This window comes from Delphinapterus leucas, chromosome 10, assembly GCF_059928025.1.
Source record: "Delphinapterus leucas isolate spDelLeu-1000000601 "Yukka" chromosome 10, BTC_Dleu_Yukka2, whole genome shotgun sequence".
NCBI classification, from domain to species: Eukaryota; Metazoa; Chordata; class Mammalia; order Artiodactyla; family Monodontidae; genus Delphinapterus; species Delphinapterus leucas.
Window position 1 is genome coordinate 58430423 of NC_143138.1, and position 68124 is coordinate 58498546.

Sequence of the window (68124 nt, forward strand, 5' to 3'; positions counted from 1 at the left end):
TTTCGTATGAAGCGTAAATTTATTTCCCTGCTGATGGAAAATGAGTGATGTCACCGTAACTTATTAAATAAAACATCATGGTCTCATTCCACCTAAACACCACCTGTTCTGTACATTAAAATACAATATATACTAGGATATATTTTTAGCTTCCTTATTCTGTTTCACCTATTCCCTTGTTATTACTATACTGTTTGGACGACAAGAGTCTTGTAATATATTTTACCATCAAGGGAGGCAAGTACACCGTTACTCTCTTTCATTTTCAGATGATTCCCGGTTATCCTTGGATATATATCCTTCTTTATGCACTTTATAAGGCCATTGTGTTATGAAGGTTAACTTCAGCAAGCTGGAAATGGCCTGAGCTGTTTTACTGAAATAAGAGTTGAGTCTTCATGGCATTGACCCCTGGTAAAGGCATGAGATGTCCTGATTAATAATGTTGTACTGTAACCATGGTTCACAGATGCCCTTTCTGCTTCTGTTTCATAGACTAAACCTATGGTCATGCCTAAGTTCAGAAGGGCAAAGGGATATTGATGACTATTAATACACCTGTTGTACTAGTCTACTTGGGCTGCCACAACAAAATGCCATAGACTGGGTGGCTTAAACAACAGACATTTTTTTTTTTCTCATACTTCTAGAGGCTAGATGTCCAAGACTGAGATGCCAGGCTTGGTTTCTGGTGAGACCTCTCTTCCTAGCTTGTAGACAGCCACTTTTTCTCTGGGGCCTCACATGGCCTTTCCTCTGGGCTCTTGTGGAGGGAGAGAGGTGTCTGGTGTCTCTGCCTCTTCTTATAAGGACACCCATTCTAATGGAGTAGGGTTCTATCTCCAAAAACATCACACTGGGGACTGGGGCTTCAACTTACGAATTTGCTGTCGGGGCAAGGGGGACACAACTCAGTCCATAACACCTATAAATGGATACTGTGGTGATTGCCCAGATCCTCCTTCTGGACTGGGTACCCTTTCCCACAGTTTCTAATGACTCATAGCTGAGTCCCTCTCCAGGAATTTCCCAAGGCCAAAGGGAACCGCCTTATCCAATGTCATACCCCACTCTGGGGTCATCTTGCCTCCAACTGGGACAACTCCGGGGCTTCAGTGTAGGACTGGCTGAGGTCACAGCCCATCTCCTCCCTCTGCCCACTGTTGCTTCCTCTCTCTCCACCCCACAGGGTTTGGTCCCAATAAATTCCCAATAAACTTCCTATGTGTTCATCTCCATCTCAGAGTCTGGCTCCTGAGAACCTGACCTAGGACAAGCCAAGTCCACTTGACTTGAAAGCACAAGCTCTTAATCACTAGTCAATTCCACTCTCTGGGCACTTTTTTCCCACCCAGGCTGCCTCTCACCTTTCTGGGACCAGACCTGCTCAGTCTGGGTGGGATTATGATAAACCCTTACCTTTCTGTCCTGAAAGATGTATACTTGTCTTTGAGTGACATTTTATAATTAATAATCTATTGAGACTATGGGATTGCAAGTCCACTGTGGCATCTTTGTAGGGAACAATTTGAGCAAATAGGGGCCCGACTTCCTTCCCCCTCTTTCCAGGTGCAAGCCTGGGGGAAACTGACACCTAATTATAGGTCTCTGTGCTCTACCCTTCAGAACAAGCAGGTGGCTTTGTCACTGGGATGACCTGGAAACTCTGGGGCAGCCCATTCTCACACTTGGGGCTGGTTAATCATTGCACAGAAAGGACCACGCTGCAACTTAAGATCATTAACTTCTGGTAAGTACCTAATGGTTAAGTACAAAGCAGAAATCTTAAAATCTCAAGGTAACTATCTGAGACTTTCTGTCTGAGCAGGAGCCTGAGTTCTTCCTCCAGCCCCCTCAAAAAGAAAACTGTACATTACATTGTAATTCACCTTCAAAATACTTGGAAACTTCAAGTATAATGGCTAAGTCATGAGCCGGACTGTGCAATTCAGTGCCAGGTCACCTCCACCTCGGCCCTTCTTCGGGGTCTCTGCAGACAATGACTCCGGGGCTGATGAGGGCAGGGAGGAGAATGTGGAGGAGGAAAGCAAGGAACAAGCTTATTTTAAAGAGACTATTATCCATCATCATATACAGAGAGAGAGAGATTTACATGTGCACACTGACAAAGTAAAAAATTAGGCCTCCCACCATACCTGAGTCCCTCTGGCCAGATTTATTTAGCAATTTCTCACTGAATCTCAAATCTGGGCACTGGATGGACTTTGAGAACATCACCTGAGAGCTAAGGTGGACTGATGGACCCCTGAGTCCCTCTTCAGGTGCCCAGGTCACGGGGAAACAGAAAGAAGCTGGTTCCCTCTCTACCATGTCTGTGAGGGTGGTGTCTCCAAGGCCTGGCTACTACAGGAACTCAGAGACACAGTGAAATGAGGGACCCGGGACCGCTTCTCAGGTTTAAGTCGTCCTAACCTCCCAGAGTTCCTTGGGGCTGGAACAAATCTCTCCTGAAATGCTTCCTGTTGGATTGTACATCACTGACACTTGTTCTGATCCAGCCCAAAGTCAGAGAAAAGATTCACTCCTGAGAATCTCCGAAGACCCAAGAGTAGCAATGGCTGACACGTATTGAGCTTTTACCGACTCCCAGACACAGTTCTAAGCCCTTTGGCTGTATTAACTCATTTAATCCTCCCCACGACCCTATGGGGTAAGTTTGTATGTCATCCTCTAGATGAGAAAACCGAGGCATAGAGAAATTAAGTAACTTGCTCAAGTTCGCATCAATGTTGTGTGTTGTGTGCGGGAAGGTGTGTGCCTAAGTTTTTTGTTTTATTTTGTTTTGTTTTTTTTTTTGCGGTACGCGGGCCTCTCACTGTTGCGCCCTCTCCCGTTGTGGAGCACAGGCTCCGGACGCGCAGGCTCAGCGGCCATGGCTCACAGGCCCAGCCGCTCCGCGGCATGTGGGATCTTCCCGGACCGGGGCACGAACCCATGTCCCCTGCATCGGCAGGCGGACCCTCAACCACTGCGCCACCAGGGAAGCCCCCTGTGCCTAAGTTTTGAACCCAAGGATCCTTGCTTCAGAGCTCATAGTCTTCCCCACTGTGTCACCTGCCTTACTCTAGAAAAGCTTTACAAGGCTTTGTGTGGTTTTTATTTGTTTGTGTTTATGTGTTTTACTGTACCACTTGTTTGCAAAGCGATCCTCTCTCCTTTGGGTGCCTAAGCTCCCCCTTTCGATTCAAGTACCAAGAGAGCTTTGAAGGTGCCAGCCCTTCACAACTCAGTATGAATTAATGCAGCCAATGGCCTTTGGGGAAGGGGAGTGAATTTTAAAGGCTGGGCCTGTCTCTTTGGAGAAAGAGGTTAACTGCGGATCAGGAGTGTCAGGGCAGCCAGAGGCCATGCAGAGGGCACTGGGAGGCTGGGGAGGAGCGGCTGTCACAGCTAAAGAGGCATCCGAAGAAAGGGGGGAGGGCCCAGAGAAAGCCCGCCTGCTTTATAAATGAGCAGGGAAGCTCAGACCACTGAAAGCCATCTCGTGTTCTGCCTGGGCATCCTGCCCTGAGTGCCGCTGGCTGTGCTCTGCTTCGGTCTCACCATGTCTTAGAGATTTCTGCTTAAATTAGAGCTAGTGATCAAGGTTCCAGCTAGACCACACCTGTCCCTGCAGGGATACAGCCCTACCAGTTCCTCACGCACAGACCGGCCACAGCCCACTTCTGTCCTGCTTCCCGCTCCCCACCCGGCCACCTCTTTGGCCACTTTGATTGGACCAGGGGAGGGCACCCCTAGCGAAGTTGTCAACGCCCTGCTCCCACACTTGGCCACCTGAATTCTCAGCTGCCGCAGGCAGTTCCCAGCAGCTGACACCTTCCCACCTCTGGAATTGTCTTTCTTCTTTGCCTGGGGGCTCTCTCTGGCATAGGGAGCTTGGTCAGAGCAATGGGGGTGCAAGTGGAGTGAGGCTTAATGCCCCAGGGTCAACCCTCAACCAGCCGGGCTGGGAGCTAGGAGACAAACGCTCCAGACGCCCCCCTCCTCCGCCACTCCAGCATGGCGGAGGGTCCCCCGAGGTGGGGCCCTTGGTGCTCCTGGTGGGCACCTTCTGCTTAGCATACTTTTGTTAGATTTCCGCCTTTCCCTGTCTCACTCTCCTGTTTCCCAGAAAGACCTGAGATTACGACTTGGGTGCAGGTGGTGGATCTTGGGGCTGATTCCAGGAAACACAGCGAGGATGTAGGGAAGCAAGAAAGGGAACAGAGGAAAACCCAGAAAGGATGACACGTTACAAATGAACATGTTGCTTCCAGGGAGGTTTTTGAGACTGTATATGGAACATACCTCTACACCACCCCAGAGAGAGCCAGGGAGCCTGGGGGATTAGTCCCCCCAATCCCTCGCCTTGTTGGTAAGAGTTGCCACTGGGAGGGAGCATTAAATTCCTGGCACTTCTGTGCCATCTCTGGCGAAAGCTTCAGGCCTTCAGGCAGGACAACCCAGAAAGCCATCAGTGGGCACAGGAAGGTCTGCAGTGATCTCCAGGTGGGCCAGAGGGGTGTGGGTATGGCCCTGGGGTCTGCGGCATCCGTGAACTAATGAGGCCTTGAAGCTAAAGCAAAGCAGAGGTCTGGGGAGCAGAGACTTACGTTATATCCCTAACATAGAGCCCGTGCCCTATTTTTGCCTCTGATAATTCCACTTGATTTCTAAAGGCGGGCACCCAGAATTTGTCCTGTGTTTCTGACTCTACAGGCAGAATCGTGCCTGCTCAGCTGATAATTATGCCCTCTTAGACCTGCCTTTCTTTCAGTTTACAGAGGATTTGGGCCTCTCTTATGCTGAAGGGAGGAAAAAACAAAAACAACAAAGAAACGGAATACTTATTCCGGCATTAGAGGTAACTGTTGCGAGATATTACACCATATTTTTTTTTCTGGTGAATTATTAATAAAGCCTGTTTTTGTTTAATGCCTGCTAATAATTTCTAAAAACAGATCTACAACTTCAGCTGTAAATGCAGTTCCATGAATCACTCTGCAGAAAACGCAGTTGTATGGTTAGCAAAAACCTCTGACAAAACAACTTCATCTTTTCAACCTTCCTCTCTGGGATCTCTGCAGAATGGAAGACAAACCAAAGCAAGACCCAGGAAGACAAGAGGGGGAAGTTGAAAGAAAGCTTCCCGGGTGAGTCTTCAACAACCTTGTTCAAGGAATAATGAAGAGGATGAAAATCTGGGGAAAGGGCGTTGAGACAAGCGACTTTCTGACTGTGAGTCAGGAAGGGAAGGGCAGTCAGTCCCACATGGCTTCTGTCCAGCACCGTCAGATGCCCAGCATTTCCCCAGGTCAACCCTAAGGAATAGGTGATCTGATCCCTAATTAACAAAGTAGAAAACTGAGATTCAAAGAGGCCTGTCCAATGGCAAAGCTAGGGTTCAGACCCAGGACGGTATGATGCCAGAGCCTTGGTCTTGCAAGGACTCTCTACTGCCAATCAAATGGCCTTAAAATTCATACAGTTCATCTTTCTGTGAGAGAAAGGAATAAAATATTCACACAATGCCCTTTTCCCCCCAAGAAGGAATCTTGAGGTTGGAGGTAAAGCCATTGGCAAGGTTTACTTTGGAAATCCTCTCAAGGAGATTCTGACCTCTGTTCCCATCCTCTCATTAAGAACCTCTGGTTTTAGGCTCAGCGAACTGACCCAACCCCAATGTTATTGGATAAGATTATTCTCAGGTGGAGTCCCTCATTCAGTGGATATTGATTTAGTGCCCACAGTGGCCAAATACTGCACTGGGCAAGGGTAAGGGGATACCCAATGGGGATCCAAAACAGACATGGCCCCTGATCCCAGTCTACATACGGCAGGAGTAGGCATAAATCAGATAGAAAGTCACCTCTGCAGGGCCAGGAGAGCTCACCTCGGGGAATGTGATCCTCAGGAAGTAATGACTGAGTTAGGATCAGAAATGGAAGAACTAACAAGAGAATAGAAGAGCATTCCAGGCAGAGGATCTGACGTGGACAAAAGCCCAGGGGCGGGAAGAAGTATAGCTGAACGCAGGCCAGTGAGGTGAGGAGGGAGCGGCTGTGTGTATGGGGGGTGGTGGGAGACTGGAGGAGGCCAGGCCTGCAAGGTCTGCAACCCACGGTCAGGAGAGCAATGGGGAGACAAGGGTCACAGGCAAAGGTGGGACATAATCAGATTTGCACTGTGGAAAGAGTCCTCTGCAAGGTGAACGCTACAGCAAAGAGGATGGGAAGGGAGCCAGTCCCGGGCTGGGAGCAAGAGTCTAGGGCAGGGCAGTGGCAGCTTGACTCGTGGTGGGGTGATAGAGACAGAGCTGACGTGAGATTTAGCAGATAAAATCATCCAGTCTCAGGGAAGGACTGGGCCATGGGGGAGGGCTTGGGGGAGGGAGGAGCAGGTATCAAGGATGTCTCTGACCTTTGCAACTGGATGAATAAACTGCAACTCACTGAGATTTTGGAAAGGTCCAGGCATGGGTTTTTGTCAGGGCTGGAGGAGTCACGTGTCCAGTACGGACTCTGAAATGCTTTGAGATTTCCAAAAGAAAACGACAAATAGGCAACTGGAAAGATCTATGCTACGGAAAACAATGTGCGTCGTCCCCTTGGTGGTGGAGCTTAAAGCTGTGGACCTGGCAATCACAAATGGATCAACCATGCCTGTGTGATGAAGCCTCCATAAAACCCCAAAAGGACGAGGTTAAGACAGCTTCCAAGTTAGTGAACCATGTATTTCCGTGTGCCGTGCCAGGCCCCAATCTCCACGGGCACAGAAGCTCCTTTGTTTGGGACCTTGCCCTCTGTATCTCTTCAGCTGGCTGCTGATTTGTAGCCTTTAATGTTCTTTGTAATAAACCGATAACCCAGTGAGTCAAAAAAAAAAAAAAATCAGTTGTGGGCCTGGATGGGTCCTGGGAGGGGAAGAGGCTTAGAGGGGCCTTGTCTCATTTTCAGGCCTACGTGCCCACCCAGAAGACCCTCAGTTGGCATAAAGGTAGGAGAGGGCCCAGAAGTTGGCGATGTCCTGGAATCCAGGAGGAAAGAGTGTCTGAAGATGGAGGTGGGCAAAAGTGTTTGATGCTATGGAGGAGACCGGCATGGGGAGAGTTGAGAAATGTCCGTCGGACTGAGTGCCGTGGAGCTGAACTTGAGGGGGCCAGTTTTGTCAGAATGAAGGGCAGAAGTCCGATTGAAATGGGCTGAGGTACCGGTGGGAGTGAGGAACACACACGGTGACCACGGGTTTCACTTCTAATTGGTTTGATACTGAAGGGAGAAGACAGAAGGAAGGGGAGTGTGGAGGGTAAGTGTTCAAGAGAGGGTTTTGTTTAAATGGGAGAACTGGGACAGTGTTTAAAACAAGTGGAAAGGACCCAGGGGCCTGCTTGGTAGAGACGTGGGCACAGGGGGAGCAGCAGAGGTCAGGGGTGCCAGCACCACATCCCTGCAGCCCTCACGAGGCTCCTACAGCTACAGCCAGGGTCTTGCAAACACCCCTCCTGTAAAGGGCCACGTAGTATTTCAGGCTTCGTGGGCCATACGATTGGTATATGAATGGGCAGGGCTGTGTGCCAATAAAACTTTATTTACAAAAACAGTCAGTGGGCCACAGCTTGTGCCACGCCCTGGATTAAGATAAGGAGGAGGGTTTGATCTGGTGGCTTCAGAGGTGGTGCCGTTACAGTGAGGATGAGGTCCAGGCTGCAGCCAAGAGGGGCCTGAGAAGAGTGAAGGAGACAATTGCTGCAGAGGAGGCTGACAGGCTGAGAGGCCTGGGAGTTGGAAGCTGACAAAGGCCAGAGGAAGAGAATAATCCTGGTTGCTCAAGTCTTGGAAGAATGAGGGGAAGGTCTGAAAGTTCAGCAGCTGATGGCGGAGAGACGTGGCCAAGTGCCATGAGTGGGTTACCAGGGAAAGCAGGAATTGTCTGGAAGTTTCCAGAAAGGAAGAAGATAGACATGGTGGAGGAGGTGTTGGCAGCAGGTGAGGTGGCCAACGGACTGGTCCCATGGAACGTCAAAGCTGCGTGTTCTATGGTTTGAGATAAATTTCCCCCTCAGAGACCTGGAGAAGCTGCTAATTATCACAAAAGCACTACCTTCTCTCCCCATTCCCAACCAGATTAGTCTTCGAGAAGCCTATTTCTAACTCTGCCTCTCCCCCTGCCCTAGAGCCATCTATGGCTCATCACTGCCTAGCCAGTAGATCCCAAGCTTCTTAGCAAGACATTGAAACCCACCACTGAGGTCCCTTCTCACTCGGCATGATGCTTCCGCAAACAGGTATTTACTGTTTTCCATGCCTACTCCACAAATTCTCACTTCTTCCCGTGTACCTTTAGCAGAAAGGCCCTTTCTCTGCACCTCCAACTGTCAACTCAACACCTGCCCCAGCTAGAATGGCACGTCCAGGGTGAAACTTTCCCCAGCAACCTCGGCAGAAGGTGACCTTGCCCTCCTTCCTGTGCTGTCAGAATGGGATCAGGGAGAGTTTACAGCCTGCACAGGCTAAGAATGTGGTGTCCCTTGAAACCTGACATTTGCTAACAGTTTGTTCAAGGCAGGGGTGTCACGGAGGGAGCAGAGAAGCAGGACAGCGGAGGGGTTAGCTCAGGCAACTCCACACACCACTTGCAAAACAGACGCCCTTCAGAGATGCTTTCTGTGCCCTGCGCTGCCTTTGGGCATTCTCCAACCCACACAACCGCTTCTCAGAAGCTACCTCCCAACCTTGCAAACCTCTCCTAAAAGACATTCTGGTAAATACCACTTTCTCCTGCCCCAAGCTCCCCAGGCTGGGTCCTGGACAAGGCCGACCGCCACAGGGATGTTCTCAGGAAGCTCCGGAGCTGGCAGCTCCCAGAGCCGGCTGCCGGCCTGCAGCCCCGGCTCCCCCACCCAGAGGCCTCCGCAAAGGTGCTGGGCCTTCCAAAGCACAGGACCAAGGAAGGGGCAGCAGCTCCACTGGAAGACAGCCCCTCCCACCAAACCTCCCTGGGCTCCTGGGGGTGGGTTTTACCCTGGAGACCTGACACTTTGGTGGGTGTGGACGTAGCTGTGGGCAGTGTCCCGCTCCCTGCCCTGGAGCTGGAACCATGGAGGCACCCATAGGGCCCAGCTCCCCTCATCAATTCTGCATCTTCCTGAAAATGTACTTTTAAGCCCCTTAATTGCATTTCAGAGATAACCCTGCAAGCAAAGTGGCAGGAAGAGAAACGGTAGAGAGAGGTTGGTGGTCAGGCTCTTTGTTTTAAATCAATCAAACATCTGTGACTAATGCAGCTTTGGGCTGCTCCTCAGGAAGCATTAGCCCTATTAGTGGGCGCTGGCAGGAACACAAAATAAGATATTTATGGGCTGGGCCTGTGTGCATGACCCCGGGGATTGAGTGGCTAGGGAGGAGGATGGTGCAGGTCAGCATGTCTGCTGCCTCACCTTGCTTCACCTGGGGGGGGTCCAGGGACAGCAAGCTCGGGTCCTCCGCCCCCGCACCACCGAACATTCACACGCAGCGAGGAGGACTCTGCCTTGCAGGCCCTGCCCTGATCATAGCTGGGGCCTCGGCAAGTCACCCCTTCTCCCTGGGCTCTGGGCCTCGGTCATACAATGACAGATCTGGGGAGATGCCCTCCGAAGTCCCCTCTCTGGGCATGCAAATGTGTGCGGTTAGGCGGGGAGAGGGTTTGCCACAGCTGACTTCTAAGCAGGGAATCCTCTGGTTGAACCAAAGACCCCTGGGCTGTCGGGGAGCTGCCTTTGGGAGTCAGGCGTGAAGTGACAGCAAGAGAGAGGACTTCAGTGCTCTCAGGACGAGGAGAAGGAGGATGGGAAGGAGGCAGAGGACAGCAGAAGATGACACATGCTACTACCAAGTGGGACAAAGTACCTGGTGAGCAACTGATGGTTAAGGACAGGACACCTGATATGTGACTTTAGCTTGTGTGAGAGCAGTGTTTGACAAGACTCTTCACAATCCACAAATCGTTAATAAAGATTCTGTTACAAGCGACGGCCTTGTGCTTGCGGTTTCTTAAGGAGTAGAACCAAGAAACAAGTGTGCTCCATAACAGATAAAAATAAAAGTGAAGGTAGTGGAAGAGTCGCAGAGACAGAGCAGAGGAGACGGAGAAGAAGAAATCCCAGGAATCTTGAACCAGGCCTCAGGGGGCGGCCTTGTTGCAGGCACAGCTGGGCGACCTCAGCCGACATCGGGGTTTATCCAAGCACTGGCAGGTAAAAGCAGGCCTGCCTCCCCCTCACGCTCTGAATATCTGTCTAACTCTGTCCCCACCTCCTCGGGGCAGTAGACAGAGCCAGGGTAGAAGCTGTAGGGACAGACCCACTGCCTGCCTCTGTGAGTTATTCCCTCTGAATCAGGCTCCGTCTAAGACGTAGAAAAATGCTTTCTTCCCAGCATTGTCGTGCCCATCAAATGAGATGGTGGATGATTGCTAGTCACTGTATCAGTTAGCTACTGTTGGGTAACAACCCACCCCCAAAACACGGTTGCTTAAACAATCATCTTTTTCTCAGGTTCTGCACTGTGAGTGGGGCTCAGCTGGGCGGTTCACCCGTTGGTCATTCCCACGGTCACTCACGAAGCATTACCCATCTGAGGCTCAGCTGGGCCTGGGGAGTCCACAGTGCCCTCGCTCACGCACCTCGCACCTGTCAAGCTGCCTACTAGGGTGCCAGGCTCTCCTCCCCAGGGTCTCCCCAGCTGTGCAGGCCAGTGTTCTCCAGAGGCTGTGGTTCCCAGAGGGGTGGCCTTCACGCCCAAGTGCTTATCAAGCCTCTGCTTGCACCACGTTTGCTGATGTCCATTAGCCAAAGCAAGTTCCACCGCCAAGCCCACGGTGCGTGTGGGAGGCAATTACACAAGGCGGTGGGCGACAGGAGGTGTGCTTCACTGGGGCCGTGATTGCAGCCATTCACCACCATCGCTTGGCACTGTGCCTGGTTCACAGAAAACGCTCAAGAAATGTTCATGCTACAGTTATTCCTTTTTGCATGCGGCAGCATCCTCACTCCTGCATAGCTTGGAGGAGGAGTCTGGGAGTAGTGGGAGCTATGTCCATGCATGGCCTCACTCAGCACAGCCCAGTCTGGCCCCAAGGACCCAGCCTGGTAGAGAGCCCAATGGTGATTCACGTTTCCAGAAGCATGGAAGGGAGATGCCCGTGATGCCTGTCTGTGGGGCTGCCTTCCCGCTCAGCCTGGGGGGGGTGTGGTGGGCAGGGTGGGCGGGGCTCAATCCACATCAACCAGCCCCCTCTCACCACAACTCCCCTTCCCTGGGGCCTTCCCCAGGTACGTCTGCTGGACTTCATAACTGGGATCGTGACAGTGCATGTACCACAATGGCCCTCAGGGCTATACACTCAGAGTCCCCAGCCCCCAGCTCCCTTAGAGAAGGACAGAGCCCAGGCTTCAGCGCAGAGCCATCTGTCTGCTCCTCTGGAGGGCAGGGGAATTGACACAGGGACTCCTCACTCCCATGTACATGGTGCCACCTTGGGGCCTGGCCTCCATGCCAGGGGAAGGGTCTCTGTTGGCACCGGTGCCATTGTGTTGGGGCTAGCCTGGGTATAGACCAGGCCCATAGGAGTGGGGCTAGGCTGGGACACTGTCACGCCTACCCCTCCCACACCCTCGCACTGCTCCTATCGGTCCCAGCTCCACCCGTACCTGTCTCTGGGGCTTTCTCCCACCTCCCAAGCTTGGGGCTTCACCTTGGGGCTTTCACGCCTAATCCTCCCTCTCCCCCAACAGCCTCTGCCTTCCCTCGGCCAACTTCTCTTCCTCTAGGTCTGAGCACAAATGTCCCATCCTCCGAGAGTTCTTCCCTGTCACCCGTCCCTCCGAGCTGAAACTGACCACCTGGCATCCTCTCGTGAAGCACCCTGGGCTTTTCCTCTGTGGCGGGGATCTCAGCCTGCCATTACGTGTGTATCTGTGTGAGTGTTTGCTAAGCCTGTTTCCACATCTCGCTCCCAATTCCCTCGGGGAGAGTGGGTACTGCCTCTGCCTTGTTCCTTGCTCTACCTGAGCATTTAGAGGGTGCTGGGAATCCAGCTGGTACTTAATAAATGTTTGATGAGTCAATTGATTAACAGATACACACGGAGCTTGATAATGGATCAAACTGCCGTTCATACCCTTGCTGACAGCCTGGGAAGCGGTAAGGAGAGAATGGGATGAGGGTCAGGGTGGCTGGCGGGTAGGGGTGGGGCAGAGACTGAGACTTGCCCAGCACTGGGGTGGGGAGTGAGGGGCGCGGGGGTCCTCAGCTTTCAGTCACCAGCCTCTAGCTGCAGCCCAGCTTCATTTTACCTCGTGTTCTATTCTGGGCGATTGACCAGACACGTGCCCAGGGGCAGAGTGGATCTTATTCTTCAGCAAGACCTGAAATCGACTGTGAAGTCTTACTGGTCTAGAGGATCTGAGTGGCCAAATCACCCCGCAAGCAGTGAGGAAGGGGGGTTACTGCCAGTCTTATCTGCTCAGCCTGTAGGCTGAGGGCTCCTGTGGAGAGTTCATGCATAAAGAAAAGCATCATGTTCCATGGTGGTGCTTTGTGATGCACACGGTGCCCACCTTTCTGGAGGATCTGCCGGGACCCATCTACCCCAGTGATCTGTGGCTCTTGCTGTTCAACATCAGCTCTAATCTGCTGGGCAACATGAGGTGAGTTGCTTGGCCTCTCTGGGCCACAGTTCCTCATTTGAGTAGCAAGAAGAATAAAAGGTTGTTGTAATATGTTGGCTGCATTTGAGCTAAGAGAATATTTCTCTCAGAGGAATTTCTTCCCTTCTGGGAGGAAAAACTCATAAAAGGACCCCCTTGTCTGGACAACTATCCAAGCAAAAGAAAACAACTAGAAGTCCATCTCCAACATGAAATTAATCCTCTAGAGCATGAAATTAATCACCCTTCACCACTGTCATTTTGCTGCTCAGAAAATTTCCGGGACTTCCAAGAGCTGTTGTATTCATCCCAGATTCCCCACCAGGGGTCCCAGTCACATCTGCCACATCCCCTCTCTCCAAACCCTTGGCCCAGGTCTGATTCTCCTGCCAGTGACCAAGCTTGACTTGCACTTCCAAGTATGTGTTCCCGGGCTCCTAAAATCTCACCTCCTGCCCTGTCTCCTCCTCCAGGAAGTCCCCTGGATCATCACCATCACTTCAACCAGACCAGAGGTCTCTTTCCTCTGATGCCTTTGTCTGCACTCCCATACAGCCTAGGAAGGAAGCTACCCCTCTGTGGGGCTCCCTTCCTCAACGCTGCTGCCCCTCCTGCAGAGACCAGCACAGGGCCTCCCCCACCTTCACAGTGTTCCTCACACTTTCTACTAAAATATCTTTAACGGCAGAGGACGATGTTGAAGTCCCCCGAGTCCTCTAGGGAAGCAGCCCCAAGGGGCCTCGACACCCCCTTCTTTGCTTTTAACATTAAAATTCATGAACTTCTGGGCTTCCCTGGTGGCGCAGTGGTTGCGAGTCCGCTTGCCGATGCAGGGGACGCGGGTTCGTGCCCCGGTCCGGGAAGATCCCACATGCCGCGGAGAGGCTGGGCCCGTGAGCCATGGCCGCTGAGTCTGCGCGTCTGGAGCCTGTGCTCCACAACGGGAGAGGCCGCAACAGTGAGAGGCCCGCGTACCGCAAAAATAAAATAAAATAAAATTCATGAACTTCTGCATTCCACACAATCATGTAGAAGTATCTGTTTTAATATAAAAATCACGATTTCCCCCATCCCAATCTTCTAGCCCTCTCGATACTCTGAGAAGGTGTATAACTTCCTGTTACCCCCGCACGAGAAGGCTATGGCTAAGATGCCAGTTGTTGAGGACATGAAAATAGGACTGGACACACAGTGCCCAGAGAAGGCTGCCTCCCTACCCGGACGGCTGAGCTGCGGGTGACTGTGAAGAAGGATGTGGGTTTTAAGCGTGTACTTCATTCTTTGGCAAAGCCCTGGACAGCCTGTAAAACACCTCCACGACGGGAATGCCATCACATTTGAGGTCACAACGAGATGGAAGGGCAGGGAGGGCAGGAGTTCGTAGCCCCATTTGACAGAGAGGCTCTGGGCTACCTGAAGCCCAGCAACCAGAAAAGGGTACAGGCAGAGCTAAAACAAAACAAACCAAACCAAACCCTTTCTTATTCTTCTAGCATATGGAGCTTCCTGTTATCAGGACAGCTGGTTAACCAGCACTACCTGAAGCAAGAATTCTACACTTCACTGAGGACACATGGAGGTCACTTGGAGCCCTACCGAGGGGGGACTTACCCCTCAACCCAAAACACACACACACATACACCCCACCCCTTAGGCTCGCAAACTTATGCTTCAAGATCAAAGTCTTGGGAATTCCCTGGCCCTGCAGTGGTGAGGACTCCGCGTCTTCACTGCCGAGGGTGCGGGTTCAATCCCTTTCCCCACTTGGGGTTATTAAAAACAAAGGATCAAAGTCTTCAGGGGCCCCTCTCCGACACCCTTCCAAAGGTGTCATCCGCGCCAACTCAGAGCCTATACACACACCCGGAGCTGCAGGGCCTGCCTTCAGGCCGTGGGACCCTGAGGACAGCTCTGAATAGGCTGGAAAGGAAGTTAGAGAAAGGAAGAAGCTTTTTCTAAGTCCTTCGCGCTCCTCCATCTATTCTCTCTTTCTGGCTCACTTTCCACTTCCTGTCCTCCAGAGGGAGTGGCTCCTGAATGATGGCCTTGAACTGGAAGTGAGGGTGAGTATAACTGACTCTGTCTCCAGCCGAGTCCCCATCCAGTGCTGACTGCTCTGAACGTGGAAGCCGAGCAGGGCCTGGGCTGACTGGGCCACTGGCCCCCAGGTTGCGGGGCAGCCACGGGTATGTGAACCTTCTGGAAGGGGGCTCTGGGCGCCGGGGTGTGCCTGTGCTATGCAGAGGATCAGTGCCCCAGGGTCCATCCCCCTGCCGCTCCAACACCAGAGTTGCTGTGGTCATCCCCGCAGGGGACAGTGCTCCAGAGGGAGGCTATGCCTGAAGGATCTTCCCATGCTCGTGTGAGCTGTGTCACCCTGGGAGACCGCTCTGAGACCCGGTTTCTTCGTCTTCAAAACGAGAGATATCACTGGATCCACTCAGCCTTCCTTGGGTCACGGACGAGGGGAATCACATCTCAGTATTTGTCTCCAAAGGAAATTAAATCCTCTGAGCCCAGACAAGAGGAAGGACATATAAACGAATGCCCGTAAATGGCTGCAATCTTTGTGGCATAAACAGATCATTTCAATACAGGGTGGGAAGGAGAACGCCAGGCTCACCTCTGCAGATGCAACGTGAGAGCTCACTAAGTCAGTGGACCTGGAGAGCCAGGCATATACATGGGGTTGCAAAAGGGGAGAGGTAGGGACCGTGGCCCCCGGAGATGACACACTCTCTCCATGACCACGCAGGGGCTTAACCCAGTGTCCTCAGAGCTTTCAAGAGAAGCAGGAAGACTGGGCTTATATGTGAAATTTCCAAATTTTTAGAGCTTGGCAACTAGTTCCATTAAAATAGTGAAATTATCTAGCTAGCGCTTCATGGACCCAACCAAATGCATCTTCCCTAAGTGCGTGTGACTGCAGGTAAGTGGACCCTCTGGGTGTGGACAGAATGCCTGTGCATGTGACGGAGAGGGAAAGTCAGCTGGTGGATCAGACTGTGCTGAAACCTTGCAGGGACTTCTAGGTGAAAACAAAACCATGTGAGCTCCCTTCCCCCACCCCCCTGCAGCCCTGCAGCTGCGCAGGATGACTTGCAGGTTTTGCTGGCAAAGCATCCTCCCTCCTGCTTGGGGCAGAGAGCAGCTTCTCCAGCTGCTGCCCACCTTGCCAAGGCTGCCGGACCTAGGGCAGGACTGTGAGGCAGGGGTGGCATCCGCTGCCCCCCTCCCCCGGCCCTCCGCGACCCCGTCTGCAAAGCCCAGTGTGGCCCAGCCAGTCCAGATCTCCCAGTCTTTGGATTCATCTTCCCTCCCCTGCCAGATGGATCTCTTTACAGGCTCTGCTTCCCCAGCCATTCCCAGACAGAGACATGGTCCATCCTAGTCAGTGGATATTGGCTAATTGATTGAGGTTTTGTCGCTTCTGCTCCAAAGGCAGTTGGGAAAGTCCCCAGACATCTCTTTGAAGGGAAAAGATGACTAAGGTGGAATTGTTTCTAATTGTCCTAAATCATGCTCTCGTGGAACCGGAAGGGGCTTTCTAATGCACCCCCCAACCCGTTTTCCCATGAAAACAGAGAAGTGGGAATCCACCCAGGTTCCCCTCGGGAGAAAGGCCCCCCTCTCTGTCCCCCTCCTCTAAGGCGAGGGGCCAGAGCATCCTAAGGGGGTCTCTGCCCTTGCACACAATGAAGACAACTCCCCACTCCCTTCACTTAACTGAACAGAAATGTTTTCCTCTCTCTGAAAAGTGGATTAAAAAAGCTATTTCACAGCTAAAAAAACAGACTTGCAAACAGAGGATCAGTCTGCTCTTAAGAAGGCTTTGTTGATTCTCCAAAATATTCCAAAGTGTTGATGTAAATAACGACTGCTAAATTACATGTTGCAAAAATAAACGATTCAAGTACACGTTCCTTCCTGGAGCCTTTCTGAATTTGCAAACTTTAGACTTCACCGTTAAGTTTACCCTGTAAGTTTTTTAACAAATTCTCCTTAAGATACTTCAACAGAACTCTCATCCCCCAAATAAAGAGTTTTATACCAGAAGAGTGCATGGCTTACAGCACCCAATTTCCTTCTCATATAACTACTTGTTGTAATAAAGTTAATAAGATAAAAGCATTGCTGTTTTCCATTAAGTTGTATTGCTCTCAAAAGAAATCAAAATCAAAACTTTAATTATAAAAATCCATTCCAAAACATGGACGTTAAGAGACCTAGGCTGGAATACTGCTCCCAGGGCTCAATACATGAGGAGACCTAACTTCTCTAAGCTCCGCTCCAGTTTTCTTTAGGCAAAATGTGGTTAAAATAATAGTCCTTATGACGATTCAGAGGGCTGTGCACTTACAAGATGCACAGTTTTCTGTTTGTATGTTATACTTGAAAAAAGCATTTCATATGTATATGTAAACTAGTCCTTGTTCATACCTATCTCCCAGGAATAGTGGGAGAATCAAAGAGGGTGATGTACATGGCAATGACCAGGGACCTCCAGACCACCAAGGAGGACAACCGTTATCACAGAGCAGGTGGCCTTGCACATGGGACCGTGGGCAGAGAGAGACTTGGAGGAAGACAGGTTCCACTCGCACCAGCTGTGCTGCTTCAGCAACTATAGAACTTCTTCATCCCAAGTTTATCTGGCTGTAAAATGGACACAGTGACCCTTGTTTCACAGGATAAATGCCAACAGCGGGTGCTAACTTTGCAAATACCATGGCCCACACTTCTCCTCGCCCCCACCGGCCCCGTTGCCTGTCCACGTAACTGGAGCCCCGCCCCCACCCCGCCCCTTTGCCTGAGCCCCGCCCCCCACCCCAGTGATTTCCTTCCTTGTACTCTCAGGGGCCGCTACAGTCAGTCCAGCCCCCCGACACACCTCCTGCTTGCTTATCCCGCATGGGGGCGCGTTGGGATCCAGATGCCTGAGCAGAATGACACGGACCAGGCACAGCAGAGCCAGCCCTAAGGGGCCACCCTGGTGTCTCGATTCCAGGCCTTCTCAGGCTCCCATCTCCCCTTCTCTGTTCACCAGTCACCCTCTTGCCCTCTTCGTGAAGGGGCTTCACCTCCCCCAAGCCTCAGTATCCTTGTGTGGAAAACACAAATAAAAGAAATAGAAGATTGAAGACAACAGATTCGGATTCAATTAACAGATTCAGGCAGCCAGGCCAGAGGCGAGAACCTTCACTGTTTGGAGGACTTTTTTTTTTTTGCGTACGCGGGCCTCTTACTCTTGTGGCCTCTCTGGTTGCGGAGCACAGGCTCCGGACGCACAGGCTCAGTGGCCATGGCTCACAGGCCCAGCCGCTCCGCGGCATGTGGGATCTTCCCGGACCGGGGCACAAAACGGTGTCCCCCGCATCGGCAGGCGGACTCTCAACCACTGCGCCACCAGGGAAGCCCTGGAGCATTTTTTTCTGGCTCCCAGTGGTGAGGCGATGCATCCAGGGTCACAAAGACAGAAAGTGGCAGCCAGGATTTGAGCAGGATGGGGGCAGCCTGATGCCCAGCTCTTATCCCACTCATGGAGCAGCTGAAGGTGGCCTGTGTTGCAGGGCCTAGACCCCCATCATCCCTATCTTCCCCCAACATCCAATCTAAGGACAAGCAGAGGGCTTGCTATGACCCAGCTGAGGCCACCAAACCTGCTTCCTTCCCGCCGCTTGGACGCGGAGGCAGGAGCTGCCCTGCCAGGGAGGGTGTGGAGGGCGGAGCTGATGCCCGTCTCTCGGGACCTGCCTCCCCAGGTCCCAGTATATGCAGGTCACCCTTCACATCCATGGAGTGATGACTCACCGCTCTCCTCTACCACAGTCCGATAAAGAACTCAAGCCATTAAGAAATGGAACAAAGTACGAAATGGGAGGCACAGGAGAAAGCCGGGATGAAATCAGTTCATTATTCGTAAATCAGAAATGACTCCCCCTCTCACCGGTTCTGGTGTCTGTCTGTCTGTTGGACTTGAAACTGCAAGAGCTTCTGACAGGCAGGAGGGCTGGGGCTCAGGAAACCCCGTTCCTCCTGAGTAGGGACCCCACCCAGGGGAGGCGGCCACCTTCAGGCTGGGGCACCAGAGCTGGGCTGGCCCAGGCCGCTGTTATTGGCTGGCTGTCGGCTGCTGTCTGGGCTGCAATCTCGCAACCGAGGAGCCGGGCTTATAGGGTGGGCACTGTGGGGCCTGCTGTGCCATTGGCATGGTTCTGATGCCGAAGTGTCTGGGTAGGGCTGAGCTCCAATGGGTATGTCACCTCTGTGGGGTGAGAGGTGTGTCACCTCTTCAGAGCGTATTACATCTTCAGGGTGTGTGTCATCCCTGGTCCGTGACACACCTTCTGACGGCCGTCTCATCTCTGATGGGGATGTCTCATGACTGAGAGTCCCTTGATGCCTTCCTGTCCCAGCTGGAGACAGGACCAGCCTGGGTCTCTCCCGGGGACTGTCCTGCTTGGAATGGAGCCAGGAAGGAGAGAGACCAGCCAATCCAGTGCCAAGGATGCCACGGCATCTGTTCCCCAGCCTGGGAGGAGCTCCCCACCCTGCAGTCTACCAACCACAGAAGGAAGCAGCCAGGGCCCTGTCTCAGGAGGGCTGGGAGGCGGGAGGCAGAGACTGGGAGGAGTGTGGAAATGGACACGAGAGAGGTGCCGCCCCCTGCTGGCCACAACTGGGAAAGGCATGGCAATACACAGGGCCAAGGATAGGGTGTCAGGGAGGAGAAACTTGCCAGTGTTTTTTTGGGTTTTTTTTTTTGCGGTATGCAGGCCTCTCACTGTTGTGGCCTCTCCCGTTGCGGAGCACAGGCTCCGGACGCGCAGGCTCAGCGGCCACGGCTCACGGGCCCAGCCGCTCCGCGGCACGTGGGATCTTCCCGGACCGGGGCACGAACCCGTGTCCCCTGCATCGGCAGGCGGACTCTCAGCCACTGCGCCACCAGGGGAGCCCTTGCCAGTGGTCTGTGCAGACATCTGCTTGTTGCTTTCAGTATCACCCCACCTGGAACACTATTTTGATAATGCCTGACTCCTAGGCTATGGGTCAGGGGTTCCCAAATAAACAGCAGTATTCTGGAACTATTCGTGTGAGGGTGTTTTCCCCTCACCAGAGCTTACTGGGATTGTGCAAACGGTTAGAACTACTCCCCACATCATCCTGACATCTTTTCTGCCTCTAAAGGGCCGGCTGTGTTTTAATGGTGAGTGGAGGGGCAGGGAGGTGAAAGGGCGGCGGGGGGATCAAACACTCAGCAGTGCACTGGGTCCCTGCCAACAAGAAGTGAGCACGAGTTCTTACCTAACAGCAGTGAGGGTCATTTGCTACAGGCTGGCGAGGTGCCAGCTGCACCTGTGCTCCCTGGATCCAGCAGTGACCCCGTGCTCATTTCACAGATGGAGATACTGAGGACCAGTTAGTGACTTGTCTAAGCAAGGGGCTGAGCCAGGATTTTAACCCAGGTCTGAAGAGCTTCCAAGCGCCTGCTTTTCTCACGTTACCACGCAACCTCTGAATCTGGGCCCATTAGGGAGACCAACGTGCTCTTATTCTACGGCAGCCAAAGCAGGCACTGGCACAGCCCTGTTGGTCTTGCCACACTGTCCTGGCTGTGCTGACATTCTAATTGGGTGGAAGGTGAGATTTTTCCATTTTCTCAGTATCCCAATTCATCTCGTCCACTGTGATTCTCGGATTTGCTCACTTCCCACCCTGCGTCCCTCTTGCTTAACTGTTCCCGGGGTGAAATTCCTGTCTCATCCAAAAGGGCACTGTTCCTACTGAAGCCAGAAGTCGGGACCTCCTCCCTGCAGCCTCCCTCAGCTCCTCTGCAGCCGACATCTCAGAATCCACCTGCCTCTGACATGCGGAGACAGGGCCCTGGCCTGTCACTGAACCTCACTGGGACCCCGCAAGCCATCTGACTTGACACTGATTTTTTTACAGCTTTGCAAATAGTTGCCTTAGTTCCCTTTCTCTGAATGCATTAGAAAGTTAGAGAAAAAGAAGTCTTTTAAAAATTCCCCAGCTATCTTAATTAACATGCAGAATGCTTTTCTGGCAGTGCACAGGCTGTGTTAAAACGGGAAGCTTCTTCACACAACATATATTTAATCTGTGGCATTCGCGTCCACATGAAATTCAATCAGACATTTTAAGGGAGTTAACGAGGGCTCTCATCGAACTGTGAATAAACGCAGGTGTGATAAGCACACTCCAGTTCCTGGGATGTTTGATCAAGTGATAAAGGTGTGGAGTAGAGTGGGGTTGAAGGACAAACCTTAATTCTAATTCTGTACATTGTCAAAGGGGGTAAGAGAATTTATTGGACAACGCTGGCGCAATCTAATGACCCATTGCCTCTGAAAAATCAATTGCACTTGCTCATTTGTTCTGTTGCTGAGAACTCTAATTCGGGCCTGTTATGTGTCAGGCACGGGGGAGGCAGTGACTGGTGAATGATGTGGTTCCTGTCTCCGCCTGCCTGGAACTCACATTGTAAGAGGGCGAGACAGACAGTAAGTACGTAAGCAAGTGCAAGCAGTAATTTCCAGTTGGGTTAAATAGCAGAGCAGATGAGATGGTATTCAGGTAAGGCATCTGCGAGGCATATTTGAGGTAAGGCCTAAAGCATGAGGAAGGGCCCTTCATGCAAAGAGGGAACAGCTCATGCCAAGAAGGACCAGCATTTGGTTGGAGAGGTAAGCCTTTCAGCTTCTCCTGTCTTCTTTCCAAGTAAAGGTTACATCTGCTACAGATCAGTGGGGAAAGGATGGATGATTTGGTTGCTGGTGTGAGGTCAGTAGCTCACCCACAGGGAGAAAGATAAAGCTGCATCCCACATCACACACAAAAGGAAACACCTGACAGGTCCAAGGCTTCACTCGGTGTGAAAGCTTACAGAAATAAGGAGTTATTAGGAAAGAAAGGAGCAGAATATCTTTGTGTTGTTGGAATGAGGAGGACAGATCTCCTAACATAATTTAAAAAGCACAACCTTCAGATGAAAATTGGATGCATTTGACTACATCAAAAGTAAGGATTTTGTTCAAAAAAAAAAAAGAAACTTTAGACAGAGCTAACAGCTGGGTGAAGACTTGGAGAAGATTTTGCATTGTCTAAAATGAAGGGATTAATCAGGGAAATGCAAATCAGAACCACAATGAGATATTCCCTTACACCTGTTACAATGGATATTCTCAAAAAGACACTAACAAGTGTTGGTGAGGGTGTGGAGAAAACGGGATCCTTGTGCACTGTTGGTAGGAATGTAAGTTGGTGAAGCCAGTGTGGAAAACAGTATGGAGGTTCCTAAAAAAAATTAAAGCAGAACTATCATATGATCCAGCAATTCCACTCTGGGTATTTATCCAAAGAAAATGAAAACGCTAATTCAAAAACATATATGCACCCCTATGCTCATTGCAGTATTATTTGCAATAGCCAAGACGTGGAAGCAACCTAAGTGTCCCTCAATAGATGAATGGATAAAGAAGATGTAGTATATATATACAACGGAATATTACTCGACCATAAAAAAGAATGAAATCTTGCCATTTGCAAAACTCAGATAGACCTAGAAGGTATTATGCTAAGCAAATACGTCAGACAGAAAAAGACAAATACTGCATGTTTTATATGCGGAATCTTGAAAACAAAACAAGTGAACAAACGAAACAAAACAGAAGCGGACTCACAGATACAGAGAACAAACTGCTGGTTGCCAGAGGGGATGGATGTGGGAGTTGGGTGAAACAGGTGAAGGAGATGAAGAAGTACAAACATCCAAAATGGCTTAAAGACTTAAATATAAGACATGACACCATAAAACTCCTAGAAGAGAACAGAGGCGAAACATTCTTGGACATAAATTATACCAGTGTTTTCTTAGGTCAGTCTTCCAAGGCAATAGACATAAAAGCAAAAATAAACAAATGGGACCTAGTCAAACTTATAAGGTTTTGCACAGCAATGGAAACCATAGACAAAATGAAAAGACAACCTATGGACTGGGAGAAAATATTTGCAAATGATGTGACTGTCAAGGGATTAGTCTCCAAAATTTACAAACAGCTCATGTGGCTTAATATCATCAAAGCAAACAACCCAATCAAAAAATGGGCAGAAGACCTAAATAGACATTTCTCCAAAGAAAACACACAGATGGCAAATAGGAACATGAAAAGATGCTCAACACTGCTAATTATTAGAGAAATGCCAATCAAAACTACAATGAGGTACCAATTCACACCAGTCAGAATGGCCATCATCAAAAAGTCTACAAATAACAAATGCTGGAGAGGGTGCAGAGAAAAGGGAGCCCTCCTACGCTGTTAGTGGGAATGTAAATTGGTACAACCATTATAGAGAACAGTATGGAGGCTCCTTAAAAAACTAAAAATAGAGCTACCATATGATCCTGCAATCCCACTGCTGGGCATATACCCTGAGAAAACCATAATTTGAAAAGACACATGCACCCCAATTTTCATTGCAGCACTATTTACAATAGCCAGGACATGGAAGCAACTGAAATGTCCATCAACAGATGAATGGATAAAGAAGATCTGGAACATATACACAATGGAATATCACTCAGCCATAAAAAAGAATGAAATAATGTCATTTGCAGCAACATGGATGGACCTAGAGATTATCATACTGAGTGAAGTAAGTCAGACAGAGAAAGACAAACATCATATGATATCACTCATATGTGGAATCTTTAAAAATGGTACAATTGAACTTATTTACAAACCAGAAATAGAGTCACAGATGTAGAAAACAAACTTATGGTTACCGGGGGGAAAGGGGGGTGAGGGATAAATTGGGAGATTGGGATTGACGTATACATACTACTATATATGAAATAGATAGCAATTAAGGACCTACTGTATAACACAGGGAACTCTTCTCAATACTCTGTAATGACCTATATGGGAAAAGAATCTAAAAAAATAATGGATATATGTATATTTATAACCGATTCACTTTGCTGTACAGCAGAAACTTACACAACATTGTAAATCAACTATATTCCAATAAAAATGTTTTTTAAAGATACATGCACCCCAATGTTCATAGCAGCACTATTTACAATAGCCAAGACATGGAAGCAATCTAAATGTTCATCAACAGATGGATGGATAAAGAAGATATGGTATATATACACTGTGGAATACTATTCAGCCATAAAAAAGAATGAAATAATGCCATTTGCAGCAACATGGATGGACCTAGAGATGATCATACCAAGTGAAGTAAGTCAGAGAAAGACAAACATCATATGATATCACTTATATGTGGAATCTAAAATACGACACAAATGAACTTATTTATGAAACAGAAACAGACTCACAGACAGAAAACAAACTCATGGTTACCAAAGGGGAAAGGGGGTGTGGAAGGGATAAATTAGGAGTTTGCGATTAATGGATACAAACTACTATATATAAAATAGATAAACAACAAGGTCCTGCTGTAGAGCACAGGGAACTATAGTCAATATCCTGTAATAAGCCATAATGGAAAAGAATATGAAAAAGAATATGTATATATGTATAACCGAAATCACTTTGCTGTACACCAGAAACGAACACAAAGTTGTAAAGACCACTACACTTAAATAAAAAATAAAGAGGTACAAACGTCCAGTTATAAAATAAATAAGATATGGGGATGTAACATAGTTACGTGAATATAGTTGATAATATCGTAATAACTTTGTATGGTGACGGATGGTTACTAGACTTATTGTGGCCATCAATTCATAGCGTATATAAATGTCAAACCACTATTCTGTACACGTAAAACTAATAATGTTGTAGGTCAAGTATACTTCAATTTTAAAAAGTAAAATAAAATGAAGGGATTGATATTTATTTAGAATAAGAGTTGGCAAATTACAACCCACAGGGCCAAGTCCAGCAGGTTGCCTGTTTTTGTAAATAAGGTTTTACTGGAACACAGCTATGCCTGTCCATTTATGAACTGTCTGTAGCTGCTCTGTGCTGTATCAGCAGAGTTGAGAAGTTGTGACAGACCGTGCACCCTACAAAGCCTGACATATTTAATATCTAGCCCTTTGCAGAAAAAGTTTGTTGACCCTGATCCAGAATATGGAGGGAATGGGCAAAACATACACCAGGAAAATTTGCAAAGTCTATAAATAGGTAATTCATTGGAGAAGAAATGAACTGGCTGACTATCCATGATAAAATGAGCATTCTGTCTGGAATTCAAAAGAGTGCAGATGAAAGCAATAATGAGATTAGAAAGGGAGGTAATACCAAGTGCTGGTGAAGATGTCAAAAAGTAAGAACCCTTGAGCCATCTGGTTAGAACGTAAAGTCGCGTGACCTTTCACAGAGCATCTGACTGCATTTGGTTGAGCAACATAAAGTTGCTGATACTGAACCTGAGGAGTTCCTAGGAAAGCCTCCAGAGCCCTGTGCCCAGCCCAGCCAACTGGACAACAATATCGTGTGTGAACACTATTGTCTGTCCACCCCACATGAAGCTCCCCCGCGCCCACTTCTAGGAGCACACTGATGTGCTCTTCGTGTATTCTCCCTAGGGAAGCAGACCCCATCCCCAGCTCCAGGGTTGGGCTAGATGGGTTCAGAAATGGGCACGTGGCCAAATTCAGGCCACTGAGATTCAAAGCAAGGTTTGTCAGCAGATTTGGGGGAAGTTTTCCTTACTCTGCTGAAAAGGCTTCCTGAATCAGTTTGGTATTACGCTCTTCCCTCGAACGTGAACTGTAGATGGGCTGCCTGGAGCATTCTGGGCTTTACCTCTTCTTAAACAGAAGATGATGCCAATACCTGGAAGAGGGTGAAGCAAAAAGAACCCCAGGAATCAGAGTTGGGACTCAGACTAAGTTAACCCTAAAGCCCACCCATCCCCTGGGCTTCTAGATGAGTGATCCCGAAATTATTTAAGCTGGTTTGTGTTAGGTTTTCTTACTTGAAGCTCAAGACATCCTAACTAATAGGAATTATTTGGGAGCTGTAGGGATTTGAGAGGCAAGGGAGTGGTTAGAGCTTCTTGGGGATGCTAATGAATAACTGGTGACTAGGGGACCCTAGAGAGCTCCAGGATGGGGGTTGGTGGCCAGAAAGACCAGCTGTGATTAGAGGGCTGGAGCTTTCAGCCCCACCCCCTAACCTCCAGGAAGGAGAAAAGAGCTGGAGATTAAGTTCAATCACCAGGGAAATCCATGCTTTCACTGCGAGGGCCCGGGGTTCGATCCCTGGTTGGAAAACTAAGATCCTGCAAGCTGCACGACGCAGCCAAAAAAAAAAAAAGTTCAATCACCAATGACCAATGATTGAATCACTTGTGCCCATGTAACGAGACTTCCACAAAAACCCCTAAATGATGTGGTGGAGAGCTTCCAGGTGGGCGAACACAGTGAGGTCCTGAGAGGGTGGTGGCCCAGAGAGGGTATGGAGCCCCTGAACCTCCTTCTCCCCCATTCCTTGCCCTGTGCACCTTTTCCATTTGGCTATTCCTGAGTTGTAGCCTTTATAATAAACCAGTAAGAGTAAGTAAAGCACTCTTCTGTGCATCATTCTAGCAAACTGTCAACCTGAGGGGGGTCATGGCATCCTCTACATTTGTAGTAGGCCAGGCAGAAGTGTGAGCGGCCTGGACACCCCATTTGAAGTTGGCGTCTGAAGTAAGGGCAGTCTTGTGGAACTGAACCCTTAAGCCTGGAGTCTGGCTCTGGGGAGTCACTGTCAGAATTGAATGAATTGTTGGACACCCAGCTGGTGTTGGAGAATGGTAGAATCGGTGTTGGAAAAAATACAGTGCATTTGGTTTCAGGAGAAAGGCCATCACACCACCTTCAAGCAAGGGGACGGGTTGGTACAGTCATCAATCAGTCATGGCTGTGGGCTGCCCTGAGGAGGAAGACCTAACTGTCCCCTCCCCAGGTGAGGTGTTTCCCATCAGCCGTGGGCAATTCTGGAGGAGGGCAGCTGTGAATTCTTAGCTTCCAGTGCTCAAGCACCTGGGGGATGAATGCACTGGCCCAGAGAAAGTGTTCTGGATGGGACACTGAAACCAAGCAGGGTACTGTGGGGCTCCTGGGCATGGAAGTCTTTCTGTGTCCCCTGTTTCTTGTTTGTAGGGAACAGACTCCAGCCTCCATGACCTTCCCTGAGTTCCAAAGGACAGATATGAACAGTTGCTAATCAGGGAAGGGCGGGGATGCAGAGACAAAGATGGAGCAGCTAAGAAACAATAGTGCAGGCTTGGGGTAGGGTCTTGGTTCCCCCTCAAGGGATACACATAACAATATCTTTGAGCTCTTTACAGAACTAAAACCCCCAACAAATGGAAGATGTCAGAATTCTTCATTCCAGAGAAGACCACCGGATGCCAGATTAAAGGAACCAGAGAAGCTCATCAAGAGACTACCTGAAGCCAGATTAAAGGAGTGCAGGCCCTGCACACACCCTGATCCTTATCAGCAACCCCACCCTTGAACCATTGTTATAAAACTCTTCACCAAATCCTCCCGGGTTGGGACACACAGTTTTTGAGGCAGAAGCCCTCTGTGGACCCCTTTGCCTGGCAAAGCAACAAAGCTACTCTTTTCTACTTTACCCAAAACTCTGTATTTGAGGTTTGATTTGGCACCAGCGCACAGAGGCCAAGTTTTCAGCATCTGTGCCAACAGCATCCAGTATAGTCAGTAGAGCCAATTATCCCTCTGAGAAGCTACTGAAGGAAGTGACAAGAGGAACCGGTGGCAAAGCCTGTGGCCAAAACAAGGAGAACACAGCAGTAGATCAGGAGACAGGACTGCTGGCCATGGAGGGACAAGGACGCCATGGCAGCTGTCAGTGTGGCAGAATGTCAACGTGCATTGTCACATCTGGAGCTTGTCATCCAGGGATGCCAGAGTGGACACATGACAATCAGAACCAGATGCCACCCTTACCACCATCAAGGCCTGGACCGTCACCCCGGCACTCTCCCTGGGGGCAAGGGGGGAAGAGAAAAAGCCCTGAATTGACTAAAAATGTTTCACCACCTGGATGGGACTCCAGGGTAGAAACCAGAAATAATTAAAGAAAGTTACATTGGTTTGCCCACTGGCTGATCTGCAGTCACCACATGTGCTCCTAGCTAAAACATGAAAGAATGTCATTAACAGGGCAACACTATTAGCTAGTTCATTAATCATGGTCATTTTCACACTTCCATTGTCAACTACAATCCTGGTGGTTTGAACTGAAGCCTCTCTACTTAATTACAGTGTTTATCAATTAGAAGTTCATCCCCTACCCTGGGCCTACCCTGGCTTTCAGTAAAAGATAAAGTGCTTGGATTTCACAACTGTTCTTTGTAGGGGTCCCCCTCCTTTTGGGCAAACAGCCATGTTTAGTGTTACCAGGGCAATCATGTGTTGCTGAGTGAACAGGACCATTTTCAACGATGTTGCTAATGGCTTGGCCTTGTCTATGAACCCAAGGTGATTTCGAGCATCGGGGATTTCCAGGTGCCTCACAGGGCAGCTGGGAGGCCGTTAACCTCAGTTTTCTCATCTGTACAATGGGGATAATAATAGAAAATTCCTCAAAAACTGAAATGACAAAATGCACGTAAAGTGGCTAGGAAAGGGCTTGGCATGTAGCTAACACTCAGTTAATGCTAGGTATTAATATATTGTATGTTAAATATTTTTTCTTTTAGAGGTATAGTTGTACAATATTATATAAGTTACAGGCATACAACATAGTGATGCACAATTTTTAAAGGTTATACTCCATTTATAGTTATTATAAAATATTGGCTATGTTGCCTGTGTTGTACAATATATTCTTGTAGCTTATTTATTTTATACATAATAGTTTGTACCTCTTAATCCCCTACACCCCCCTTCCCTCTCTACTAGTTTGTTCTCTGTATCTGTGAGTTTGTTTCCTTTTTGCTACATTCACTCGTTTGTTGTATCTTTTAGAATCCACATATAATTCGTATCATACAGTATTTGTGAGTCTGTTTCCTTTTTGCTACATTCACTCGTTTGTTGTATCTTTTAGAATCCACATATAATTGGTATCATACAGTATTTCTTTCTCTGTCTGACTTAGTTCACTTAGCATAATGCCCTCCGAAGTCCGTATGTTAAATATTTTAAAAACTTTTATTGATGCGCCCTTACAGAAAAGCACACATATCATAAATGTATGACTTGATGAATTTCCCCAAACAGGACACGCCAGACAACTGAGGAAACATTGCCAGGGCCCCAGAAGCCCCTTCCCGCATCCCTTATGTTAGTACATCACCACGAAGGTAACACTGTCCTGACTTCTCATAACGTAGACTGGGTTTTGCCGGGTTTTGTATTTATATAAATAGACTCACACTGGGTGTGCTTTTTGTGCCTGTCTTCTTTCACTCCACACCACGTGCCATTCATTCACGTTGTGTATAACTGTACTTCGTTCATCTTCATTGTGTTATACTGTGTCACTGTGTCAATATACCACAATCTAGTTACACTTTCTTTGGTTTTATGGGCTTTGAGGTTGAAGGTGACTATGAATAAAGCTGCTATGGATATTCTTGCCAGAGTCTTGTTTTTTTGTTAACTTTTTGAGATCACTGTACATCCACATGCAGTTGTAAGAAATTATACAGAGAGACCTGGTGTGCCTTTTACCCAGGTTCCCTTGGTGAGAACATCTTGCAAAACTACAGTACAATATCATAACCAAGATATTGGCATTGATATAATCCACTGTGGACCTGGTTCAGGCTTCCCCAGTTTTATTTGTACTCATTTGTATGTTGAGTTCTACACACTTTTTGTAATTTTTATTTTATTTTATTTTTATAAATTTATTTATTTATTTTTGGCTGCATTGGGTCTTCGTTGCTGTGCGCAGGCTTTCTCTAGTTGTGGCGAGCAGGGGCTTCTCTTGTTGCAGTGCATGGGCTCTAGGTGCGGGGGCTTCAGTAGTTGTGGCACATAGGCTCAGTCGTTGTGGCTCGCGGGCTCTAGAGCACAGGCTCAGTAGTTGTGGTGCACAGGCTTAGTTGCTCCACGGCATGTGGCATCTTCCCGGACCAGGGCTCGAACCTGTGTCCCCTGCATTGGCACGCGGATTCTTAACCACCATGCCACCAGGGAAGTCCCAACACTTTTTAAATTTTTGTCCACACCATGTGACTTGCAGGATCTTAGTTCCCCAACCAGGGACTGAACCTGGGGCCACGGCAGTGAAAGCACTGAATCCTAACCACTGGACCACCAGGGAATTCTGGTGTCCTACACACTTTTTATCACTCATGTAGGTGTACTTGCCACCAGTCAAGACACTGAACATTTCTGTCACCAACAGCCCATGAGGAACACATGAGCAAACTTGACAGTGAATCACATGTTGACAGCAATTTTTATTTTTATTTATTTATTTATTTATTTTTTGTGTGGTACGTGGGCCTCTCACTGTTGTGGCCTCTCCCGTTGCGGAGCACAGACTCCGGACGCGCATGCTCAGCGGCCATGGCTCACGGGCCCAGCCACTCCGCGGCATGTGGGATCTTCCCCGACCGGGGCACGAACCTGTGTCCCCTGCAGACAGCGATTTTTTGAGAGACCCAGAGCCACCCAGCCAGGCCACCCTGGATTCCTAATTCTCAGAAACTGTGGGAGATAATGTTTTGTGGTTTTAAGCTAAGTATTGAGGTAATAATTTGTTTTACAGAAATAGATAACGAATACAAACACCTACATCAGACCCTCGTTAAAAATGTAGATCTCTGAGCCTCACCTCAGGCGTAGAACCTGCCTTGTATAAACTCCTCCAGGCAATTCAATCACTATTCTGCCACTAACTTCACTCCATTTATTTCACCCTTTGTCCCAGCCTAAAAAGTGGGTACAATCATGCCTACTTATGAGTGTTTTTGTTTTGTTTGATGTTTGGGTTAGGGATGACGTACATACAGCAGGGTAGCAGGCCCCCCTTGGTGCCCCGTCCATATCTCCTCACCAATTCAGGGCACACCTGGCGGGTGGTGGGAGACTGCAAGTCCCTGCACTGCTTTGTGGGAAACCTTCCTCTTGCCTAGAGCTCATTTTGCTGTCTCAGCAGCAAGCTTGAAGTGCTGGGGATTTGACACCCTCCCTGCCCCCCCAGCCAACGACTGACGGCAACTGGTGTATAAACATCCCGGCTCCCTTACCTCTCTGGTAGGATGGCTCTGAGTCCCACAGGTCTCCAGCAGAGTTAAGTCACCCTCACGTAGAGCGGTAACTTGCTGGATAATACACCGTTTATTGGCTGCCTCCCCTTACCCGGATCACACCCTATAAGCATTGTCTTCATGGCCCAAATAAACTACTCCCACCCATGTCTTTGTCTCAGGGTCCGCTCCAGGGAGAGAGAAACTAAGACAAGTACCTCACAGAGTGTCGCCACATAGTATGTGCTCAGTTAATGCTTTTGACTATATTTAAACAACTGCATGTCTGGTTGGTTAAAAGGACATGGGAGAAAATTTCCACACTAATGACAAACTGAGGTATTTGCAGTGTCGAAAATCCAAAGATATCTATCCAGACTCTCAAATATACAGTTGGTTACAAATCAACAACTATAACACCACCACCAATTTTAAGAGGAAACAAAGTGGTAATCAAGCAATACACAGGAGGGGAGACCAAATAGCCAACAAGTATGTGAAGAGTAGTTCCAGGTCAGCAGTGATCAGAGGAATTCAAATTCAAACGAGAGGTCCTCTCACACCCAGCAGAGAGGCTAAGTTAGAAATGTGGGGAGGTGGGAACCCTGCACTGCTGGGAGGGGAAAGCCGCAATCACCTCTCTGGACAGCTTGCAGGCAGCATTTAGCAAAATGCAGAATCCATTGTCTCCAACACCCAGCAATCCCACTCCTGGGCATGTAAGTCCCAGGGAAATTCTCACATAGTACCAGGTGGTTTATCACGGTGTTTGATGTTGGGGATTTGGAGGCAGGCTGGTAAACTGTGACCTGGGGAAATGGATAAGTAACTAGGTCCCCACCCCTAATGGGACACGGACCCCAGAGCTCCCAGGGGAACAGAGCCAACTGGGAGCCTTCCCTCCATGGGATGTTGTTTGATGCCGCACATTGCACCCCTGCCCAGCTCCTTCCCTGCCGGGTCCCACTTCCCTGGCCTCTCCTGGGTTTTCCTGGGAGCATTTCCCAGTGACACACTGCATGCAAAGGCTCTGCTTTTGAAGAACCAGACCTGGGACATCCCTTGGCTGTAAGTGCCAGAGCCTGAGTTCAAATTCAGGTTCAACTATTCACCGTGTAAACTGCCTCAAACAGAGCACCACCCCAGCAGAAACAATGACAACAATATAACAGCAAACCCCCATACAGACGGAAGACCTAAACTAGAACCCCTGCCAATGCCTAGAACTCTCGCCAATGCTGGCTGTGAGAGTCTCCGTCCGCAGGCCACCTGGAGCTTTAACACCGCTCCGGGAGTCCTGCAGACAGACAGATGCTGGTGTGTCCTCCTCTTACAACATGCCTGGCATAATTATGGTAGAGAAAGTTGCTAGAGTTTTGGAAGCTAGGGAGGCTTTCCTTAGCCTAGTGATTATTTTTTTCTTTCAAACCTCTCTTGCGAAGAGGGTAAGTTAATTCATCAGCCTAAAGTTCTGTGCTAGATTCCGTTGCTCCCTCTCCTGCAGCCAAAGGAAAGTGTGCATCGTTTTTAAAAATTAATTATTTATTTTTAACATCTTTATGGGAGTAGAGTGTGCGTCTGTGATGTGTGTGAATTAACATCTTCTACAGTTCCTCCCACTCACCAACAGAAGGAAAACGATACCCACGAGGCACTTGCTGTTCACACCTTCTTGCAGCAAAGCGGTGCTGAAGCAAAGGCCAGAGCAGAGAGAGCTTTTTCCCTGTCTCACCATTTTGGGGAAATTATCCCAGAATAGGGAGCACAAAATAGCACCCTTGTTATTATAACCTTACGTTGAAAAGAAAGGAATGTGTCCGGTGACTGTCACCATGGACCTGAAAATCCACCTACCCAGTCTTCCTTAGAAATGCTGGATCCACGAATTTGAGGAACGGCGCTCACTTAACCCTGCCCCTGCCCTCCAACTCTCCCCCAGCCACACCCATCCCCCACTGCACTCTCCACGCACAGCCAGAGAACTTTCGTGGAAAAGCTTTGAAGGTGGCCCCTGAGTAAGATGATGTAGGGATTATGTGAGGGGAGGGGACCTCAGAGATTGGCTGAAGTAAAGAGAAGAGTTTAGAACATTCTTTATTTTACTTGGGGGGAAATTCTACTGTGCAGAGCTAAAGCCACATTCTAGGTTCCTCTTTCCTCCGGCTGACTCAGAAGCAAGCACCTTTCAGAGGGACAGGGCTTCCTTCAAGAGCAGGTACCATCACAGATTTGCTTCACTGGTGGAGGTTTGCATCAAGAACAACCTTCAACCAGACAGACCCCTGATCTGGCCTTGCTTACACACGTTGAGTACTTCGTTTGCTTCCCAAATACTTCTTGTTCTCATCCCTCCGTGAACATGATGGGACTGCACTCCTGGGCCCCTCTGGTTGTTTGAGGACACGTGAGCAATTCTAGCCAATAAGTTGCAAGGGAAAGTGACATTTAATTGCCAATGCAAGGTCCTCCAGAGCCCTCTTTTCCCCCTGGTGTGATGACTAGCGATGTTCAAGATGGCGGTGCTTCCTTTAGACTTTGATTCCTGAATGACCACTATGAGCAGAGTCTTCCCATATCTGTAATGACCCACAGTGGACATGCGAGTAAGAAATTAATCTTTTTTTTTTAACATCTTTATTGGAGTATAATTGCTTTACAATGGTGTGTTAGTTTCTGCTTTATAACAAAGTGAATCAGTTATACATATATATATGTTCCCATATCTCTTCCCTATTGCGTCTCCCTCCCTCCCACCCTCCCTATCCCACCCCTCTAGGTGGTCACAAAGCACCGAGCTGATCTCCCTGTGCTATGCGGCTGCTTCCCACTAGCTATCTATTTTACATTTGGTAGTGTATATATGCCACTCTCTCACTTGGTCCCAGCTTACCCTTCCCCCTCCCCATGTCCTCAAGCCCATTCTCTACCTCTGCATCTTTATTCCTGTCCTGCCCCTAGGTTCATCAGAACTTTTTTTTTTAGATTCCATATATATGTGTTAGCATATGGTATTTGTTTTTCTGACTTACTTCATTCTGTATGACAGACTCTACGTCCATCCACCTCACTACAAATAACTCAATTTTGTTTCTTTTTATGGCTGAGTAATACTCCATTTTAAGTCACTGGGTTTTTGGGCTTCTTTGTTACTGTGGCTTAACCAAGCCTGTCGTGACTGATACACCCTGTAATCTGTAGTTTAGATAACTAAATTCAATGGCAGTTGATGTTGCATTTCCTAAAGAATGTAGATAAATTATAACTAAATATGTAATAATAGGGAGATATCCTTAGGAAAAATGTCTATCAACAAATGGGAGGGCATTCCCTGGAGATCCAGTGGTTAGGACCCTGTGCCCTCACTGCCAAGGATCCAGGTTCAATCCCTGGTCAGGGAAATAAGATCCCACATGACATATGGCATGGCCAAAAATTTTTTTTTTAATTTTAAGAATGAGAAAAAAAAAGAAGGGCAAAAACTGATGTCAGATTATATTAAAAGATAAAAGCAGGCAAATTGAAGGGACAGAATTTGCCATGTGGATGAATTTTACCAAGGATCTGGCTGGCTCCAGAGGTGTCTCTATTGGGAGGAGGATTTGGGCAATAAAAACACCAACACAGGTTATATTGCCCAAATTTTGGAGACCCAGAGAAGGAAGGAACAGTGTAAAATTGCTACCAACAGAGCTACGGCACCTCCTTTGCTGTTACCAGCAGTAGTCAACCAGTCAACGTCACTCAGAAAATTAGCACAGTGAGAAAGACACGATTATATGATACTCATTTTCCCTTTGTTAGTTATTAATGAAATCCTAGTTTTGTCCTGATGAGCAATGGTTTCTATTTAAAAACACTCCTTTTTCCAGACTCCCTTGCAGCTAGAGATGGTCAGGAGACCAATTCTAGCCAATAGGATGTAAGGTAAAGTGTACCAGGTGGAATTTCCAGGAAAGCTATCATTTCCCTAAGGGTACAGACCCAGGTAGCTCATGCTTTCTCACTTTGCCCTACCTCCTAGCAGAAACAAGAAGTGATGCCCGGAAATGCTGCATCCTGTGAACATAAGGATAAAAGTCACAGATGCAAAAGAGTGGGGCAGAAAGATGAAGCAAGCCTGGGTCTCTGGCAGCAGCACTGTGGAGCTGCCACATCACCCCAGTACTTCCTCCTGAGGAGGAAGGAACAGTGTAGAGAGAAAGCCGATTCCTGCATGCTTATGCTACCCAGGCAGGTATCTGTTACACACAGCTGAACTCACTCCTGACCAGTACGCCTGGGAAACCCCAATTCACAGCTAGGAGCTGACCCACAAATGTGTCTTGTTTGACCAGCACAGTGTTTGAAGTAATGGTATTTAAAAAGTGGAACCTAGGGGCAGGACAGGAATAAAGACGCAGACGTAGAGAATGGACTTGAGGACTCAGGGAGGGGGAAGGGTAAGCTGGGATGAAGTGAGAGAGTGGCATGGACATATATACACTACCAAATGTAAAATAGATAGCTAGTGAGAAGGAGCCGCACAGCACAGGGAGATCAGCTCGGTGCTTTGTGACCACCTAGAGGGGTGGGAAGGAGACACAAGAAGGAGGGGATATGGGGATATATGTATGCATATAGCTGACTCACTTTGTTGTACAGCAGAAATTAACGCAACATTGTAAAGCAATTATACTCCAATAAAGATGTTTTTTAAAAATAAATAAATAAATAATAATAAAAATTAAAAGTGGAGAACTGCATTCAAAATCCAGATTTCTGGGGCTTCCCTGGTGGCGCAGTGGTTGAGAGTCCGCCTGCCGATGCAGGGGACACGGGTTCGTGCCCCGGTCCGGGAAGATCCCACGTGCCGCGGAGCGGCTGGGCCCGTGAGCCATGGTCGCTGATCCTGCGCGTCTGGAGCCTGTGCTCTGCAACGGGAGAGGCCACAACAGTGAGAGGCCCGCGTACCGCGTACTGAAAACCTGAAGAGTATGGAAATTTTGGGCTTATATTCCTCCATGGCTGAGCAGTCCTCATGCCCCTATGACCCCTTCTAATTTAGGGGAGGCACCATATCATCACCCCTGAGCTGATTTTCTCACAAATCCCCCAGACCTGCTTCCTCTACTGTGTTATGTGTGTGCTCCCAGCAGCCACGGGAACTGGTGAGCCTTGGGTAGCAAAGAACCCGGGTTAACGGTCCATCTTGGTTTGGACCCCTGATCTCAGTCAGTTATTCAACATCTGAGCCTCTGTTTCCTAACAGATATAACAATACCTACCAGAAGGGACGGTGTGGGGTTAAAGGAGAAAATGTGAAAGCATTTCGCATGTTATCTGCTATTTTAAGTAAATCACATCACAGCTCCTCAATAAATATGAGTTCCTGTCCCCTCCTCTGTAGGTTTTAGACACCAATCTTCCCACGAGTGAGTAACTCAAGGATGTGACTGCTCAGGGATTAAACACACCAGATGTCCCTTTTGGGGGTGACACCCCTAATTCGGTGACTACATTCAGCCTCAAATGTCTGACTTACAGGAGGGCTCCCTGGCAGAAGCTGCCTCACGAACATCAGAGTTGGAGTCCGAAAACTTCAGTTCAGTGAACATGGGCCGAATGTGACCCAAGGGTCCTCCTTCTGCCCCCCCCTTCCACCCTGGGACATTTGTCTGTGTCCCTTGTCCATCATGGTCTCCTAGGGTTGAATGGTTTTTGCTAATCCAGGGCTGCACCCCTTTCTCTGCCCTTCCTAAGCCAGATGAGGCTGGGGGTTGGAGTTAAGTTGAGGTGGGAGAGAAGGGGAAGAGGAGACGGGGTACAAACCGACAGCGGCTGACTGAGGGGCACAGTCACAGCATCAGGTGGGAGGCTCCGAGGGGCCCTAACTCTCGACCCCACCTCCCCGACTCCCACCGCTGCATCTGTGACACACCGTGTCCTCACAGCCTCCAGTCCGGTCCCCGGTGTAAAGCCACCCCTAACCTCCCCACCTCTCCTGACTCAGAGAACCCCGGTATGGCTCCCGGGCCAGGCGCCTTCAGGAGTTAACCATCCTCCATCCTGACTAGATCCTACTTCTCCCTTGTTGGGTGGGTTACCCTCAAGCTACCAGTGCCCAGGCCCACACGTGTGCCTCCTACATAATATTTTTCTCCACAGAAACCTTCTCCCTACAGCCGCAAAGACATATTTGCACTTGAATAGCACCATGTGGGAAAGCTTTCACACCAGCAGGACCAGAGAGTGACGTTTATGGTTGGACTCAGGAACCACACGACTCCACTGAGGGCCCCCTGACCCCCTAGCGGTGACTGCCCAGAGGGGTCAGGGGGCCTCAGAGGCTGCCTCTGACCCTGGTACCAATGAGACCAAAAAATCAGGATCTCAGGCCTGTCCACCAGTCCCGCTTCTGGAAGTGGAGGGGCAGGTGGCATTGGGAAGTGGGGAGAAACGATTCCCCCCCACACACACATCCAGCTGGCAGAACGGGGGCTCATTCCTCTGAATCCCAGGGTGGAGGCAGTCAGCAGCTGTGATTTCTCACAAGCACCAGAGCTGCAGGCACAGCCTTCCTTACCCAGGCTCCAGCCCTGTGGAGAACTGGGCAATTTGTAGCCCTCACTGAAGGTTTTTGGTAAGAGATTTAGGCCAGTTACTAATTAGCCATAAATCCTAAGAAGTCCCATGATCTGTAATATCGAAGTTTCCTTGGAGACCCTCTGTATTGCCTTTTGCCACAGCCAGGAATGATAAGGTTTCTTTGTGAAACCCCACCTATGTAAGATAGACAGATAAAATTGAAAATAAACATGCTGACCGCCATTTACTGAATTTTTCTGTGTGTGTTAAATATATACATGATTTCCTCATACATAACTTGAAACTTCTTCACACTTCTCGTAACTTCTCCCAACAGGAAGGGCTGGCCACTCCCATCCACACCCCAACGCCAATGCCCAGGGTGACCCCTGCTACCTCTATGTGTGCCAGGCAGCCACGTGCACCCATTCACTCTTTCACTTGTTCACTGCACACTTCTTACTCTGTGCTACTCTCCAGATGTTGGAGGAAAACGCTATGAACAAGACCAACAGAAAAACTAGCCCCAGGGATCTTCTACTCCATGGGTAAAGAGAAAAAATGACGACCTTCAAAGAGTGATGAGGGCTATAAGGGAAACAAGCTGGTGCAGGAGGAATTGTGGGCAGAGCGGGGAGGGAGAGTCTCTCTGACCTTGAAGCGTGTCTCTTCAAGGTGACCTTTCCTTCCTTCACTCCTTGAAGCAAGAAAGATTTACTGAGCATGTACTCTCTGCTGGGCATTTGGCCCTGGGGATACAGGATGAAGAAAAGAGGCCAGAACACCTGCCCTTGTGGTGCTTGCATTCTGGTAGGAGAGACAGAAAAATGAGTAAGATAGAAACTTTGTCCGATCGGATGAGTGTGGTGAAGGACCACAGAGGAAGGAACAGGACGGGATGTGCTGGACATGGCCAGAGAGACTCACCAGGTAGCAGCTGAACAAAATGTCCATCGATGGATGAATGGATAAAGAAAATGCAGTGCATATATACAATGGAATATTCTATTATTCAGTGTTATTAAAAAGAAGGAAATCCTGCCAGTTGCAACAACACGATGCATTTAGCAGATATTATGCTAAGTCAATTAAGCCAGACAGAGAAAGGCAAATACTGCCTGCTACTACTTACATGAGGAATGTAAAAAAAAAGAAAGGCGAACTCATAGAAACCGAGAGTAGAAAGGTGGTTGCCAGTGGCTGGCGGTGGGGGAAATAGGGAGAGGTTGGTGAAAGTAAAAGGGTATAAATTTTCAGCTATGAGATGAATAAGGTCTGAGGATCTGATGTAAAACGTGGTGACTCTAGTTAATAGCACTGTATAGTATAATTGAAATCTGCTAAGAGTAGAGCTTAAATGTTCTCCCACACACAGAAAAGGTAAATATGTGAGGTGATGGATATGGTAATTAACTCACAGGGGGAATCATTCCACAATGTATACGTATATCCAATCAGCATGTATGCTTTAAATATCTTACGATTTTATTTGTCAAGTAGACCTCCGTAAGGCTGAAGTGGAAAAAAAGAACAGACAAACGGGAGGAAGCCACAGGTGAGTGGGGGTGGAGCCTTCCAGGCAGAGTCCAAAGGTGCTCTAGCTAGAGGCCTAGAGGGTTTTGAGATAAGACCTAAGAGATAAGGCGTCAGCCATGCAAAGAGCCAGAGCAGAGAGCCCTGGGCAGAGGGAACAGCATGAGGTGTGTTCAAGGAACAGAGAGGGTCCAACCAGGAAAGCAGAGTTGGCAGCTCTTAGTGGAGATCTTCCTCTGCCCTCTCCCCTTGGGCGGAAAGACTCACTCCCTCTTCAGAGTGTACTCACTGACGAAGCTCCAGCCACATTAAGTAACAGTTAGTCTAGTAAGAAAGACAGTATTTTAATATCCTCAGCAACCGCTCAGTGCCTGGAGCTCTTAGTAGGTGTTTGTAAGATGAATGTTTGTTGACTGACTGACGGACTGACTGGGAGACAACAGGCTACTTCTATCTGACTACAGACAGCCTAAGAGGAATAATTTCTGGTTCTAGCTTTACTCTCTGCTCTTGATATTTTCCCTTGTGAGACCCTATTCCCCTGAGGCAGAAAGCAGCCAAGACACCAGCATATTCGTCCCTTTGAGCGTCCTGCCCGTGGCCGGAGGAAAGGCAGCAGGTGTACGCACTCCTGTGTGTAGTTTCTCTCCTGCCCAAAGCGCCAGTCATGACCCCACCTCAGTCCTGACTTTATTCCAGGGTGTTCTGCCTTTTCTGGTCCTACCATCCCTCAAACCGCCAGCTCCGGGCCCTTCCCTGCCTCCTACTGCCTCTTACTGCACAGAGGAGGCAGAAGCCATTGGAGGGAAGCCCGCAGCCCCTCTCCTGCCCCATCCTCTGCGCTCTGCCTCAGTCCCCTCTCCCTCTGGTACTGGAGAGGGACCTTCGGCCCGAGTCCCCATCTCCTCTCAGTGCTTCACACACCAGTAACTCTCCCCTCTCCACTGCAACCTTCCACCGCCACACAAACATGGTCTTATTTCTTCTCTTTAAAAATCAACGACCCTCTCCTAGCCCCACTTCCCTCCCAGGTGTTACTCCATTTCTCCTCCCCTTCGCAGCCCCGTGCTTGAAAAGCTGCGTGTAATTCTGCGAGGGAACGAAACCGCCAGCCCGCCTGCCTCGGCCCCGCACGAGGATAACCACTTGCCTGAGGTGTCTCACAACGGGAGGTCCCGACAAGGAACACGGCGCTGCCGCGGAAAACTAACCAGCAAGAGTTGGGAGGGGCCAGAAGAGGGCGGAGACGACCAACCTCCCAGAGCCCTTTGCACTGGAACCCATCTTGGCTGAGAGACGCGCGCGCCACCTGGAAGGACCCTGAGTCAGACTACAGGGTCAAGCAAGAGGATGGGCCGGAACTAAGCCGGAAAACTAAGCCCATTACCGTGAAACCCGAGACTGCGAGGCACATGGCAGAGCAGTTCTCCTGCGTTCCCTAACCCTGCTGCTCTCCGCCCAGGCGCTCCTTCCCAATAAAGTCTCTTGCTGTGTCAGCACGTGTGTCTCCTCGGACAGTTCATTTCCGAGCTTTAGATAAGAGCCCACTCTCAGGCCCCGGAAGGGGTCCGCCTTCCTGCAACAATTCCTTTCTCCAGCTCGCCTCCTGCGCATCTGCTGTGAGCTACTGCCAATCAGCCTCTCACTCCACCCATCACAGGTCACCAGAACACCCGCGCCCTTGCTGGTGCCAGGACAACTCTGGGTCGAGCCTGACAGATTTGCCCCTCTTTCTTGCCCGATACACTTTACTTCCAGGATCCCACATTCTCTTGGCTTCCCCTGCCTCCCCAGGTCCCCCTCATCCCTCTAACATCTACACACTGAGGAAGCCCCAGGGCTCAGTCTTTGGACTTCTTTTCTTTTCGATTTATACTCACTCCCTTGGTGACCTCATCTAATCCCAGAGATTTCAGTGCCACCTACATGGAGCCCAGTACTCTTTTTTTTATATTATGCAGCTACCTACCCAGCCTCTTTACTTGGAGGTTTATCAGTCAGGATAAACTAGATTACAATGCAGATGAAACAACTCCAACGTCTCGGCGGCTTAAAACCACAGAGGGTTATTTCTTGCTTGTGCTTCCTGTCCACCACATGTCAGCTGGGACTTCTATTCTTATCCGTCAGGGACCCCGGGGCTGATGGAGGCTCTACTCTCATGAACAGCCATCATAACACAAAGCCTCCGAGCGTGGCCCAGCAGGGAAGACAGCATGAAGAATCGTGCATTTTCTTAGCCCCCAACTTCTGGCATGTCTAGCTAGTGTCCTCTCTGCTGCTGCCTTAAGCAAGGGTTATAGGTACTTACATGCACAAATAAATGTCTGCTTCATAATCTTTATACACAACAATCCACACTCTCCAGCAACAGAGTTAACATTACCACAACCTGCTACACCTAAGAGGGGGTTATAATAAAGTCTTGTAGGCAGTAAAGGATTGTGCCTCCAGCAAGGGATGGCTTTCACCAGTGAGGTGCTACTCATTCAACAACCAGCTCTCCAAGAAACCGAAAAGCCCTGATTTGTACTGTTTGCCAATTACCATAGTGTAAATACCCGCGCCATGGCTGATTTGAGGTCACCAAGATTCTAACAGCCAGCTCACAAATTTACTGAATACTTAATCAGTGGCTCGTGTGAGCTGAAGCAGTGGCTCTTGTGAGCCAGCTCTGTCACACCACTGGTTTTACCCCAAACTGCTTCATCACACCCCTTGACCTACTCTCTCGAAAAAGAATGAGTAGTGGGGGGACACGCATACAGTCACTGGGACGACATTTTGTATGCAATATTTAATTTCAGACTGGTATTAGTTGGTATATTGGTTCTACTTCTTTCACAAAAAGACCTCAAATAACTTGTACACCAATGTTCACAGCAGCATTATTCACTATAGCTAAAAGGTGGAAACATCTAAATGTCTATCAACAGATGAATGGATAAATGCAATATAGTATATATCTACAGTGAAATACTGCTCAGCCTTAAAAAGGAACAAAATTCTGATACATGCTACAACATGGATGGACCTTGAGAACATTATGCTAAGTGAAATAAATCAGACAGAAAAGGCCAGCTGTTGTCTGATTCTACTTATATGAGGCAAGTAGATGAGAGGTTACCTGGGGGTGAAGGGAGAGAGAAATGGGGGGAGTTATTGTTTAAGAGGTCAGAGTTTCTGTTTGGGATGATGAAAAAGTTATGGAAACGACAGTGGGGATGGTTGCACAACACTGTGAATGTCCTTAATGCCATTGAATCATACACTTAAAATGATAAATTTTATGTTATTTATATTTTATGGCAATAAAAAAAGTTTTAAAGAGAACTCAAAATAATAGAGGCTTAAATACCATTCCTGTCACTCGTAAAAGGGTAAACAGGTGGTCCAGGGCTGGTAAGGTGACCCCACAATTGCCAGGTGACCCGAGGCTCCTTCTATCTGAGTACTCTGCCACTCTTGACATGTGGCCTCCCCCGTTATGGTCTGGATGGCTGCTTCTGCCCCCACCATCACATCAGCATTCCAGCCAGCAAGAAGCCAGAACATGGGGAAGGGAGGTATGCTCCTTCCCTTTAGGAGTATGGCCTGGATATTGCACACACCACTTCCACCTTTATCCCATCAATCAGAACGTATTTATCTAGCAGCAATAGAGGCTGGGAAATGTAATCTTTCATCCAGACAGGTATGTGTCTGGCTAAAAATTCTAAATCTATGTTAAACGGGAGAATGGGGTATAGTTAGTAATCCCTGTCAAAAACCATAATAACCCTATGAGGTAGTCACTATTACCCCCATTTTAGAGAAAAAAAGACTGAGGCTCAGAGTGTTAACTACCTCACCCAAAGTCACTCCACAGTGAGTGGCAGAACTGAAAAATCCTGCTGTTTCTGACTCCAAAGCCTGTGCTCTTTCCACTATATTATGCTCTTTCCCTCCAAGAAGTGAAGTTCATCTGATGTTACCTCCCGATACTGCAAAGGAGAGCACAGGCTGAGGGTGGGGGGAAAAGGGGCCACACAGATCACCTGTTATTGTATCTGAACCCACAGACTCAACCCTAGTGGCATTTGGGGTGGTGGCTATGAAGTGACATGGAGTTGCTAAATGGCCATACATGTGGCACCGTGCTGGAGCCGGCTCTTCCCTGCCCCATGAGAACTGCTTATTAAATGTTCAGGAATTTCATGAGCCGGTTGTTAAACACATCCATTATAAAATTAGATTATATACATTTACAATTAAATGATATTAAAAACAAAGGTAATAAATTCATCACTCCCTAATTATTTCACTACGTTTTTCTGTTCTCTGTGCTTTGAGGTTATTTATGTTTATTGTATCGGAGTGGTGGATATACTGTAAAACAGTGAGCTGCTGCCCATCTCTTGTGTTCAGTAATGTCACCTTAGTAGCTTGATATCAGCCATGGGAGGAATGTTTATAACACGGAAATTGGCAAAGGCTACAAATCAGAGCTTTCAACCACTTACTAGCACACCAGTACACGCATGTGCAAAGGTGATACTACTGGGGTAATGGGAAACTGCTTGGATTGCGTTAGAGAAGACACACACTGCTTTCTGTCTCTCCTCTGGTATTCTGACCTCTCGTTAAAAAGACATGCATAAGAAAGTTTCCTGATGGTATTTTTATTATTAACACTTTAAGTTTTAGGTTCACTTGCAGTTCTATTAGTTTTTTTTTTGAATTTAATTTATTTTTTTTATACAGCAGATTCTTATTAGTTATCCATTTTATACATATTAGTGTATATATGTCATTCGCAATCTCCCAATTCATCACACAGTTCTATTAGTTTTTTTTGTGTGTGTGGTACACGGGCCTCTCACTATTGTGGCCTCTCCCGTTGCGGAGCACAGACTCCGGATCCGTGGCATGTGGGATCTTCCCGGACCGGGGCACGAACCCGCGTCCCCTGCATCAGCAGGCGGACTCTCAACCACTGCGCCACCAGGGAAGCCCTCTATTAGTTTTTGATGCTCTGTTATTAGGTACATACACATTAAGGATTGTTACTCTTCCTGGATAATTGACCCCTTTGTCATTATGAAACGCCCTTCTTTATTCCTGATAACTTCCCTTGCTTTGAATTCTGTCTGCTCTGTCTGAAATTAATGCAACTACTCCTGCTCTCTCTTGATTCGTGTTAGCATGGTAAATTTTTCTTCATCCATTTACTCTTAATCTATATGTATCTCTAAAATGGGCTTCTTGGGACTTCACTGGCGGTCCTCTGAGCGACCATTGCAGGGGGCACGGGTTCCATCCCCAGTCAGGGAACTAAGATCCCACATGCTGCGCAGCAGGGCCAACAAAATAATAAAATAAAGTGGGTTTCTTGTAGACAACAATATAGCTGGGTCTTGTTTTTTGATCCATTCTGATATTCTCTGTCTTTTAATCGTTACACTTAGACCATCGATCTTCAAAGTGATTTTTTATCTGGTTGGATTAATATCTGCCATATTCTTTACTGTTTTCTAATTGTCGCCCTTGTTCTTTATTCTTGTCTTCCACTTTTTCTGCCTTTTGCAGTTTTAACTGAGCATTTTACATGATTCCATTTTCTCTCCTTTCTTAGAATACCAGTTATATACTTCCTTTCTTACTTTTAGTTGTTGTCTTAGAGTTTACAATATATGTTTACAGCTAATCCAAGTCCATTTTCAAATATTATTAGTATACCACTTCATGGGAAGTATGAGTACCTTATAAAAACAATCATCCTCTCACCAAAATAGGTATACAAGGAACGTATCTCAACATAATAAAAGCCATTTACAACAAATCCACAGCCAACATAGTACTCAACAGTGAAAAGCTAAAAGCCTTCTCACTAAGTTCAGGAACAAGACAAGGATGCCCACTCTCACCACTTCTATTCAACATAGAATTGGAAGTCCTAACCACAACAATCAGACAAGAAAAAGAAATAAAAGGGATCCAAATTGGAAGGAAAGAGGCAAAACTGTCACTGCTTGCAGATGACATGATACTCTATGACATAGAACTTTATAAAGTCTCCACACCAAAACTATTAGAATAAATGAATTCAGCAAGGTAGCAGGATACACGATTAATATACAAAAATCTGTGGCATTTCTTTACACTAATAAAATCATTCTATTTCCTCCCTCCCATTCCTTGTTTCATTGCTGTCACTCATTGCACTTATATATTGACATAAGCATACATAAGCATATATATGTACATAAGACAATTATACATCAGCAAATACATTTTTGTTATTATTTAAATTTATCTGTTAGATCAATTAAGAATAAGAAAAATAAAAGTTTTTATTTTACCTTTATTCTTTCTTTGATGCTCTTCCTTACTTTAGGTAGATCTGAGTTTCTGACCTATATTATTTTCCTTCTTAGAGAGGAAAAATGTCTTTTAGCATTTTCTTGCAAGGCAGATCTACTGGCAACAAATACCCTCAATTTTTGTCTATCTGAGAAAGTCTTTATTCCTTCATGTTCGAAAAATAACTTCACAACGTACAGAATTCCAGGTTGGTGGTTTCTTTCTCTCAACACTTTAAATATTTCACTTCACTCTCTCCTTGTTGCATGGCTTCTGAGAAGTTGGGTGTAATTCTAACTTTTGTTCTTCCATAGGTAAAGTGCTTTTTTTCCCTTGTCTTCTTTCACGATTTTTTTCTTTATCTTTGATTTTCTGTACTTTGAAAATGATATGCCTAGGTATAGTTTGGTGGGTTTTTTTGGGGGGGTGGAATTTATCCTTGTTATTCTCTAAGCTTCTTGGATCTGTGGTTTGATGTCTGAGATTATTTTGGAAAATTCCCAGCCATCATTTCTTCAAATATTTTTTCTGTTCTTTGCTCTTCTCCCCCTGGTATTCCCATTACACGTTATACTTTTGTAGTTGTTTGACAGTCCTTGGATACTCTGTTCTGTTTTTGTTCTTTTCGCTTTTTGGTTATTGAGACATCCTCAAGTTCAGAGATTCTTTCCTCAGTCATGTCCACTCTACGAAAAAGCCCATCAAAGACATTCTTTATTTCTGTTAGTATTTTTTAGTCTAGTGCTTCTTTTACGGTTCTTTCTTAGGATTTCTCTCTCTGCTTCCATTGCTCATCTGCTCTTGTGTGCTATTTTACCTGTTAGAGCACTTACCATATTAATCCTAGTTGTTTTAAACTTTAACATCACTGCCATGTCTGATTCTGAAGCTTATTCTTTCTTTTCAAACTGTTGTCTTTTGGTATGCCTTGTATTTTTACTTCATAACCAGACATGATGTACTGGGTAAAAGGAACTGCTATATTCAGTTAAAAAAAAAAAAAGGAACTGCCATAAATAGGCCTTTAGCAATATAGTGGGGAGGGGCAGTGTTCTATAGTCCTGTGATTAGGTCTCAGTCTTTCAGTGAGCCTGTGCTCCTGGTCTGTGAACTTCACAAGAGTTTTTTTCTTTTCCTCTTAGGTGGGACAGGATGGCTTGAGTGGGCTGGAGTTGGGTATTTCTCTTTCCCCGGGTTACTCAGGCTCTGATAACACCCCAGCAGGTTAGGCTCTGGTTAACTAGTTTCTCCTGGGGGCAGCCTTGTTAAGGCATATTGCAGAGTGGTATTTTCCCCTCCACCTGTCAGCCTCCTGAGTAGGTTTTTCTCAGATATTTATTGTGGGAATACTGGTAGAACTCCTAGAGGTAAATCTCAGTGTCATGGAGTCTTTTACCCCTAGACTTTTGGGGCTCCCCTGGAGTTTTTTAACTCTTGAGTTGTCCACAATGAGCTCCAATGATTCATCAATTACCTTGAGATTTTCCTACCCAGGCACTGGTTCCCACACTGGTTTCCACTCATGAGTCTCTGCTCAGCTAAGCCAGCACTCCCTGTATTCACCTGTCTGCTGCTGCCATCTTGGGGGGCAGTGGTTTGACGGTGTCCTCCTCTCTTATGGATCCTGGGGGAGTTATTCAGTCTATTCAGCTTTTTATGTATTGTTAGGACAGAACGGTGACTTCCAAGCTCCTTACATGTGAAGCTGAAACACTAAAATCTCTGCATATATAGAGAGAGAATTTCTGAAAAACAAAGTGTTCAGGGATTGACGTAGAAAAATGATTTGGGTTGGTATTCACATCCCTGTTGTTACATGGTCCTTGTAGCTTTCTGAGGCTTCACTCATGGCTGCTTGAGCCCTGTTCCACCCCTTCCATTCTCACCAGAAGCTACCGTGCTGATGTGGATAAAGTGCCCTCTTTTTTCCCAGACGTCAGAGGCAGGAGCCAGGAGGAAGTTGTGATGAGTGGGGACAAATGGCTCCCCCTGCCCTTTGAACGGGTAAGGTCAGCTTCCCTCTCAGACTGTGAATCAGGTGATAATGTGGTGCCCCTGCCCAGCGCTGAATTCATTCTGTTGCCTGCAAGCAGCTGGGGGCAGGAAGATGAGATGTATAGCCAGGCAGAGGCATGAGTATGACTTGGCCAGGGCAGGAGGATGCTAGTTCCCCAGGAATCCACCGTCCAAGAGCTCTGCTTCTCCCTTATCAAGACACGTGTGCAAGCACCCACTCCTCACCTTCAAAAGAAAGAACAAAAACCAAAACAAGCATTAAAGATGGGGAGGCCCCTGACTCATTTTTCTGTGCTGAAAACAAAAGCAGCCTGGAGTAAATACTACCCAGAATGCAAAGCTGGGCTCCCTCAGCCCCTAGTTGCAGCATTTCTGTCTCCAAGGTCTGTCTTTGCCGTCCAAAGACTTGTTCTGGTCTTGCAAAGGGCTCTGCAGCAAGGATCGCCTGGCAGCATCCACATTTGACCCACATGGCCAGGCTTTTATGCCCCTGGCTGGCTCAGGTGCTGCATGTGCTGGCGTCCCACCTTGGGTGAGGCAGATGTGAAGATGCTCACGGCTTGCGTCCTGCAGCTGGACAAGTTCTTCCCCAACGCGACTCTGGACCGCTCAGTTCCACGGGTGCTGCGCAAACCTGTAACATGCTGACGCCATGTGCGGGGCTGCAGCTCTCAGCAGGGCTTTACCTTCCCAAACTGACACGGGTTTGGTTATTCCCTTCACCACTTCCAGCTGGGCGGCCTGAGCACAATTACCCATGAGCGAATACATTGTCGGTATTATGTTGAGCAAATGTATCTTTTTGATCCATTTATAAGAAAACTAAAAGTTTTTTACTTTACCTTTACTTATTCCTTCTTTGATGCTCTTCCTTACTCTATGTTGACCTGAGTTTCTGACCTATATTATTTTCCTTCTTAGAGAAAAATGTCTTTTAGCATTTTCTTGCAAGGCAGATCTACTGGCAACAAATACCCTCCATTTTCGTTTGTCTGAGAAAGCCTTGATTTCTCTTTCACTTTTGAAAAATAGTTTCACAAAGCACAGAATTCTAGGTTGGTGGTTTCTTTCAACACTTTAAATACTTCACTCCACGCTCTTCTTGCTTGCATGGTTTCTGAGAAGTTGGATGTAATTCTTAACTTTGTTCTTTCCTAGGTAAAGTGCTTTATCCCTCATTCTAAGCCTCTGATTCCTTTTTCATAAAATGAAGTGTCCAGCTCCCCAGATCCCAGGATCAAGGCCTTTTAAGAGACCAATCCATCAAGTCCCCTCCCTCGGCGATTCCCTGTTCCCCGACTTAGGCCTCAATGGTGTCCCGGAACTTCCAGGGGTGTTAGCTTCCTATCGCTGCTGTGCAGATGACTACAACGTTAGTGGCTTCAAACAACACACAAATTCCCTGTCTTCTGGTTTTGGAGTTCAGAAGTCCAAAATGGGTCTCTCTGGACCAAGATCAAGATGTCCATAAGGTTATGCTCCTTCCCAGAGGCTCAAGGGGAGGATTCATTTCCTCGCCTTTCCAGCTTCTGGAGGCTGCTGTTCTCCTTGGCTGGAAGCCCTGTCCTCTGCCTTCAAAGCCAGCGGTAGCTAGTTGAGTCTTCTTTACATCACTGTGATGCTGACTCACCTGCCTCCCTCTTCCACATTTAAAGACCTCAGTGATTACATAGGGCCCACCTGGGTCATGCAGGCCACTCTCCCTATTTTAAGGTCAGCTGATTAGCAACTTAATTCCATCTGCCCCTCAATTCCCCCGACCATGTAACAGTACATCCACAGGTTTCAGGGATTAAGACATGGCCTTTTTTTCTTTAATGATTTTTAAAAATTTATTTTATTGAAGTATAGTTGATTTACAATGTTGTGTTAATTTCTGCTGTATAGCAAAGTGATTCAGTTATACATATACATATATTCTTTTTTTTAAACTTTTTATTTTATATTGGAGTATAGTTGAGTAAAAATGTGTTAGTTTCAGGTGTACAGCAAAGTGATTCAGTTATACACATGTATGTGTCTATTCTTTTTCAAATTCTTTTCCCATTTAGGTTGTTACATAACATTGAGTAGAGTTTCCTGTGCTATACAGTAGGTCCTTGTTGGTTATCCATTTTAAATATAGTAGTGTGTATATGTCAATCCCAAACTCCCTATCCCTCCCCCCGACCCTTCCCCCCAGTAAACCATAAGTTCGTTCTCTAAGTCCGTAAGTCTGTTTCTGTTTTGTAAATAAGTTCATTTGTGTCCGTTTTTTAGATTCTGCATATAAGCAATACCATGTGATATTTGTCTTTCTCTAAGACATGACTATCTTTGGGGGAGCCCTTATTCTCCATCACACAGGGTAAGGTCAGAATACCCTCCCCAGGGTCATCTCCATACAATACAGCCAGAGGGGACTTAGTCAAAAATAAGTCAGTCAGTCATCCCCTGTTTACACATCTCCACTGATAGTAAGAAAAATATCTTTTAACCAAATCCCTAGGCCTGGACTGTCTGGCCCCGGCCTCCCCCTTTGACCTCATCTCAGGCCACTCTCTCCTCCTCTCTCTCCTCCTGACCTATCAGGCTTCAGACAGTTCATCACCCCCCCAGCCCCCGCCCCGGCCTCATCCTGCTGCCTGGCCTCCGCAGGGGCTGTTCCCTCTGCAAATGTTCAATATACCTCAGCCTCCCAGTCTTGGCGTAAGTGTCGCTTCCTTGGGGAGGGCTCTGACCTCCCTGCTGAGTCTCTCCACCTCTCCTCCCTCTGCATTTGCTATGACTTAACAACTAATCACAAGTGAAAACTGCCACGGGGACAGTGTGGTAGGTAGATTGATCCCCCCACTTCAAGCTGTCCACATCTAAATTCCAGGACCTGTGAATATGTTACCTTAGTGGCAAAGGGGCTTTGCATGTGTGATCAAGTTAAGGCTCTTGAGATGGGGCGATTAGCCTGGATTATCGGTGGCGGGGTGGGGGGCAATGTAATCCCAAGGCTCCTAATAAAAGAGAGGCAGGAGAGTCCAAGATCAGAAAAAGGAGATGGGAAGACAGATCAGAGGTTGGAGTAATGGGTTACACTTTGAAGATGGAGGATGGGGCCACAAGCCAAGGAATGCGGGTGGCCTCTAGAAGATGGAAAAGGCTAATAACAGATTCTCCCCTGAGGCCTTGAGAAGGAACCAGCCCTGCCCACACCTTGATTTTAGACTCCTCACCTTCAGAATCATAAGGCAGTACGTTTGTGTTGTTTTAAACCACAAGTTTGCAGTAATTTATTACAGCAGGAAGAGGCAGCTCATCAAGACAGAAGCTGAGTCTGTGTCTGCCCAAGCCTGGGACAGTGCTTCCTATAGAGCAGGGGCTCAATAAATCTTTGATGAGTGAACCCGGCAGCTGCTAGTGAATAAAGCACCCTGTGGACAGACGGTAACAGCCCCCAGCTCTTCACTGCCCTCCACGTGTCTGCTTCCTCCACCATCGCAGTTCCCAAAGGATGAAATGTGGGTAACACTTCTCAGAGTCAGCATAGAAAAGACAAAAAAGGCAGGCTAGAAAAACAGGCTGCAATGTGGGGAGGGACTCAGAGATGCTGCCTAGCTTCCTACTCTCGAGCCTGAAGGGACCACAAATCACAGCCCGGATGCCTCTGGTACCAAGGAAGAGGCTGTCTTACAGTGAAGACTTTCTCAGGTCACACAGCCCATGGGGCTGAGCAGGGAGAGCGTCCAGGGCCTCTGACTGGGAGGGGGGTGCCCTTTGAGGGACATGGTCACAGGCTCACAGCAGGGAGTCACATGGCCAGGTTATGGTGGGGGAAACCTCTGCTGTACTGGATGCACAAATAAATGAAGTTCATGGCTACAATTTTGACAACTGCTTCTCTCATAGGATAGGAAAGCAGCAAATCAACAGCTGTGAGTGTGACAAGAGGTGGGTGGGATGGAGAGAATGAACTGCAGGGGGCAGGGTTTTCAGGAGGGAATTCAAATGTATCCACAACGTTTATTTCCTTAAAAATAAAAGAATCTGGGGACTTCCCTGGTGGCGCAGTGGTTAAGAATCCACCTGCCAATGCAGGGGACACGGGTGCGAGTCCTGGTCCAGGAAGATCCCACATGCCGCAGAGCAACTAAGCCTGTGAGCCACAACTACTGAGCCCGTGCTCTAGAGCCCACAAGCCACAACTACTGAAGCCCGTGCACCTAGAACCCGTGCTCTGCAACAAGAGAAGCCACCGGAACGAGAAGTCCGCACACTGCAACAAAGAGTAGCCCCCGTTTGCCGCAACTAGAGAAAGCCTGCGCACAGCAACGAAGACCCAATGCAGCCATAAATAAATACATTAAAAATAAATAAATTAATTTAAAAAATATAAGAATCTGAACATAGCAAAATGCTAACGTGTTGAATCTAGGAGTGGGTTATATTATTCTGTCCTGTGTTTAAAATATTTTTAAAGGGATAGAAAAATGGAGAAAGAACTGCTCTCCGATGTGATTTCATAAATGAATCACACAAACCCTCCATCACACACACACTGGTTTTGACAGAGGCTCATGGTCCATCCCCCTCTCCCTTTCCTCCTATCACTAAAATAATTTTCTCTGTTATGTACAATTTATATAATCACAGTAAGTAGTCAGGGCTTTTAGAAAATTCCATGAGTTTTCTTATCAATTTAATTACTTCAGCACATTGTTCGTTAATTAACTTTCATTGAGTTGATGTACTTTTATAGTCCAAAAAAGGTTTTTAAGCTCAACAAAAAAGATTTGTAGAAGTCTTGAACATAAAATGCTTGTTTATATTGAAATTCTAGTTTTAAGAATATTTATCTCTATTTTCCAATCTCCCTGCCAGCTCTCACCCAGACATAAACTCTTTTAATATTTTGTATGTTTCCTTTCGACTGCTTTTTTTTTAAGTGCAGGTGAAAATATGTGATTTATACAAATCTGTATTCTTTGCTCCCCTTTAGACAGCACCATAAGCATTTTATCCTATCATCACGAACGTTTTCTAAGTGTAATTTTAGTGGATTCTCCACATTCATTTTAATAGATACCATGGATTGTTTACACACCCTCTCCTTGCCAGCATTTTGCATATTCTGGCATTTCCTTATCACTGTAGTGTGAGGCAAACATGTTTGGGTGTCAGCCTTTGACCCCAACTGTTTTTCTCATGGCAGTTTCCTAGAATTGGAGTTCCTAGGCAACAGGGTACACAGTGTTCTAAGGTTCTTGACATCGGCTGCTAAGCTGCCTTCCAGAAAGGATGTAACAGTGTGATATGGCCACCAGAGAGAGTCTTTGCTCCAGCCAGCTTGGAGAGAATTTAGGAAACCTATCTCAGGGGTTTAATTTGCTTTTCTTTCATCGTTAGTGAACTTGAACTTATTCCCACAACTGTTTTGAGCACTTTTATGTCTCCTCCTGCCTATCCATAGTCTTTGCTCACTTTCTCTCTGTGGTCTGCATGTTCTCCCCATCACGGGTGTGTCAGCCCTTTATCTGCTAAAGACAGTATCCTTTTGTCTACTCTATCTTTGAAGACCATTTGCCCCAGTTCACCATTTGCTTCTGCCCCAGGTAAACAGATCCTGGCTGTGATTCTCTGGATTTGCCTGTCTCTCCAGGTTCTGAAGTGGCTGTTTGCCCTGTGACCTCAGTTCTGTGATGGGTCCAAGAAAAGTCACTGACTTTCCGTTTTTTAAAGCTTTTTCTTCAGGATGGGAGTAATGACTTCCAGATTCTTTACATGTCAGAGCTGAAACCAGAAGAGATTTATTTTTTCAGGAAATTTTAAACTCTGAATTCAATTTCTCTAATGGTTAGAGGACCATTCAACCATTAAAGAAGTTGAATTTGTAACCACAAAGCTCCCCACAAAGATCTCCAGGCCTCTGCATTTCACTGGAGGAGTCTACCAAACATTGAAGAGTCTGATAACTTTGATTTGCTTAAAAAAAATTCTGTCTGGATGATTTTCTAGGTCTTAATCCTCTTTCCATTAGCACAAATTTTCATTTTAACGTAAAATGTATTTTTAGTTTGTGTGTCTAGTTATGTTTTTACATCTTCAGTACTGACCGCTAGAATATGGGCACAGTTATTCTGACTTTGCGTCCTTAATCACCATATTCATTCTGCGTATTTTAGCGTATTGTCTTATTCTTCCATTAGAAGCTTTAATTCCCTTTCCTTTCTCTTTTCTATAAGCTTTATGACTTTGCTGATGGAATTTTAAACATGTGCAGATAGAAGTGAATGATCCCTTGTACCAATTGCCTTTGAGAGTGGCCTGACATGGCTCCTTTGGATTTTCACCAACATCAATGAAAAACAAAACAAAACAAACACCACCACCACCAAAACAGCAAGACGACTCTTCTTTTTAATTTTTTGACAGGAAAGTAGGATTTATTGGTGGGCACGAGTAAGGAGGGGACAGCACCAAGGCTCTCGCGAGCGCAGGGCCTGTCATCTGTCCAGAGGGCCACGATTAGGGATGTATATGACCCCACAGCCATCCGGGATGAGCCGCTTTTCTGCCACCATGTTTTCAAATTCACCTGCATTAAACTTAGTAAATCCCCACTTCTTGGAGATGTGGATCTTCTGGCCACCAGGGAACTTGACCTTGGCCCTGTGGAGGGCCTCAATCACATGCTCCTTGTTCTGCAGCTTGGTGAGGTTGGACTTTATGACTTGGCCAATGTGGACTCTGGCCACTGTGCCCTGGGGCTTTCCAAAGGCACCTTGCGTACCCGTCTGGAGCCTAGGTTGGGGACAGCATGCCAGTCCTGATGTCCACTGGAAAGGGCTGTTTCCAAGGTCCCTTAGGGCAACAGGCTGAATACACTATGGAGGAGGCTGCTGTTTGCAGCCATTGCACACTGGGAAGACAACTCTTAATCACCTTCCTGCTTTGCCATAGTTACTCCATTCAAGGGCTGGATTCCCTAACTTTGTATCTGCCTGGGGAGGGGCATGTAGCTGGTGCCATGATTTAAACATTGCACTGGGGGCTTCTGGAGGCAGGTACCACTTCCTAACCAAGCGCTCCTGGTTTCCCTCTTCTGGACTGTAGCACAGTCAGGCACACGGGACAGGAGCAGCGGGGCAGCGTGGGCAGCTTGGGGCAGTCATTGCAGCTCTGCTCTGGGGACAGTAATAATCTCTGGAGGTCCCCTATGCTTGGATTTCCAAACCAGGCTGTATGTTTAAAGCACCCAGGAAACTTGTCGGATCCAGATTTTTGGCCTCCCTGCCAAGAGAATCTGATTCCGTAGTCTGGGCCTCAGAACTTTTAACAAGACCCTGAGGTCGTTCTGCTACATTACCAGTTTCAAAAACCCTTAATCCAGTGCATTCATTGATCTCCAGGAAGCAACCCACCTATACAGGTCTCAGAACCTGTTAGTGGTCTTCTTTCTCTGGAGATCTTTTTTAGAAAACTTCTGGCTACTCATCCTGGTGTTATTCAATCCATAAACTTTCCTGAGCAACTCATTCAACCCCTGAGTACACAGCCAGCTCCGGAGCAGGACACCCATGGGGACTTGGGTCAAAGCAAGAGATGAGAAGTTTGAGTTGATTTTCTGGGTAAGCCGTGAGAATGCTATTGTCGCATAATGGATCCCCAGCTCCACAGCCAAGATCAGGATTTTAAAAGCAGCTGGTGGAGATGCTGCTGTTTTCACCAGAGCCAGGCCTGTGTTTTTCCTTTGTGAGGTGATGCCCATGGTCCTGCCAAGCAGGCCAGACCCTGGCAAAGCAGTGGCCTTCCCCATCTCCCACCAGGACCTCCCTTGCTCTAACATCTCCTTTTCTGGCTCCAAGTCCATTTCTCCAGCCTTGCCTCATTTATCCCCCGACTCCTGAGCACGGCACCCTTGTCCCAGCATTTGCTGGGCAAACTCCCCTGTCCAGAGCAGAACTTCTCATGATGGTCTTTGCCAACAGCCTGGAACTTGTCAGACGAATGAGTTTTGCATCTTTCTTACCCAGCCTTAGTCAAACCCGCTGAAGGCAGCAACCACTTTAATCTCTCTCCTGTACTTTGTCCTGCTCTTGACCTGCTGGAGCAGATGCTATCAGGAGTGGCCAAAGTTTACCTTGGCTTTACTGCACAACTGTGTGTCCAACTGGCCCAGGAGCCCAGGAACGAAGTTCCAGGAAAGTGAGAACGATGACCTTCTTAGTCCTTTCTGAGATGCACGATTCTGCCTCACGAGGGTTTTCCTTCCGTACTGCTGACCCTGCTTCCATGGTGGAGCAGAGCTGGACAGGCCCTACAAAGCAGGGAGGCCAAATTCCATGAGGCCAGGTCACCGGGTGGGTCTGCCTTCGTCATCCTCTGGGAAGTAATACATTGCATGATCCTGACAACTGCTGAGAACCTGATATTCTTGGAAGTGCATTACCTTTCAGCAAGTGAGTGGCCCCACCCCACCCCTACTTTCCTTTTCCAAGACCCTTTCACAATCTGTCATTCCCACCCCACCAAGGAACAGGGTGCTGTCTAGGGCCTTAGCACTTAGCCATTCCTAGGGTAGGACAGTCTAGATTGGAAGGTTTGTTTTCTTTTAATCTTACCCTCAGGACTATCATGTACAGTTGTAGAGTCTGTGCACTGCACAACTCCGTGGGATGCCATTTACACAGCCTGAGGTGAATGAGGCAATGCCCTGCTAACCCTAATCCTTCACACTTCCTGCCTCACCCTGACTCCTCCTGATTCACCTATGTCATATGACTCTAAATCAGGGGTTGGGAAACTGTGGCCCACAGAGGACTTAGAAGTTTTACTGGGAGGATATTTTGGTGTCTTGTCCTGTTTTATTTCCTTTTTTTTCTTGGCTGCGCCACGTGGCTTACAGGATCTTGGTTCCCCAACCAGGGACTGAATCCGGGGCCATGGCCGTTGAAAGCACCAAGTCCTAACCACTGGACCGCCAGGGGATTCCCCCCTCACCTTTTTTTTTTTTAAATTAATTTTTCTTTTTTCCAGAAAGAGCTCGCAGGTGGTAAGCTTTCTAGGTCCAGGGGATTGTCATGGTCACAGGAACCTGGGTAGTTGCCTGGGGCCCTGCATTCAGAAGAGCCTCACACTTGGTTTAATGTTCTGATACTGTCATCTTAAAATTCTTAGCGTTTCTAAACAAGGGGACCCACATTTTCATTTTGCACTGTGTCCCACAAACAGTCCAGTCTGGCATTTTGCATGTTCAAGGACATTGTTATTGTGTTCTCACACTTAATGATAGTAAACTGGGCACAGAATTCTAGGCTCAGAATCATTTTCCTTCCGAATTTTGCAGATAGCTCCCACTTTGAGGACGGGCAATCAGATGTCAGTCTATTTGCTGAAACTTCACGTGTATGTCTCCCTCTGGAAACTTGTAGGATTTTCTCTTTATCCTTAGCCAAGGATCTTTGGCGTCTTTAAGAGGTTGAAACTTCACTGGGTGATGTCTGTGTGTGACTTTTTCCCCCGTTGTTGCTTCTCACAACCTGGGGGCACCTCAAAGCAATTCACTTAAAACAAAACAAACAAAAAACCCCCACTATTTTCTATTCCCTATTAAAATAAAAAAATTTTAAAGTCTCTCTTTCTGGAATGTTTATTAGATGGAAGATAGATCCGGGAACTCCAATATTCATACCTCTCATCAGCTTGTTTTTTTCCTATTTCTTATCTCTTTGTCAGATTCCCTTGACTTTGCCTTCCAGATTACATCTCCAGGCAAGGCTTCTTCTGTCAGCCACCAGTAGTCCTCAATAGAAAGGTCAGGGTGAACCAGCTGACAGCCATGCCAGTAGAAGCTGACTCACCAAAAGCCACATGGGCACTGGCATCAGTGGCATCTGCTCTAACAAGGTACATCTGTGAAATAACTGTACATTTCCCCAGAGTTAAATAAAACAATGTTATCAGGCTTAAATAAAACAATGTTGCAAAGCTTCGAGCACACTATTAGTGTTCCATAAACGTTAGCTCTTATGAAAGATGAACAGTATTTAAACACTGGCTTCTTAACACCAGCTTCTTATGCCACCTCCCTTTTCCAGTTTTCTGATCCCCCCAGGCCAGATGCAATCCCTCTCCCTTTGCAACAATGCAATGTGTTTATCTTACAGTAAGTTAACAAAAGTACACAAGAGAATGATAAGCAGAAAGAGAAAGAGCTTATGACCCAGTAGGAGAGGGTGTACACCTTACTCATTGTCCTGAATGTGGCCTGTACTGTTATAACGTTTGTTTGGGCACCTTCTACCATAGAGAAACGTGTAATCATTCTGAAAATACCTACGTGCTTCTGCGTCACTCGGGTGCTGGCAGTTTTGTGAGATCTAGATCAAAACTCAGCTCATCAAATGACCTTTGTCCTGTCTTTAGTTTTCTGTAAAGATCTTGCCCACTCGAACACACGGCAGGGCAAACCTGCACATGATTTATCATATTTGGCAACATTATGCAGAAGGAAGTCCAAATGAAAAAACTCTAAAGGGAATGAGACTATTTTGGTTCCAACGTCCTGGCTGACCACTCTTTAGCTGTATGACTTTGGGCAAGTCATTTAACCTCTCTGAGCTTCATTTTCCTCCTTTTAAAAATGGAGATACCTTTCAAATGTACCTGGTTCCATCCTCCACCTTCCCCATATACTTCCACATCTATATATTGTCCTTAGAATGAAATCCAAAATCTTATGCGGTACCCAGAAGAGATAGTTAGGATGAGGTAAGGTACTTGTGGCACCTTTATAAAAGTGCTGTGCTTTCCCCATTCTCATCCACAGGACCCCATCTTCCTCCAGTCCTCTGAGATGACCATCTTTCCATTCCTCAAAATCACCAGGTTCCCAATTGTATATCCTCTGCCAAGCTCATCATGATGTCACCACCACTGAACATTCTTTTAACTCCTCATTTACAGGGAGGGGACCTACTGCTTTTCCAAGAGAGTGGATCTCTCGGGAGCTCCAGCCAAGGCCATGATGGTTAGAGCTGCCACGAACACATAAAAAGCTTGTATTTTAAAATGAACCAACTTATTCTTTGCTGTTCAGACTCTCTCCCAGAAAACAGGCTAGGAAACAGGAAATCCTTGCTTTTATGTGGATTAAAGCCACACATCAGATTAAAAAAGAGCCATTTGGAAGTGTGGTGAGAATGCCAGCTGCTTGAATGCTGAGGGAGGGTCTCTGCATCTTCGGACATCCAGGGCTTTATGTGCAAGTCTTGGTGGTGTCCATTTTGAGCCCTCAGGCCTGATTCCTCTTCCTTGGCTCTCAGCTGTGTCTCTGATAGTGGAGGCTGCTCAACAGGTATGTGTGTGACAGCTGCCTTAATGGCTGGCTGGCTCCTGTCCCCACAAGCCAAAGATGAATGAAGGATGAGCTGGATGTCAGAGCTCCAATTCACAGGTCACAGGACTGTGATTCACAGAACTCCATATCATATTAGTACATAAATTCCATTATTTTAGTAAACAAACCCCTTAGTAGAGCCAGCTTATTATTTCCAGATTCCTTCTTTACCAGGATCAAGAAGTGGAGATATGGAGGGAATGTGTCAGAAGCATTACTTCTTAGGGTTGTTACGGGTTAGTTTAGGGAATTATGAATCGTTTCCATCAGCAATGCATAAGTTTAAAAGCATTCATCCCCCAGCAAAGATTTTTGCTGACTTCCAGACTAAAAAGATTTCACTAATCTCATTCTACAGTTGGTGCCATGGGGTTCTGGGCAATGCAGAATACTGGGGTACTTTACTATCTGAAGTTGTCGGAACCGTCCTGATTTATGAGAATTTGGCATTTCTTACGAATTTAAGCACTTTGGTTTTGTTGGCTTAGTAGAAACGTACAGCACTATGGCTATTAGATGACAGTGAACCAGCATGGCTCCAACCATACGTATGAGAAATATAATTCTAGAGAGGGCAAAGGACTCAGAAATAATGGGCCAACAAAACACTGCAAGCTCTGGAGCCACTGGTGGGCATGGTAAGCAAGGCCTATGAGGCCAGCAAAAGCTAAAGATAGGAAGGTTTAAAACGAAGCTGCTTTAGGGAGATGAGGTGGAAATGGCAGTTTCCAGACGGGATACTGACTGCAAACTATATTTGGTTTTCATCTCAGCTAGTTTTGGGCCAAACTCTCTAAAAGCAGTACAAATACCACACCACATTTCCTGCTTTGGCTAATCCTTGTTGACATTTCTACAGTAAAGTGAACTCTCCACATATTGCTAAGTACAGAAATAAGATGCAATTTTGTCTTTCAGTGATACAAGCCTCTTCCTAGCCAGGTCTCAAGCCTGTACAAAAGAAACACTAGACAACGGTGATCTCAACGTCGGATCCAAGAGTTCCACTTCCAGAAGAGCTGGGGAAGATCCTACTGGGGACCAATAAACCCACCTATAACAACTATAAACTGGACAAGACCAAGAAACAATACTCTGAAAGCACTAGAGAATGGTCAAAGGCAAGCAGAGTCAGGAAGGAACTTGATACTTGGAATAGAGAACGGCATTTTCACAGCTCTTAGCCTGAGGGAATGTCACAACCCAGGACCCAGAACTCTGGGAGACAACCAGCAGTCTTTCTGGCTTTAAGAACCAGAGAGTTCAGGGCAAGCAAGGTCACTGCAAAATGACCATGAGTCCTGGAAAGGGGAGAACCAGAGAAGGGAACCTCAAAGTCTGGATATAATCTCTGCCCAAATTTCCAGCTGGCTGTAAGGGCCAGGCTGTAGCTAAGGATACAATGACTGAACTGAGATTTCAGCTGCCACCAAGAGACAGCGTTTGTAGCAGTCTGAGTCCAATCAAATTAACTGTCTGATAAACCAAACGAAAAACCAACACTCCTCTGTCAGATGTATTGGGGGTGGGGGTGAGGATGTCAAAGTGTAAATTCCCAGGCCACACCCACAGATCTGCAGCATCAGCATCCCCTGGGGGTAAGGCCTCAACTCTGCACTGTCAAAAGTGACAAAGTAAGAGAGTGCCACGGACATATATACACTACCAAACGTAAAATAGATAGCTAGTCGGAAGCAGCCGCATAGCACAGGGAGATCAGCTCGGTGCTTTGTGACCACCTAGAGGGGTGGGATAGGGAGGGTGGGAGGGAGGGAGATGCAAGAGGGAAGAGATATGGGAACATATGTATATGTATAACTGAGTCACTTCGTTATAAAGCAGAAACTAACACACCATTGTAAAGCAATTATACTCCAATAAAGATGTAAAAAACAAAACAAAACAAACAAAAAAAAACCAGGAGCTTCAATGACTCGAGCCGAGTTGGAGCCTCGCTGCTCTGAGAGCTGATGTAGTCCACACCGCATGCTCAGATGTCAGCTGAAACAGGCTGCACTTGAAGAGACGGTGTCTGTCTGCCAAGGAAGATGTGTCAGCTGCCCACATCTTTGATGCTGGCCACGGGAAGCTGAGAAGTCACTTGGAGACACAGAGGAGATACTTCCCTTCTTAAGATCATCACTGAAAACTTTTAGGATATGTCCCGTCACACAGAGACAGGACACCGGTCCCTCGGTAGTCTCCTGCACGTCAGCACAACGCCTCCCTCTGCTATCTTTTCCTCTCCATATCCCCCGAAGCCCGCCCCCCACCACCCCATGGAAAGCAGCATTTTCAAGACTTGAATAGATGTAGGTTAAAGATCTGTTGGAGTTTTTGCAAAGCTGCAGAAATATAGCAAGCTGGTTGGCACAGGAAGGTGAGATACCAATCATTCGTGTCTGGCATCTTAGTCTCAACATTGTTTCCATTGCTGTAACTTCCAATTATAAAAACACTCACAGGTAAAAACTAGGAAATAGCTCATACTGAACACAACAAACATAGCAGTAGTGTCTGTAATGCACTTAATCCCCCCACCCTGGTCACTGTGACCAATACGTCTAATTTTACGAAGGAGGACATGGGCCCAGTCATTTAGCTTTTCATACCTGTCTTCATAACAAGTGTCCCAAGTCATACAGTGTGACAAACCCGATTTATAACTCTCAGCCCTCACATCTGTTGGCTAAGTCACCCTTCTCTCAAAATGGATTCAATGTTTAATGAGGAAAAAGGCTTGGGTTATTCTAAATTTTCAAACAATTAATAATGGCCACTTCATGGAAACACTCTGAGCCTTAAGTGAGTATACAGAAATTTTTTTAAGGATTAAACTATATGGTTGAATAAAATTCCTTACCCATTTATTTAGTAAACTACTTGATAAGAGTGTTTTTCAATTTTAAATCTGGGAGCTAATCTAATTAAGTAATCCTAAAAGCCAGACTACAGAAAAAAAACATATTCTAGTTCTAATTTAGTATAATGTTACAAAATTTTTTCTAAAGATTGGTTTTAGAGGAAATAGCAAGAGAAATACAGGAGTGCATATGAGATGGGGAGAGACAGGAATAGAGGTAGAGCTTCATAGATACGGAGATATTCTTTTTTTTTTTTAAATCTCATACTGGTATCTTTTAATAAAAAAAAATTAAAAATCAAAGAAAAATATCTGGCCAGGGCTGGGATGAGACAAACAGGAACACTTCAGAATCCAAGGCAAAGGGAAGGTTGTTTGCCCCTTTAGAGAATTGTAGGGGTGTGAAAAGGGAGAGACAGATCATGCACAAAAGTACTTATAAATTACACACCCAACTCCCACCTCCTCAATAAAAAAGAGAAGAAAAAGCCCCATCACTTAACACCAAATAGCAACATTATCAATAAACCCTTTCTCTGCTGCCCATCAGGACTTATTTGAAAGAGGAGGCCTGTGAGGAAAGGTGAAAAGAGTAAGGGTTAGAGGGAAGACCTGCACTTAAGTCTGGTTTCCAACTGGGAGATAGATATTCTAATTCAGGTCACCCTTTCAACAAGTTTAAGCAAAAGAGAGCAAATGAAGAGGGCAGTTTCAAGTTGGGACTGTGTTTCTATCTTAGGTCAAACAAAGACCAGTTATAACTTTATAGCTCGATTTTCAACAATATAAATTACTGAGACTTACAGCCTTCCATACACTGAACACCTGTCCCTCTCCCCCCAGTCTGGGTCTACACATCCACACAGAACACCGAGCCAGTAAGCCCCTTCAGTTATTTTCTTACCTATTTCATATGTAAACAAGATTTTTTCTATATTTTATAGGGATTTTATTAAAACATAAAGAATGTGCAAGGATCCAAAATTTATAAAAGCATATACAACGGAACTGTCCTCTTCAAAGCTAATCACTATTAACAAACTCATGTACATGTTTACCCTCCTCAAAATGTCTATATATATGAGTACACGGTAAGTGTATTCTGTATACATATATTTATATGTCTGTGTATGTATACACATATATATATATATATATATGAAATACTATTCTGAATTTTGGGGGGTTTCCCCTTTGTTTTTTTCCATTAAAGATATTCTGGAAATTTTCCATATTGTCACTTATAGATAGACCTATCTCATACATTCCATTTATTGCAATCTTATTGACATATAACGTGAGTAAGTTTAAAGTGTACAACATGATTTGATACATGTATATATTGAGATCCACCTCATTTTTAAGGCTGCATAATATTCCAGTGTGGAATTTAATCAGTCATATATCAGGTTCCAGATTTTTAATCTTACAGTGCTGCAGTGAACAGCTTGTAGCTGTCTTGGCACACTGGTGCTGGGGTATTTGTGGGACTGAATACTGGAAACGAAAGTGCCGTGTCAAGTAGTATGGGGCACATATAGCTTTACAATATATTGTAAATTATTTTTCAAAGTGGTGATTACCTATTTACAGTCCCACCAGCAGTGTGTGGGAGTTCCTAGTTGCCCTTAGCCTTGCTAATACATCACCGCAACCATTCTCTCCTGCATCATCATTTCCCCCCTCTCTGCCAAGTTAATCATAAGGTTCCCCCTCTAGCTATTACATACTTTTCTGCTCTTTCTTTACTCCTAAAAGAAAAAAGAAAGTTATCTATACTGGCAACTTCCAATCTCCTCCATTCTCCCATTCTCTTTTATTCTTTAAATTTCTATTATGGAAATTGTCAAGCATGCATAAAAGTAAAGGAAATAGAATAATAAACTCCTGTGTATCTGTCACTCAGCTTCAACATAACATTCTGCTCATTTCCTCTATTTCCTGTCCCCTGCCTTTTTCTCCTTGGAATATTTTCAAGTAAATCCCAGCCATAATTTTAACCAAATACTTAGTATGTATCTCTAACAAATAAGAGCTTTAAAAAAAACAACACGTAGTCACTATACCATTATTTCACCCAGTGAAATTAATAATTCCTTAATATCATCTGATACCCAATCCATCTTAAATTCTCCTCTAATTGTTCCCCAAAATGTCTTTTTAGGTTGGTTTTGTTCAAATCAGGATCCAAACAGGTCCTTTAAGTTTCTCCAAACTTTATTTAAGTCCCACCACCACCATCTTTGTTTTACACATTCAATTTGTTGAATAAAGTGGATTATTTGTCCTGTGGACCTTCCCACATTCTGGATTAAGCCTGTTGTTTAACATGTTCCTCAGTATCCCGTGCTTTCGCAAACTGATCGTTAGATGTAAAAGGCTTGCTTAGATTCCGGTTCTGTTTTGTTTTGGGCAACAATTCATCATGGCTGGTGTTGGGTTCCTGCTATTGCAACACGTCAGAGGCATGTAACTTCTGGTTGTTCCTTTTTTAGTAATGCTAAGGTTGACCACTGGGTTCAGATGTTATCAACCTGAGCCATCCAATAAAACATTTCCCATACATTTTTTAAAAATTTATTTATTTTTGGCTGTGTTGGGTCTTTGTTGCTGCGCACAGGCTTTCTCTAGTTTTCCCTAGTTGCGGCGAGTGGGGGCCACTCTTCGTTGCGGTGCATGGGCTTCTCACTGCGGTGGCTTCTCTTGCTGTGCAGCACAGGCCCTAGGTCGCAGGCTCAGCAGTTGTGGCGCATGGGCTTAATTGCTCCGCAGCATGTGGGATCTTCCTGGACCAGGGCTCAATCCGGTGTCCCCTGCATTGGCAGGCAGATTCCCAATCACTGCACCACCAGAGAAGCCCCTCCCATAAATTTTTTACCTAATACTTTCAGCAGCCTAGATCCATTATTTCACTACAGGTGACAAAAGGGTGATTTCCTAATCCTATCAATTCTCTGGCATTTAGTTATGATTCTTTTTTTTTAATTATTTAGTTTTTTGAATTTTATTTTACTTATTACACAGCAGGTTCTTATTAGTTATCCATTTTATATATCTTAGTGTATATATGTCAATCCCCATCTCCCAATTCATCCCACCGCCGCCACCCCCTCCCCACATTTTCCCCCCTTGGTGTCCATACGTTTGTTCTCTACATCTGTGTCTCTATTTCTGCCTTGCAAACAGTTCATCTGTACCATTTTTCTAGATTCCACATATATGCGTTAATATACAGTATTTGTTTTCCTCTTTCTGACTTACTTCACTCTGTATGACAGTCTCTAGGTCCAACCACGTCTCCAGAAATGACCCAATTTCGTTCCTTTTTATGGCTATTTACCATTGTATATATGTGCCACATCTTCTCTATCCATTCGTCTGTTGATGAGCATTTAGGTTGCTTCCATGACCTGGCTATTGTAAATAGTGCTGCAATGAACATTGGGGTGCACGTGTCTTTTTGAATTATGGTTTTCTCTGAGTATATGCCCAGTAGTGGGATTGCTGGATCATATGGTAATTCTATTTTTAGTTTTTTAAGGAACCTCCATACTGTTCTCCATAGTGGCTCTATCAATTTACATTCCCACCAACAGTGCAAGAGGGTTCCCTTTTCTCCACACCCTCTCCAGCATTTGTTGTTTGTAGATTTTCTGATGATGCCCATTCTAACTGGTGTGAGGTGACACCTCATTGTAGTTTTGATTTGCATTTCTCTAATAATTAGTGATGTTGAGCAGATTTTCATATGCCTGTTGGCCATCTGTATGTCTTCTTTGGAAAGATGTCTATTAAATGGTCTTCTGTCCATTTTTTGATTGGGTTGTTTTTTCAACATTGAGCTGCATGAATTGTTTATATATTTTGGAGATTAATCCTTTGTCTGTTGATTCGTTTGCAAATATTTTCTCCCACTCTGAGGGTTGTCTTTTCATCTTGTTTATAGTTTCCTTTGCTGTGCAAAAGCTTTTAAGTTTCATTAGGTCCCATTTGTTTATTTTTGTTTTTATTTCCATTACTCTAGGAGGTGGGTCAAAAAAGATCTTGCTCCTATGTTTTCCTCTAAGAGTTTTATAGTGTCCAGTCTTACATTTAGGTCTTTAATCCATTTTGAGTGTATTTTTGTGTATGGTGTTAGGGAGTGTTTGAATTTCATTCTTTTACATATAGCTGTACAGTTTTCCCAGCACCCCCTTTTTTTTTTTAATCTTTATTGGAGTATAATTGCTTTACAATGTTGTTAGTTTCTGCAGTATAACAAAGTGAATCAGCTATATGTATACATATATCCCCATATCCCCTCCCTCTTGCGTCTCCCTCCCACGCTCCCTATCCCAACCCGTAGATGGACACAAAGCACCGAGCTGATGTCCCTGTGCTATGCGGCTGCTTCTCACTAGCTATCTATTTTACAGTAGTGTATATATGTCCATGCCACTCTCTCACTTCGTCCCAGCTTACCCTTCCCCCTCCCCGTGTCCTCAAGCCCATTCTCTACGTCTGCGTCTTTATTCCTGTCCTGCCCCTAGATTCTTCAGAACTTTTTTTTTTTTTTAGATTCCATATATATGTTACAGTACTTGATTTTCCCTTTCTGACTTACTTCACTCTGTATGACAGACTCTAGGTCCATCCACCTCACTACAAATAACTCAATTTCATTTCTTCTTATGGCTGAGTAATATTCCATTGTATATATTAGCACCACTTATTGAAGAGACTGTCTTTTCTCCATTGTATAGCCTTCCCTCCTTTGTCACAGATTAGTTGACCATAGGTGCATCGATTTATCTCTGGGCTTTCTATCCTGTTCCATTGATCTATGTTTCTGTTTTTGTGCCAGTACCATGTTGTCTTGATTACTGTAGCTTTGTAGTATAGTCTGAAGTCAGGGAGTCTGATTCCTCCAGCTCTGTTTTTTTCCCCTCAAGATTGCTTTGGCTATTCGGGGTCTTTTGTGTCTCCAAACAAGTTTTAAGATTTTTTGTTCTAGTTCTGTACAATATGCCATTGCTGATTTGATAGGGATTGCATTGAATCTGTAGATTGCTTTGGGTAGTATAGTCATTTTCACAATGTTGATTCCTTCAATCCAAGAACATGGTATATCTCTCCATCTGTTTGTGTCATCCTTGATTTCTTTCATCAGTGTCTTACAGTTTTCTAAGTACAGGTCTTTTACCCCCTTAGGTAGGTTTATTCTTAGGTACTTTATTCTTTTTGTTACAGTGGTGAATGGGATTGTTTCCTTAATTTCTCTTCCTGATCTTTTGTTGTTAGTGTATAGGAATGCCAGATATTTTTGTGCATTAATTTTGTATCCTGCAACTTTACCAAATTCATTGATTAGCTCTAGTAGTTTTCTGGTGGCATTTTTAGGATTCTCTATGTATAGTATCATGTCATCTGCAAACAGTGACAGTTTTACTTCTTTTCCAATTTGTATTCCTTTTATTTCTGTTTCTTCTCTGACTGCCGTGGCTAGGACTTCCAAAACGATGTTGAATAATACTGGTGAGCGTGGACATCCTTGTCTTGTTCCTGATCTTAGAGGAAATGGTTTCAGTTTTTCACCATTGAGAATGATGTTTGCTGAGGTCTGTTGTATATGGCCTTTATTATGTTGAGGTAGGTTCCTCTATGCCCACTTTCTGGAGAGTTTTTATCATAAATGGGTGTTGAATTTTGTCAAAAGCTTTTTCTGCATCTATTGAGGTGATCATATGGTTTTTATTCTTCAATTTGTTAGTATGGTGTATCACATTGATTGATTTGCGTATATTGAAGAATCCTTGCATCCCTGGGATAAATCCCACTTGATCATGGTGCATGATCCTTTTAATGTGTTGTTGGAGTTGTTGGATTCTGTTTGCTAGCATTTTATTGAGGATTTTTGCATCTATGCTCATCAGTGTTATTGGCCTGTCATTTTCTTTTTTTGTGACATCTTTGTCTGGCTTTGGTATCACGGTGATGATGGCCTCCGTAGAATGAGTTTGGGAGTGTTCCTTCCTCTGCAATGTTTTGGAAGAGTTTGAGAAGGATGGGTGTTAGCTCTTCTCTAAATGTTTGACAGAATTCATCTGTGAAGCCGTCTGGTCCTGTACTTTTGTTTGTTAGAAGATTTTTAATCATGGTTTCAATTTCATTACTTGTGACTGGTCTGTTCATATTTTCCATTTCTTCCTGGTTCAGTCTTGGAAGGTTATACCTTTCTAAGAACTTGTCTGCTTCTTCCAGGTTGTTCATTTTATTGGCATAGAGTTGCTTGTAGTAGTCCCTTATGATGCTTCGTATATCTGCGGTGTCTGTTGTAACTTCTCCTTTTCCATTTCTAATTTTATTGATTTGAGTCCTCTCCCTCTTTTCTTGATGAGTTTGGCTAAAGGTTTATCAATTTTGTTTATCTTCTCAAAGAACCATCTTCTAGTTTTATTGATTTTTGCTATTGTTTTGTTTCTATTTCATTTATTTCTGCTCTGATCTTTATGATTTTTTTCTACGTACTTTGGGATTTGTTTGTTCTTTCGC

The 68124-nt window shown here is 46.4% G+C and overlaps 2 pseudogenes; both read right to left on the reverse strand.

The window, feature by feature from the left end:
• Positions 1-26634: 26634 nt before the first annotated feature.
• LOC149748250 (large ribosomal subunit protein uL16-like) lies at positions 26635-55968 on the reverse strand (annotated as a pseudogene).
• On the reverse strand, positions 54177-54289 carry LOC115804036 (small nucleolar RNA SNORA70; annotated as a pseudogene).
• Positions 55969-68124: the final 12156 nt, after the last annotated feature.